Here is a 70,926-nt window from a genome sequence, read left to right as displayed (position 1 = left end):
CTCTTCTCTAGGACTATTCAGTGACATGAAAAAGGAGCAGAAAAGGACACCCTAGCAGCCTTCACAGCCTGGCCGCTGCTCTGTGCTCTACGCTGGGATATGCTTTATACCATGGAGTATAATAAGAAAAAACAGCAAACTGTTTCAATGTCAAAGTAGTAATGGTGATTAAATTATGATTACTTTCAGTATTTTTATTTGATTTCATTTATATATTATTAATATATATGTGCTATTAATATTTTGTTTTATCATAATAAATCAAATTGTAATGCATCCATCCTATGCAATGCAGCAGTTAAAAAGAATGAAGTAAATCACTATGTGCTTTTTGAGAACCTGTATCAGACATATTAATACATGGCTTATTCCAAGAATAAGAGCAGTGTGTATATTATGATCTCATTCATATTTTAATGTGTGAGTGTGCTGATTATATATGTTTGTATGAGTGTGCCTGTTTGTGCATGTGTGCATGTGTGAGTATGTGCAGGTGTGAGTATGTGCAGGTGTGTGTCTTTACGTGTCTGTATACATATGATTGTGTGACTGTGTGTACATATGTGTGTGGTGCATATGAGTCCATTAGTGTGCATTTCTTTGCGCAAGACAGATGGAAAGGAAATGCTGCTTACTGCTAAGAATGGTTCTCTCTGAAGAGTAGGGGAAAGGACTGAAGGAGCAGAAACTTTGACATTGGTTTTCACTTCTTACTTGTGTTTGGATCATATGTAACTTTTACTAACATCTTTGTACTTTTCAGTATTTTTAAGGTTTAGGGTCCAATAAAACAAAACAATCCCCACATCTCTGCAGCACACTGACATGCAAGAAAAGAGTGAAAGTGATGGGGCGTAGCAAAGCTAAAGCCAAGACAGACACACAAAAACCAAGAAGCATATTTTCACTCATAGAGTTTTCAAGGGAGGATGAAGGGGGTCTTGAGAAGGTTGAGCATGTGCAGAGTGGGAGCTGAGCTGGGTCACAGGAGGAGTGTGATCTCAGGCTGGGTTGGCCTCCATCAGGACAGAGGACTTCAGACAGGAACTTATTGTGGGTTTTAGGACAGGGCCAGCAGTGGGGAGAGGACCAAGGGGTGGGTCACCAGGGAAAGATTTTGTGACCATCTACTTTGAAGTGAAGTGAAGAGTAGACACATTGTTCTCTAGGGATCTGTTCATCTCAAAGACTTCAAGTGCAACTGACTAGGAAACAAAAACTGCAACCACCATCTATACCAAGCAAAGCTACCATTAAAATTGGTTTTGTGGTTTCATTGGCCCCACACGGAGCCTCAGAGTTTCCAGTAGAAACACTGTGTCCTGAAGAAGTAAGCTCATTTAGGTGGCAACTCCATTCCCACAGGGCCCTTAACCCTTATTGATTCTTGATTTGCTAAATCTCTAAAATCTTTAGAAACTTTTTTCTATTTATCTGTGAAAATGGATGCACAAGAATAAATTAGAGGCTGAAAACAAGATTTCATGTTTGTAACTTAGGTCTTTTCAAGGCAAGGAGGAAGTGAATGTCCCTGAAATCTGGGAAGCAAATCAACCAGAGGTATGTCACATTCCACTCCCCATTGTCCCTGACCTCTCTTGACTCTGTCCTGGTCATTCCTACCCTGCAACCCGGCCCAGCCCTTTGCTCTCTGCTCTTCTCACTCTATGCCTGACCTGGAACTAATCGTGGAAGATGCAGAAATGAGCAACAAATATTAATTCAACATTTATTTATACTCCTAACAGGTGCCAGCCTCTGTGTGAGAGGCAGAATAAGACCATTCTTGCCATCCTGAAGCTCACAAACTACTGAAGTGGACAGAATAATAAGGAATTACAGAATTTTCTCAGCACAGTAGCACATGCCTATAATCCCAGCAGTTCAGGATGCTGCAGCAAGAGGATCTTGGGTTCAAGGCAAGCCTCAGCAATTTATCAAGGCCCTAAGTAACTTAGCGAGACCCCATCTGAAAATTAAAAGGGCTGGAGATGAAATTCAGTGGTTAAGTACCTCTGGGCTCAAACCCAATACAAAAAAAATTTATAGAACTTGGTGATAAACAACATGATTGGGGAAGCCCAGAGTACTATGGGAACATAGGGAAGGGACCAACCCATCTGTGCAACTGAAGAGGCCAGGGGAGGTGTCTAGAAGGAGGTACCACATAAAACTAAGGCTTCCCTGCAATTGAGGAGCCCAAACAGTGGAAAGGTGGCAGTTACTGCAGGTTATGTGTCCTTCCTTTCTACTGTACTGTTCACAGCCTGTCAGCTGCAGGAATCTTGGGAGTTTGGTAGTGGTAGTAAGGATAATATTACTAATGCACAAAGTCAAAAGTGTGTAAGATGAACTAAACAAACCTTCCTTCCTACAGGAATTTCCTACAGCAATGTCAGTGACCCTGCAGGCCCAGTCTCCATTTCAACCTACTGATTTCATCAACCTTAGCCTCTCACTCCCACCGCACACAATTTTTCAAAATGTAGGACAGTTCAGATAGAAACAGTGTCATTAGGTCTATGAAAAATAACTTCATATTAGAATTCCCTCATCTTGGTTCATCTTTGTAATAACTCAGCAGGTGAACCAAAGTGACCTCATGTCAGTAGTTCTTCATTCTCCATGAAGAGTGGGCAGAATTGGAAAGCTAATAGAATGAAAGCAAAAGCTAAGCCTAAAAACCCTGGTTGCACTCCCATCTGTGGAAAGAGCTCCATAGCATCCCACAGCTTGGAGAATTGCTAGCAAGCTGTCCTTTTCAGCCCAGGAATTCTATAAAGGAGAATATAGGATGGACCCATTGCAGAAAAATCACACCTTAAGCTCTGAGTTTATTATCTTGGGCTTTGGGGACTTGGAAGAACTGAAAATCTTCTTTTTTGTACTCTTTCTAGCCATGCACCTCATCACCCTAGCAGGACACACAACTATTGTGCTCATCACCCTCATTAACACCTGTCTCCAGACCCCCATGTATTTCTTTCTCCGGAATCTGTCCACCATTGAAATTTGCTATATATTAGTCATTGTCCCCAACATGCTTGCCAATTTCCTGTCCAGGAACCAGAGGATTCCCTTTCTGGGCTGTGCCTTGCAAATGCACCTCTTCATTGCCCTGGGTGGAGCTGAGTGTTTCCTGCTGGCTGCTATGGCCTATGACCGCTTTGTGGCCATCTGCAACCCCCTGCGCTACACACTCATCATCACGAGGGCCCTCTGCCTGCAGATGCTGGTTCTTGCATGCATCAGTGGCTTTGCACTCTCACTCACCCTTACCACACTCATATTCCTCCTGCCCTTTTGTCAGTCCCATGAGATTAATCATTTCTTCTGTGACATTCCTGCCGTGCTATTCCTGGCCTGCTCTGACACACGAGCCAATGAGATTGCAGTCTTTCTTGTCTGCATGCTCATCCTACTGATTCCCTTCTTGCTGATCCTGCTCTCCTATGGATTCATTATTGCTGCCATCCTCAGAATCCACTCTGCTGAAGGCAGGAGCAAAGCCTTCTCCACCTGTGCTGGCCACCTGTTGGTGTCTCTTCTACACTATGGTTGTGCAATATTCATTTACATTCGCCCCAAATCCTGCTACACCCCAGAACAAGACAAAATTGTGTCCTTAATCTACACCAATGTAACCCCCATGCTCTACCCTATGATCTATAGTCTGAGGAACAAGGAAGTAAAGGGTGCCCTGAGGAGACTCCTGGAGAGCCCCAACCGATGAAGCAACAGCCCATCAAGTAGAAGGGGATGATGTGGACCACCAGGACTGACCTGACCTCTTTCAAGAATCCAGTCATCTCACTATGCACCTTGTGGACCCATGCCTCCCTATGAGGACTTCTCCATGGTTCTCACTGCCTCCTTTTTGGATGGTCAGAAACATGGAACAGATCCTAAGGTTTTCTGGGACATGGCAGTCCTGCAGTGTTTGTAGACGTTTTTTGCCCCCTCATGGGGGATTCCATTTGTCATCTGGAGCACTGTCAGAAATGTGGATACTGGCAAGCAGAAGGTCACAAAAGGACCCAAACAAAACTTCTTTGGCCACAGAGCCAGGAGGGATAGAAATAGAAGGAGCTCCCAGAACCAAATAAGGTAAAGTAAAGCAGAAACATTACTTGATATACAGCAGTGCAAACTGAAGCAGCGGCACTAGCATTAATAGTAGCCTATGACGTCACTTCTACTTCTTGGCCAACTGATGCCCCTTCGTCCTTCAAATCTCAATCAAAGACTTAGTTGTTCCCCAAAGCCCATGAAACCTGCTCCTTCCTGACCCACCCAGCATACCCAGCTGCCCCTCCCCTGTGACCTCATGTATATCATTTAATGCTGAAATGGTTTTTCTCCTCCCTTACTGTTCCTAGAAGCCCCTTGAAAGTGAGAACTATGATTAATCTGTGTCATCCCAGTGTATGGCACATAATCAATACTCAATAAAGATCATTGAACTTAACTATGCATCCCCATGAGTGATTCAGGGACAAAGGTCAGGTGTACTAATCCCAAGAAAGGGCTTGTTGTCTCCACTCCACCCCACATATTGGACTAGATGCCTTGAATTCCTGTGTTTCCCTCCATTATAGTACTTAGCAGGAAATATTTCTTGAATAAATTAATGAGCACCTTGAGTATACCAGGTACTGGGTTTGATGACGGGTATACAAAGAATTTTAAGACAAGGTCTCTGTTCTCAAGGAGCTCACAAATTAATCTGAGTTACTAGGCACTAAAACAATTCATTTTAATACAATAATTACTTTTTATTTCTTCACGAAAAGGGATGACTCATCTATGCCATCAAATCTAGGAACACCTACATGCTGTTAAAAGGGTCAAGAAACAGGGAGCCTAGGTCCTTCATGGGTCTTTCACTGAGAAAATGAAACACCACCAAGACACCTTCCTCTGGACTCTGTTCAATCAGCAATATATTTCTTTATGGATGGATTGAAAAAGAATTCCCAAATGAGGCATGAAACAAAAATCCTATAAACATCAACTATAACCTCCTACTGTTTCCACCATCATGCCTAGGTGATGACCCTGCCCTCAGGGCCACAGCTCAGGACACAACTGGGCCCTTCCACATTGCCCCTCCTCCTTCAAGCTACACTCTCCCCTTTAGAGCAGGACAATGCTGCAGCTTGGAATGGACAGGGTAGCAAAAGGGGCACTAGCATGAGGTGCCTTCAGAGAAATTTGATGACAATTTCAGGTTGCTCAAAGGAAGTTGAAGTGGTAGCTGAATTAAATCTGTGTGACTTTGGAGAGAGAAAAATAAAATGAGAGCAGAAAAGAAGAAATGTAAGAACAAGATAGAGATGGAAATAGTTACTGTCTGAGCAAGTTTAGGTAGGTGTTCCTCCTTCTCTCACTTCAAGAAACATTAGGTCCCTCTGGTCACATCTGTAAATCCTCCCCTAATTTTAAAATAAACCAGTAAAATTTTGACAACTATTGAAGATTTATGAAGCATATTTTTTTTTTCTCTCGGTGTTGGGGATTTAACCCTGGGGTAGGGGACATTTAACCACTGAACCACATCGCCAGCCCTTTGTTATAGTTTATTTAGAGATAGGGTCTCGTTGAGTAACTTAGAGTCTTGCTAAGTTGCTGGGGCTGGCTTTGAACTCACAATCCTCCTGCATCAGCTCCCAAGCCACTAGGATTACAGGTGTGTGCCACAATATCCACTAAGGGTAGATGTTTTAATATTATTTTCTCTACTTTTTGGGTAGATGTTTAATATTATTTTCTCTACTTTTGTTTAGATATCTGATTTTCATTTTTAAAAAAAGTTTTAAAAGCTAAAGACTATTGACTAGTCACTTTTAAAAATATTTTTTAACTTGTAGATGGACACAATGTTTTGTTTATTTATTTTTATGTGGTGCTGAGGATGAAACCCAGTGCCTCACATGTGCAAGGCAAACCCTCTACCACTGAGCCACAACCCCAGCCCTTGACTAGGGCTTTTGTCTACTTGCATAGAATACCCTTGTCTTCAATCTCTTTCTCTCTCTCTCTCTCTCTCTCTCTCTCTCACACACACACACACACACACACACACACACTCAGATGCACATAGTCTTTTGAAAAGGACAGACTGGTAATTAGGCAGTCTGGCAGCAGTTAGTAGGAAGAGGTCCCCTCCACTCAGAAGCACTGCATAGATTGGGCTCTTGGGTGAAAAGGGAATGAACACCATCAAAAGGGCCATCTCACGCCAGTCAGCATGGCAGTTATCAAGCATACAGACAACAATAAATGTTGGCAAGAATGTGGGGGAGAAAGGCACACTCATACACTGCTAGTGGGACTGCAAATTGGTGCAGCCAATATGGAAAGCAGTATGGAGATTCCCCAGAAAACTGGGAGTGGAACCACCATTTGACCCAGCTATCCCACTCCTCAGTCTATACTCAAAGGACTTAAAAACAGCATACTACAGGGACACAGCCACATCAATGTTTATAGCAGCACAAGTCACAATAGCTAAACTGTGGAACCAACCTACATGTCCTTCAGTAGATGAATGGATAAAGAAACTGTGGTATATATACACAATGGAATATTATTCAGCATTAAAAGAGAATAAAATCATGGCATTTGCAGGTAAATGGATGGAGTTAGAGAATATCATGCTAAGCAAAGTAAGCCAATCCCAAAAAACCAAAGGCCAAATGTTCTCTCTGATAAGTGGATGCTGATCCATAATGGGGGGTCATGGGAAAAATGGAGGAACTTTGATTGGGAAAATGGGAGGGAGGGAAGGGGAGGGGGCATGGGAATAGGAAAGATGGTGGAATGAGATGGATATTGTTACCCTAGGTAAGTGTATGATTGCACATATGGTGCGACACTACATCATGTACAACCAGAGAAATGAAAAGTTGTGCTGCAATTGTGTACAATGAATCAAAATGCATTCTGCTGTCTTATATACCTAATCAGAATAAATAAAAATCTACCAAAAACAGAGCCATCAATGGCAGGTGGCTTGTTAATCTGGATGAAAGTACCTGCAACACCAGCTGAGCTTCTCAAAGCAGAGTACCCCCACCCCTGCTGTTCCCAGATGGTCCTGACCCCTCAGAGTTATCTTTTACTGTCCTCAAATTGTGGGAGGAGAGATCAGAGAAGACCAAGGATGCAAGGCACACAGTAGTGTGGGGGCTTCCTGGGTCCAGCACAAGAGCCCTCAGGGGGCTGGAGGCCTTTAGTGGCCTCCAACAGGAAGGGCAAGGCCAGGCCCACCAGCCCTCACAGGTAGGGTCAGACCCTCCCATAGTCCTCATCATGTGGGCCAATGCCACCCTCTCCCCCTCCCCAGAGGGACAGATCCACTCAGGGATTATTTCTAAGAAAGGGACCCAGGAATAAGGCAAAAGAAGGGAAACAGTCTTCTCAACACACAGGTAAGAAATAGTGCCAACCTGACCTCAGGTGGACTAGGGAGAGCGATTAGATGAAAGTTGAGATAAGAGATGAAGATGCTGTGGAAATGCCTGTCACCAAGACAGAGAAAGAAGGAGAAAGAAACATTTGAAGAGTGGGGTAAACACAGTGAGTTTGGTTAGGGGTTGGTTGGTTTTAAGTTGCCTATGGGGCATCCAAGTTCACATAACATACCGCCAACCCTCTAGGTATGCAGATGCAACGAACCTCAGGTCAAAAGTACTCAAAAAATTATATCTGTACTAAACATGTACAGACTTTTTTATTATTCCTTAAGCAACACAGCCTAAAAACTGTTTCTATAGTATTTTTTTTATTCAAAATCGTAAGTTGGGCTGGGGATATAGCTCAGTTGGTAGAGTACTTGCCTCCCATGCACAAGGGCCTGGATTCAATCCCCAGCACCACCAAAAAAACCATAAATACTCTAGAGATCATTTAAAATATATAGGAGGATATGCACAAAATATGGTCAAATATGATATAATTTTACATGAAGATTTTAGTATCTTGGGGGGGTCCTAGAACCCATCCCCTATAGGAATCAAGGGACGGTTACACTGGTTTGAAGCTCAGAAATTTAAGATCTTGAGGATCTAGCAAAAAGCTATATGTTTAGTGATCATTATCCTTGAATTTATATATCCTGACCCTGCTACCTCTTAGGCTTAATCATTAAAGACTCTGCTTAATGTGTCTTAAAATATACTTATTATGTTCTGAACAAGTCATCTCTAATTTCAAAACACAAAAGATGTGATTGCCAGAGTGTTTGGGCTAGGACTTGTGCTGTGGAGAGGAAGGGCCATCTTTTGCTGAGCATTTCCTGTGTGTCTATGTGTGTTTATTCAAACAAAAGTGTACATGAGTAATTGGAATGGATGGAGAGAAAATATCTCATGTGTAATGTTGATGAAAGCTGATGAAGCAAGCTATCAGTTGCTCTCTAGAGGAAGGACTTTCAAGATACGATGAGAACTATGTGTAGAATTTAGAAAGGGTTTCTTTTAGGAAGCAACTCAAAGCCACAGAGACAGAATTGTGCAGCATTGGCCCCTTGGTGTCTAACCTGGCCCCAAGCTTCAAGTGACTTCAGAGACTTCATCATAGCACAGTATTCCTCATTACATTAAAAAGAGGTGCCAATTAGAAAGACTTTCAGAGTAAAAATTCAGCCCCAAATGAATTGTACAGAATAACTAAAACTTCAGCCAAGTATTTCACTTGGGAACTAATTAGAAGTTTTTCTCACCAATTGAATAACTTTCTGGGTGTGTTTTTTTGTTTGTTTGCTTGCTTGCATGCAAATGTAACACGTTACAATCACTGTTCTGCACACTAAACAGGAATTAGCTTATTTTCCCAGAAATATGCCACCTTTTCATCTTTAATGGTAAGATTGGTTGATATTTATTTTCTTTTCCAAAGTTGCCTATATTTTCTATGATATAATAAAATATATATATTTGAAACCCTATATCTAATAAAAGGCATAGTAGAGATACAATGGAATTCTAAAAAAAAAAAAAAAGAGGTCATGAAATGATGGATAGATGGATGATAAAGAACAAAAGGGGAAAATAGGAAATAATAAGCAGTATAGTAGATTCAAACTTGACAATATTACCAATTGCATGAACAGTAAATTTAAATGTTTTAATTAAAAAGCAAATTGTAGGGCTGAGGTTGTGGCTCAGCTACAGAGTGCTGGGTTCTATCATCAGCACCACATAAAAATAAATAAATAAAATAAAGGTATTATGTCCATCTACAACTAAAAAACAAAATATTTTTTATAAAAAAGCAAATTGTCAGATTGAATGAAAAAGCAAAACAAAACTATGTACTAAGCATCAGAAATTCACTTTAAACGGCTGGGAATATAGTTCAGTGGTAGAGTTCTTGCCTAGCACATACAAGGCCCTGTGTTCCATCCCCAGGACTGCAAACAAAAATAAAAAGGAAGAAAAAAAGAAAAGAAATTCACTCTAAATATGAAGACATAGGTATGGTAAAAGGAAAGAGATGAACTATGCAAACTTTAATCATAAGAAAGCTTGATTGGCCATATTAATAGTCAAAGTACATTTCAGAACAAGAAATATGATAGGATGGAAGACATTTGCTAAAGATAAAGCAGTCAATACATGAAGAAACATAGTAACTTTAAATATGTATGCACTATATATAACAGAGTTTCAAAATACATGGAGTAAAACTCCCAGAAAAGAAAGGAGAAACAGATAAATACACAATCACAGATGAATATTTTAACACTCTTCATTTAGCAACAAAATTGATAGAATAATATTGCAGAAAATCAGAGACAGAACAGCAAATTAAAATTTACATATGTAATAGGAAAGAAGTAATTTGAACTAAATGAATAAAATGTAAAATAGATAAAGAATACAGAAAAAATCCATGAATCTGAAAGCTTTTTAAAATATTTTTTGTAGTTGCAGATGGACAGCATATCTTTATTTTATTTGTTTATTTTTATGTGGTGCTGAGGATTGAGCCCAGTGCCTCACTAGGCAAACACTCTGCCACTGAGCTACAACCCCAGCCCCGAAACCTTTTTGAATGCCAACAAAACCGATATAAAGAATAACCAGTGAATATTAGAAATAATATTTATAAATAAGTTTACCAATTTAAGATGAAATGAACAAATTCCTTGAATGACACAAATGGCTAAAACTGATCTGTGAAGAAGTAAAAAACCTGAGTAGTCCTAAATCTATGAAAGATGTTGAGCATGCTTAGGTCCACATGACTTTGCTGATCAATACTATCTACTATTTAAAGGAGAAATAGTATCAATTGTCAGGAGCTATCCTGGATGCAGACACCTTTAAGTCCTGATGCACCAGGTTTTGACCAATTATTGCCTTCAGTCTGGCACGGCAGTGCCAGGTCACAATAACTTGGGGTTACTCCACTCAGATAATGAGGTGTGGCTCCAGGTGTAGGCATCATCCGCGGGGGGGGGGGGGGGGTTGACATACAGTCACCTGTTCCTTTGTAAACCTGACCCCTTGCCTGATTTGAATGGCTTCTCCCTAATAAAAGGGTTCAGCACGTGCTCCTCTCTCTTTCTTGCCTGCCTTGCCCCCCCTTATGGGAGCTGCAGTCAAGAAGCAGTCACTGAACCCAAAGAAAAGGTAATCTCTGTGTCTGTGTCTTTATTTATTCCCTATAATTCACTTGGAGTAACCCTGATCTGTTTAGTCACGTGACATGACATTCAATCCTATACAGATTCTTTCAGAAAGTACAGGAGGGCAAAGCACTTCCCAAATCATTTTATGAGGCCAGCATTACATAATACAAGAAGACCACAGACCATCTGGGGATGTAGTTCAGTGGGAGAACACTTGTCTAGCATACCCAAAGCAATGGGTTCAATCCCCAGCACCACAAAAAAGGCTACAAACCAAGATCCCTCATGAAATCATAGTGTATGCAAAAAAACTTGATAAATTTAACAACCTGAATCCAGCAATTTATAAATAGGTTGATGTATCAATACCAAGTGTAATTTATCCCAAAAATTAAGGATCAATTTTGTTTTTAAAAAAGCAAGCCAGGCATGGTGGCACACGCTTTAATCCCAGTGGCTTGGAAGGCTTAGTTAGGAAAATCGTGAATTCAAAGCCAGCCTCAGCAACTTACAACTTAGCAAGACCCTGTCTCTAAATAAAATATAAAAAAGGGCTGAGGATGTGAGTCAGGGCTGAGGATGTGGCTCAGTGGGGTTCCTGGGTTCAATCCCAATACCCAAAAAGAAAAAAAATCAATCAATAACATGAACAATAAATAGAGGAAATAGATTTAAAAATACAATCATTTCAATACATGCAGAAAAATCATTTGACAACATTCTATCAATATTCATGATTTTTTAAAAAATTTTTAGAAAACAAGGAATAGGATGGACCTTTATGGACCTAATAAAGGGAATCTGCAAAAATCCCATAATTAACTTCACACCTAATTAAAGGCAGAATTTCCTCCCCAAATTTGGGAACAAAGCCTATATGGTCACTTCCACCCCTTGTATTCAATGTTGTTCTGGGTACCTGTAATGATTAATCTGAATTGTCAACTTGATTGGATTAAGAGATGCCAAGGATTAAGAGGCTTATGGTGTATTGATGAGGGTGTGTCTAGGAATGACTGGCATGTGGGATAGCCAACTGAAATGGAGACTCTCCCTAAGAGTGGGCAGAACCATCCAATAGGATGATGGCTTGGATGGAATAAAGGTTGGAAGAATAAGGAAACAGCAGCAGATGCAAGCTTGGTTGCTGCTGAGATCCTCTGAAGATATCAGACACTCGTTCCTTCACTCTTCCAAAGCAGACTCTGCCAGTGATTCCCCAGAAGCCTTTGTTCTTGGACTAGGATAGCACCATCAATCCCTCTTGTTCTGAGGCTTCAGCCTCTTGGACTGTGCAGCTACTGGTTCCTCCAGCTCTCCAGCCTGCAGATGGCCATGGTGGACTATCCAGCTTCTGGTCACTTGAGCCAACCTAATAAATCCCCTTTTTGTAATTATACTTCCTGCGGATTCTGTTCCTCTAGAGAACCCTGACTAATACAAGATCCTAGATGATAAACTAAGTTAAAAAGGAAAATAAACGTTGTACAGGTTAGAAAAAAGAAATAGAACCATCTTTTTTCTGACATGTTTGCCTATTTAAAATTATTATTAGTAGTAGTAGTAGTAGTAGTAGTAATAGTACTAGTAGTAGTACCAGATATTGAACCCAGGGGCACTTAACCACCGAGCCACATCTCCAGACCTTTTTATTAGTGATAGGGTCTCACTGAGTTGCTTAGAGCCTTGTTAAGTTGCTGAGGCTGAATCCCAAAGAAACAAATGCCGAATGTTTTCTCTGATATAACGGGGGTGATTCATAGTGGGGTAGGGAGGAAGAGCATGGGAGGATTAGATGAATTCTAGATAGGGAAGAGGGGTGAGAGGGAAAGGGAGGGGGCAGGGGATTAGCAAGGATGGTGGAATGTGATGGTCATCATTATACAAAGTACATGTATGAAGACTTGAATTGGTGTCAACATACCTTATATACAAACAGAGATATGAAAAAAAATCATGGTATATATGTGTAGTAAGAATTGTAATGCAAAAAAAAAACCAAAATACATGTATAATGACATAAATTGGCGTGACCATACTTTATATACAGAGATACGAAAAATCGTACTCTATATGTGTAATAAGAATTGTAATGCATTCCACTGTTGTTGTGTATTTAAAAAAATAATAAAATCAATTTTTAAAAAAGTTGCTGAGACTGGCTTTGAACTCATGATCCTCCTGCCTCAGCCTCCCAAACTGCTGGGATTGCAGGCATGTGCCACCATGCCCATACATATGTGAAATTCTTAAGTAATGTGCAAAAGAAGAAAAAAGTGAAATTTTAAAAACCAGTATCACTTACAATAGTATTCCCAAACATGAACCACATAGTGAAGCATTTGATAAAATATGTGCAAACTACAGACTGTTGAAAAGAGAAACTGAAGAACACTTACAGAAATGGAAAAAATATATACTTTGCATAGATTGAAAGACCCAATCTTAAAGTGCTCATACTCACCACATTATCTATAGTGCAATCCCTCAAATCTTAATCATGTAGAAATTAAAACTGATTCCAAAATTGGTATAGAAAGGCAAAGGATCATGGATAGGAAAACCACGCTTGAAAATGAAGAATAAGGGCTGTGGTTGTGGCTCAGAAGTAGAGCGCTTGCCTACCATGCATGAGGCATTGGGTTCAATCCTCAGCACCACATAAAAATAAAAAAAATTAAAAATGAAGTTATTGTGTCCACCTATAACTAAAAAATAAATACTTAAATAAAAAAAGAGAATGAAGAATAAAACTTGCAAAATTGGAAAACTCATACATGACTAGCAGAAATGTAGATTGGTACAAACACTGGAAAACGGTTTGTTGGTTTCTCTTATGAAGTTAAATTTACACTTACCGTATTACCCAGCAATCCCATTTTGTCATTTACTCAAGAGAATTTTAAAAGACCTGTGTATAAAATTCCATATCAGATTTATTGATAAGAACTGCAACTTGGAGACAACCCAAATTTCCATCAACTGGTGAATGATGATGGACATATAAGTACAAATGCAAGTAGCACTGATTCTCCCTCAGGGCCATGTTCTGTCCCTTCTCTCTCTACATCTCAGAGACTCATCTTTCTTATTGTCTGCATGGGGTCCTCATTTGTTGTCCCTCCTCATGACTCTGGTGCCCTGTGAACAGCCCTGTTTTGTGTTAAATGGGAGCACCTTTCAAGAGAAGGCAGGAGAATCTGCATGCTTCCTCCCCCTGACCCCAGGGAGATCTCCTCCCTTTTGCCTTCCTCTAGGATTCTGTGCATGAATTTAGGGAGTAAACAAGCACCACAATGAATAGAAGAAACACCTTTGGGAGGGATGATGCAAGAGATAAGCCAAACAAAGGAGGATATTCTGGAAACCTTGGGGAATGAGGCCTCAGATGAGAGATGAGTACAGTGGGTAGAGTGGGGGTTCAGGTCCCAGGTGATTTAAATATCTCAAACAAATGGTTATTTAGAGGCAGCTCAAGTTAAGAAAGGCTCACCCTCTGGACACAAGCCCTTGAGTCACTCTGAGGGTCCCCATGAAGCACCTATAACATTTCTAGGCAACTGTTGAGCAGATCTACCTGACAGTTGCTGTTTTGGTTCTTGATATTTGCTGCCTGGATTTTATATTTCAGTGCCCATAAATTTGAGTGCACACGTCAGTTGCTCAGACTTTGATTTAAATTGTCTGGATTCAGTTCCAGTTGTAATGCAGCTGGATTTCTGAACCAGCCCAGCAGAGGGTCAGGTCCTGGGGCATGGTGAACACACTGGGTGTTATTTCCTGGGGTGGGAACATGCTGGACTTGTGAACAGTTTTGTCTGAGCCTCCTCATTTTACCATGAGTCCCATTCCTCTAACCCTGTGACAACCACTGTGCAAATTTGGGAGAACAGAAGCAAAGTTGACTCATAAGTACTTAACTTAGAATTATAGAATATGAAAGTTTGAAGGAACCATTAGGAACATTGTGTTAGTCACCTTTTCATTGCTGAAAAAAAAAACCTGAGAAAAACAACTTAGGATGAAAGATTTTTGGATTACATTTTCAGAGATTTCAGTCCATGGTTGGCTGGTTCCAAGACAGAAACATCATGGTTGAAGGATATGGCAGAAGAAAGTTGCTCAGTCCATGGCAGCTATGAAAAAGAGAAAGAGAGGGAAAGAAAGGGGCTGGGGACAAGAAATACCCTTCCAGGGCACCCCCTGCCCCATGACTTAATTTCTCCAACCATGCCCTACTGCATATAGTTTCCACCACTTCCAAGAAGTTCATTAGCTACCAGTATGTTCCAAGGTATGTTGATAGCCACATGGTTCATTATACCAGCTGGGTGAGTGACTTTTCTGTCACTGTGACAAATGCCTAAGAAAAACAACTTAGAGGAGGAAAGATTTATATTGGCTCACAGTTTCAGAGTTTTCAGTCTATAGGCAGCTGACTCCAATGCTGAGGTAAGGTATAGCATCTTGGAGGAAGGACATGATGGAACAAAGCTTCTCAGCTCACAGGAGCCAGGAAGCACAGGGGGCAGGGGGGACAAGATATAACCTTCCAAGGTATGCCACTACTGACCTACTTTCTTCAACTAGGTCCCATCTCCTATAGTTTCCACCAACTTCTGACAATCCATTCAAATTATTAATCCATCAATGGATCAATCTGCTGATGAGGATTAATCATAAGTCCTCATGATCCAGTCACTGCCCAAAAGCCCCACCTCTGAACATTGTTGCACTAGGGACCAAAGCTTCAGAATATTAGCTCTTAAGGGACATTCCAGATCCAAACATTTTTCACCTGAGGCTTGAATTTCTTCTATACCAAAGAATCAAGCTGGCACAACAGAAAGGCCTTGGTGACATTGCTCTTTCTCTTTCAGTGTTCATTTGTACACCTCAGGCTAAAACAGCAAGTCTAATTTCTACCCTTTCTACAACAAGCCCCCACTCCAGCTCAGCACCTTGTCTCAGCTTTCATCTATTTCTGGCCCTGACTGAACCTCAGGTGTCTCCTAGGACACCATTGGTCCACCAGAAAAGGAAGCTGCTCATATCCTTCAGCTTGGGGAAGTTGGGTTGGCACTCCCTCTGCTTCCACTAGGACTTCCAGACCAAGGCCCACTTCTAAGGAGACTCTTTCTCCTCTGAGATAAGACTGACTTCAGCACTGCCTGGTTCTGATACCCTCTCACTCTCTCTTCTCCAAGCTCTTTCACATGAGAACTAGATACCTATAAAAATAGCTCAACTAAAGAGCAAAGAGGAGACAGGCAACCACATAGACATTGATGTCAGACAACTAAGAAGACTATAGAGCTAATACCCTCTTGCCAGCCTTCCCTGCAGCTGGAGGTAACCATGTGACATGGTTCTAGTATGGGTTTTGTTTGTTTTTTGGTACTGGGGATTGAATCCAGAGCTTTATCACTAAGCCACATCCCCACCCTATTTTTATTTTGAATCAAGTTCTTGCTAAGTTGCTTAGAATCTCACTAAGTTGCTGAGGATAGCCTCAAACTTGTGAACCTCCTGCCTCAGCCTCCCAAGGTACTAGGATTACAAGCTTGCACCACCTCCAACACCATTACAGTGGGAATCAAATTTCAACATGAGGATAAGGGAGCCAGATCACATCCAAAACATAGCAGCAACCCAAGCATGCTATAATCACAATGTTGTGATTTTTTTCCTCATTAAAAAAATCTCTATTTTAATTCCATTATGGTCATAGAACATACCATGTATAATTTCAATCCTTTTAAATTAGTTGACACATGTTCTATGGTCCTGAATATATATAGTCCACCATGATGAAGAGTGCATATGCACCTGAAAAGAATGCGTATTGTGTTGCTGTTGTTCTTGTTGCTATTGAGTGGAGTGTTCTACAAAGTGTGAATTGGTCGAGTTGATTGATGGTGCTGGACATGGTGGCATGCAGCTATAATCCCAAAGACTCAGAAGCCTGACGTAGGAGAATCACAAGTTCAAGGCCAGCCTCAGCAACGTAGTGATACCTTTTCTCAAAAAATAAAAATGTATCCCAGTCATATAGCACCCACGGGCTCAATATTCAGTACCAGGAAAAAAAAGTTGATTGATGGTGTTGCTCAAATCATCTGCATCTTTATTTTCTGTCTACTTGTCTCATCAGTTAGAGAAAAGTGTTGACAATTCATTAGGACATTATGAGCAAATGTTTCAGGAAAAATTCAATCCCTCTGGCTACTGTGTGGAGACTGGACTGTGGGGATGAGCAGAAAAGAAGCAGGGTAATCAATGAGGAGCCTGTCATAATAACTTGTGCAAGTATTGATGGTGGCTTGGATCAGACCTGTGGTAGTATTCAGGGCATTATGAACTGGTTGACTATGCATATATTTTGAAGATAGAACAAATAGGATTGAGGAATTGGGAGTTGAGACAATACCAAGGATTTTGGCCTGAGCAACTGGAAGGATGGAGTGATCTCAGATGTGATGGAAAAGATAATAATGTAAAGCATGTTTGGGTAAGTGGAAATAAAAGCAGATCATGTTTTGAGAAATTGCATGAATATTTTATTTATTTATTTATTTATTTAGAGTTGTAGTTAGATACAATACCTTTATTTCACTTATGCATTTTTATGTGGTGCTGAGGATCAAACCCAGGGTCTCACACGTGCAAGGCGAGCACTCTACCGTTGAGCCACAACCCCAGCCCCTGAATGAATATTTTCACTGAAAAAAAATAAGAGAAGACACACAAACAAGTTGCCTAAAAGCATTTTTTTTGGTACTGGGAGTAAATCCAGGAGCACTTAACCACTGAGTGACATCCCAAGCTTGTTTTTGTATTTCATTTAAAGACAGGGTCTCACTGAGTTACGTAGGGCCTCACTAAATTGCTGAGGCTGGCTTTGAACACATGATCCTCCTTGCCTCAGCCTCCTGAGCCACTGGCATTACAGGCATGCACCACCATGCCTGGCTGAACATCCAATGTTGATGGAGATTTCTCTCAATCTCAGGGTCTGCTCTTAGCACAGCAGAGTCCACTAAGGCTACTAGAGTTAAAATGTATCCCCACAACATACAATGTAATGACCTATGGGACATTTTGCATTTTAGAGGGAGTCTCTTGGGCTAATCTCAATTTCATGTTGTCATCAGCTCTTTTTTTACCAGGTTTTTATCTGACAGTGGCAGTATGTTTTCCAAATACTATGTGCCCTGGGTGGTGCAGCTTAGGATAAGTGAGTAGGGAACAAGGACCCTCCAATGATATTCTGCTAACATCACTCCTTACCTTAAACCACTCCTGGCAAGGCTCATGTCTTAGGGATTATATATTTATATGCAACTAAAATACTAAGAAAATATTCCAAAATCTTGACAGTAGTTAAAGCTGAATGATAGGACCTAATTGACTATTTTTCTTCTATTTCCTAAATTGTCTTCAATTACCTTGTACTGCTAGAATAACTGAATCTCAGAACCTCCCTTAAAACCTGAGAACAATGGCAAGAATATTTGGAGGTTCTGGATCTTAAAAGAAACAAAGACACTGAAATAGCATCTCAGATTTATTTTCTGGAGTAACAAACATTTGATTACGAAACAAAACAAATAGATCCTAAAGCCTAGGAGCCAAATTTTAAAAAAAATTAGCCCCCCCACAAAGCAAAGTAGGATATCCTACAGTATTTACTGTAGGAATCATCAGCCAAGGGAAGGATTTACTGCCTAAAATGGCGCTCAAGGTAAAGCTTAGTCCTATTCTCCCTGCTGAGGCTTAGTGAAAATTGGGGGCACGAAGCGCTGCAGGATCCACACCACCAGGGAAAGCCAGTCAAAACAGAAGGAAATGGAAGTTTGGAGTTGGCCAGGATCTTCAGCAGTTAATCATCTAAAAGGGAAAGAGATATCAAGTAAGGGGGAAGGAGGGGCACTTTCCTTGTTTTGCCTCCTCACACAGGTGCAGAGCACCCCCCTTATTCAGACTTCATTATAATGCTCCCTTGGACTAAGACTAGCCCTGGCCACTTGCTGTCATCTTCTACCAAGCCCATTGTATAACTGACACAGCAAAGATGGGGCCATTCACATTGAGCTCCTTCTGAACTGGCCCTCAGAGATCAGCATGTGCGTCCACAGACTATGGGAAAGGCTGGCAGTGTGCAGGTACAGATACTGGTTAAGACATGACCCACACTATTGATTTTACCTGTGCTCAAAGTGTTCTTCTCACTCTGAGGCTTGCCTCTGTTGTCTGCCACCTCCCACCCGATACCCTTAGGCTACCTTGGACAGCATCATCCATTGTCCCCTGACTCCCTTTGGGCTGGTTTTCCCCATCACTTCCCCCATCCTTCTGCCTAGGTCATGCCCTGCCCAAACCCTACAGTTACAGTTCTTTCCTGCTCCTCTCTCAGTCGTCACCTGCCTGAGGAAAACCCCTCCAACCATCCCTGGTCTGTCCCCTAGCTGCCCAGACTACTGGGAGGATCCTGAAATAGGATACAACTGAAACAATCAGTTACCTGGACCTCCAGCGGCTGGCGCAGCATCTCCACCAGGCCCTGGTGCGTGTGGAAGGACACCAACTGCAGCATCTGCCTCTCCTGCGACACCAGGGCCTCCAGGGTCACCTGGGCCACCAGGGTCACCAGGGTCATCAGGATCACCAGGATTCTCGGGACCTCCTGGGCCACCAGGACCTCCTGGGCCACCAGGACCGCCAGGGACACCAGGGACACCAGGACCGGCAGGACCTCCAGGATCTTCAGGACCCTCAGGACCCCCAGGACCGCCAGGGCCAACCGGCCCGACCTGGCCGGCGGCACCACCCGCTGCAACCACTGCAACCACTGCGACACCTGCACCTTCTTCTGCTGCCTGCATGGCTCCTCCTTCATCGGCCTCAGGGAGCCCAAATACTCCCGCCTTTTCCACCGGAAGCTGTGTAACCTACTACTCCCAACACGAAGCTCCGTTTCTTAGTGCAATGTAATGCGGGATATCCAGAGCGCCTGCGCAAACACACCCGCTGGCAAGGTCTCCTGTCCTGTAATTGGTTCGCACCAACATGACCCGGAAGAACCCCTATATTTTCTAACCAATGATCACTCCCTCATAGAGCTCCACCCTCTAGAGTAGGAGGCGGGGCAGACCTAGTGCGACTGCGCAAACAGATCCCCATAGGCTGCTTCTGAAAAGTGGGCACTACCTGGAGTCTCAGACACTAGTAGGCCATATAATGAGTGTATTTCCCAGTGTTGCTACGTACAGCAGCCTAAGTACAGCCAGTTCCTCAGTGCACATGCCCAAACACTAACCCCTGAGACTATTTAGCATATGACTGGTTCCCTTCAATCCCACCCCACCCCAAGCACGCCAGGGAGTCCTAGAAGATGCCTGATGCCCCTGCTGACTGGTCCCATGTCTTTCTGTTATATGAGGGAGGCAGGCTTCTCTGGGCCAAACTGGTCCTGTCTCCCACATGTGGCCCAGTCCTGGGGACACATGGCCAGGGATGCAGAGCAGCCACTCCTGGGTTCTACCTGTCCCCATCCTCAGGGAGCACCTAGGCAAGTTCTTGGAGCTAGGGTGAGCCTTCCTCCTTCAGCTAGACCAGGGGCTGTAGGGAGAAGCTACCACCCCTTGGGCACTGGTCTATTTCTGTGTGTGGAAGTGGGTCAAATCAACAGGAAAGGTACAGTTGGAGGTGGGCAGGGTGGGGCCAGCATTGCCTCTGAGGCATGTCTCTGCAAGGGACACTATTATATTAGAAGGTAACTGGACCAGGACTAGTGTGGGGCAGGAGTAGTTCCTTAAATACAAGGCTGTTGTATATGTCTGCCCTGCCTCCTTGCCTAGATGTTCAATGACCCAAAAAAAAAATTTTAAAAAAAGGTAAAAATGAAAAATCCCCTAAAGTCTTGAAATCTCTGTTCTCTAAAAGTTTTGAGACTGGTAATGGGCAAGATAAATAGCTTAAAGAAAAGACAGCTTTTACCAACAACCTGCCCGACAAAATCCTCATTGTCATCCTTGTCCTCAGACTCATCAGACTCATCATTTCTGCATCTGTATCCTCATCATCTTTTCTTTTCTTGTTTTTTTTCAGCCATAACAGTTCCATTATTTTTACATCACTTTTCTGTTGGCTGCTTATAGGACAACATTGTTCTAGGTTTTTCTCCATCTCTATCTCTCATTGGCTCATTGTTCCCAGTTTCTGTGTAGCATCTCAATGGAGAGGGCAGGATGCTGTCCTGGGCTATAGTGTGGTGCTCAGAACAAAGGAAATGGTCAAGGGCTATTGAAATCAGTGCTATAGTGGGGAATATTCATTGCTGAAGACAAAGATAAAAGGGGCTCCCAATTGCAGAGGATCAAGCATGGATCTTGATTTGTAATTAGCATTCTTCTCTAAAGAAAACACAACTCATTAGACAAATGACCGATTCCAGAGTAAGGCAAAGAAAGTACAAGATGAACTGGAATATCTGTCCCAGAAGAATAAGGAAGTGTTCTACAAACAACAGGGACACATTTAGTAGGACTAAGGGGGAAAAAAAGAGAGAGAACACAAATCAAACAGAGGCATATTACTAATGACCTTATATAAATAGCAAGTATGCATGGAAACCAGGAACCATATATGATTTCCTTTATTTCCCTAACCTTCTGTACTTCTGAGTCAAATCAAGAATTAGGAGCAAGGGCTGGAGTTGTATTGAGAGCCACAGCCGAAGGGGCCCCAGCAAACTTCCAGCTGCCAGCTGATTGGCTCCTCTGCAGTGATGCTCATTGGGCTGTTTCCCCGCCCTTTCAGACCACGGAGCTGCCCACTGGGGGACTCTTTTGGCTGTGGCTCTCAACAGGAAGTTTGCTGGGGCCCCTTGGGCTGTGGCTCTCAACAGGGTTGTGGCTCAGTGGTAGATCACTTGCCTAGCACACTGGGTTCAATCCTTAGCACCACATAAAAATGAAATAAAGATATTTTGTCCACCTACAACTAAAAAATAAATATTAGAAAAAGGAATTAGGAGCAAGCCAGACTTAGTGGCATATGCTAACTCGTGGTGCCTGTGAATGTGAGTTTATTTGGAATTTGGGTTTTTGTAAGCATCATTAGGTTAAGATGAGGTCATACTGAAGTAGGATGGGCCCTAAATGCAAAACAACTGATACCCTTGTTTTTTAAAAGAAAGAAAAAGGCAGAGAGAAGAAGTCCATGTGAAGATGAATGCAAACATGGAGTGATATGTCTATCAGACAAGAATTCCAATGATGGCCAGCAACCACCTGAAACAAGGAGAAAGTCATGCAACAACTTCCCTACAATTTTCAGAGAAAGCATGACATGGTGACACCTTAATATCAGGCTTCTGGCCTGCTGTACTATAAGAGAATAAATTTCTATTCTTTTAAGCCACCCAGTTTGTGACAGTTTGTAGCAACAGCCCTAGAAAACTTATGCATCTTCCAAGTTTCCAGTTTAACACTTCAGCTCCACTTGACACCTAAAGCTCTGATTTCTCAATCCCCTAACAGCCAGCCTCAGCTTCTACCTGCACATATAAGAGAAAATGTATGGGCACTACAGCTGTAACAGGCATAGGGCCACAGGGCTGGTCTTAGGGAGCTTACCTGGAAGTAGAAGAAGGACTATTAAGAAAGGAGAAGGAGATGTGGGGTGGAGGACAAGAGAAGGGAGAAGGGAGTGGGGATCGAGGTGTGATGTGTGCATGTATGGAAAGGGCACAGTAAAATCATTAATTTGTACAATTAGCATGTTGATTACAATAAAACTAAGTATATAAAATACAAAAAAGTATCTTATTGATTGTATTAAAAATAAAACATTTTACCTGGGCATGGTGGTGCACACCTGTAATCCCAGCAACTCAGGAGGCTGAGACAGGAGAATCACAAGTTCAAAGCCAGCCTCAGCAATTTAGCAAGGCCCAAAGCAACCTAACGAGACCCTGTCTCAAAATAAAAAAATGAAAAGGGCTAGGATGGTGCTCAATGGATATGGTAAAGATACTGGGGATGTGGTAAAGTGCTCCTGGGTTCTAATCCCTAGAACCAAAATAAAATATTTTGTTTCATCCATAAAACAGAAAAAGAAGGTATATCTGACATATACAGAAGAACATCAATATTTCTTTATTATAACTGGTTTTATCCCCACATCCTAAAGATAATTTATAACTTTATGTCTACATTAAACTCAGCATGCACAGCTTCACAGGTTGTATGCTAGTCTCAGTACCATTCACTTGCCTTATCTTACCTCATGATCGATCATTGCCACCACATTCAAGAGTATTTCATGCCTCCTAATCTTGCACCAAAGATAGTTTAGTAATAAATTATGTTTAAGTAATACTGGCATAATTTTTTTAAAAATCTTCACATAATGGTTACACTCCACTTTTTTTAAAAAAAAAGGTATAAAAATCTGTGACAATTACACAGTGAGATATGGTAGTTTTCATATTTATGGTAAGTATCAGTAGCTCCCTGTTCATAAATAAGAATAGCTCTCTTGGAATAAAGTAGTATACCTATTAAGTTAATCTATGTACATACAGTTATACTGATTTAGTTTAAATAAGACAAAAAAACAAAAGGAAATAAAACTAAAAACCATGCTGTCTACAAGTGTGATATAGTAATATAGGGATCTTTATCTATTAAAAAAAAATTGATACTGGGAATTTAACCCAGCAGTGCTTAACCACTGAGCCACATCCCCAACTTCTATGTTTTTGTTTTGAGATTGGGTCTTGCTGAGTCCTTGGGGTCCCACTAAGTTGCTGAGGCTGGTCTTGAATTTGCAATCATCCTGAGTTGCTAGGATTACAGGTGTGTACCATCGTGCCTGACTATAAGATATTTTATAAGTATTAAGAACCCTGGCAGGGCTGAGGATGTAGCTCAGTGGTAGAACATTTGCCTAGCATTTGCAAGGCCCTGGGTTCAATCCCCAGCACTGAAAAAAAAACCCTTGGCAGACACAATTCTCAATTATTCTCAATTTTGTCATTCTGTTATCAAACATTTTTAATTTTTTGGTAATAGATGGACACAGTATCTTTATTTTACTTATTTATATGTGGTGCTAAGGATGGAACCCAGTGCCACACACATGCCAGGCAAGTGCTCTACCACTGAGTCACAACCCTAGCCCTGTTATCAAACATATTAATAAAATAAACTCTAAAAAAGCAAATCTTGCCAGGCATGGTGTCACACACTTGTGATCTGAGCAGCTCAAGAAACTGAAGCAGGAAGATCACAAGTTCCAGGCCAGCCTCAGCAACTGATTGAGACCCAGTCTCAAAATAAAAAATAAAAATAAAAAAGGGCTGGGGATGTAGCTCAGTGGTTCAATCCCTGGTACAAAAAAAAAAAAAAAAAAACTTTCTTGCACAGGACACTACCACACTCAATGGAGGATCATTCTCTCACACTGTCCCAAATCCCTCCAGAGTGTAACTGCCCTCACTTGAGGCCCTTGGGCTCAAGGGTGCCCAGGAGCGAAAGATGGAAGCAGAAGGGACAAGTAGGGAAGCTGGCAGGAAGATCCATTATTATTTTTGCTGTTCCCATATGCTTATGCCAGCAGCAACTTTGAGAGCTTGTTTGGAGGTTCTAGCAGGGAAGCACACCTACTTGCATATCCTTGACTAAAGAACAAGGGTGGGCCACCCTCTTTGATCACACAGCTTCAGGAAGGATGCATATAGAGAAGTGGGAAAAAGGACACTCAGCTAGCCAGCTAGATCTGCCAAATCAACCCTGGTGACCATGGGGTGACAGATGTCACAGCCAGATTTCTCTCATGTGTTTAGCTGAGTCCCCCTGAAAAAAACTCAAGGTCTTTGATAGTTTACCTTCCTAAGATGATGTTTCAGGTTTACTGTGAGCACCTCCTGCCTCATACCTGAAATAAGTCATTTGTCCAGAAGAGCCCTGGTTCCCCCTTAGTGGGAACATTTCAAGACCACAGTCTTGATGCCACCTGCTATGGGGTTATCATTGCTTCCAGGCCATTTCAGGAGAAAAATAAAGAAAATCTGTAGTTTTTAGAAAAATAAAAATAAGGGGTTGGAGTAGTAGCTTAGGGGTAGAGCACTTGCCTAGTATGTGTGAGGCACTGGGTTCAATTCTCAGCACCACATATAAATAAATAAAGGTATTATGTCACTCTACAACCAAAAAAATATAGATAGATAGATGATAAATAGATAAAAATGAGTTCATGCTGATAGTTCCAATTCAGATTTAATACCTTGAATTTGTCACTTTCTATAGTTTCCTATTCCCTGTAGCTGTTTCCAAACCTTTTTTTTCCTTTAAACTTTTTAAGTTCAGTTGTTCTGTTATCAATGTCCAATGGCTCCAGTATCTGAAGTTTTTGTCTCATGACACCTTCCTTGCACATAGCACCTTTTCTCATTGTTGTTTTGGTTTTGGTTTTCTGTATACTACTTGTTCTGCAATACTTTTTAGGGTGGACACACAGCCATATGCCCTGTCCATATTGGAAAAACCTTATTTTCCAGGTATGGCAAACATTTGTCCACTGTGGCTCTGCCAGGCTGAGAAATTAAATCTCACTCCACCCCCAGGCCTGGGACATTCAGAACCAATGGAATTCTAGGAAGGCTGCTATCTCCCAATCTCCCTGCTTTCTGACTGACAGTATCTACCACAGTTGCCTGTCCAGTTGCTTCTCTGGGGACCCAGTAGCAGCCATCAATTGCCTGCCCTCTAAAAGCACAGACACTCCCACTTGAGGAGGCTTGCCTCTGCATGAGGCAGAGAAAGTAGCCTTGGCCCAATACTAGAGCAGATGCCAGTCTTCTGGTTGGTACCATTCCTGGCTGTATGGGGAAAGGACAGAGTAGTATCACTCAGTTTCATAAGAGGAAGTCAGACAATCCCCTAATCTCCACCTCCAATTCTTCTGCCCTTCTAGTTAGTGAAATAGAACCAAGAATTCATGAAAAAGTCGCTTGTCAAACAGCTTTAGGAGATGTAAATGTTGGTCTGTATTTCTGGGTCTTTATTTCCATTTTCATAGGTGACTTATATGAAGCTAAACAGTGCTCTTAGATGACTTTTTTTGGTTTGGGTTCTGGGGATTGAACCCAGGGCCTCACACATACTAGACAAATACTCTGAGTTACATCTCCAGCCCTTTTTATTTTTTGAGACAGGGTCTCACTGTGTAGCTGAGGCTGGCCTCCAACTTGCCATCCTCCTGCCTCATTCTCCTGAGTATCGGGGATTACAGATATGTCACCACCAATGCCCAATTGACACTTTTTAATACCAGCTTTATTGAGGTTTAATCCATAGATCATACAATTCACCCATCTGAAGTACACAATTCAATGGTTTTTGGATATTCATAGATAAGTGCCAACTATCACCATAATCAATTTCATAACATGCTCATCACCCCAAAAATAAAGTCTGTATCCATTAGCAGTCACTCCATCTGACCCCAAGTCCTCTAGTGCTAGGCAATCATCAATTTTCCTTAAACAACATCTGAAACCTTTACAGTAATAACAACCTAATGGAAAATTGTTTGGGGAACCACCTAAACTAGAATGGCTTTCACAGTTATCCCGTCTACCTAGGGTCAGGCACTGTCCTAAGTGCATGCCATCACCTCAAGGCTCAGAGAAATTAAGTGAGGGGCAGAGCAGGACGTGTCCATGTGGTCTCAGTCTGTGTTCTTGCCTATTCATGATAAGGCCAACATGATCTAGACATTCAAATTCTGAACAAACTGTTTAAATGTTTATAAGAAGTCCCCCCATAGGTAGTCACCCAATGCCTAAAATAGGTTTTCAGTGCTATAGTTTCTATCATATTAATATAGTAAATTCCAGCAACCACCATTTATAGACAGGTGATGTCCTCAAAAATACTGACAGAGCAATACTGATGACAGTGTGAGACAAGCTCATACCATCAATAAACATGCACTGTCACTTCGTGCTGAGCACTGTTCTAGGGATTTTGCCTGACTAGGACGGATGAGGCTTCTGCTCTCCCTCCACTAGAGGGAGAGCAGAAACAAAGGAGAAAATAGGTCACTTTAACTGTGTAGCCAAGAATTAAAACAAGGCAACGTGATCTAGGATTAAGACTTCAGATGAAGAAGGTGATGTTTACACTCAGAGCTGAATGACACAAAGAAGGCAATTACACAAAGATTACAGGTCAGAGTCTTCCTGGCAGAAGGGACAACAGAGACAAAGGCCTTAAGACACAGAAGTGTTGTATGTTTGAGGAAAGGAGGAAAAAAGAACAGTGTGGTGTGACTGGGCCAGCAGGGAAAGGACATGAAATGAGGTCAAAGTAGCATAAGGCTAAGGATGGAATTTAGGTCTCATGAGTAAGACAAAGCTGGGCGTGGCGGCACATACATGAAGCCCCAGGTACTCAGGAGGCTGAGGCAGGAAGGTGGCAAGTTCAAGGCCAGCCTCACCAACTTAGTAGTGAGACTCAGGCTTTATGATGGCATGCCTTATGAGGGGGCTGTGTCTCACTAAGTTTTATTCTTTCAAAAAGAATAAAAAGAAAAAGGGGCTGTGGATATAGTTCAGTGGCAGGGCACCCCGGGATTCAATCCTCCAGCACCAAAAAGAGGAGTAACAGAAAGTCACTGGATTATTAAGCAAAGTAGAAACACAGATTTACCAGATCACTGTGGTTGCTGTGTAAGGAACAGACTGGAGAGTCTGCAGTCTCAAGTGAAATCAGTGAGGACAACACCATAATAGTCCAGGAAAAACATGGACTGAGGAGGATTTCACACAGAGCCTGGCTGAAGCCAAAGTGGACTTTAAAGCCCTCCCCTAACTTTGACCTTCCCTTTCCCTTGTCCCAATCTTGATAGGTGGCCCAGCATACACAGTTTAAACCAAAAGTCCAGGAGCCACCCTTAATTCCTCTTCCACTGCCCCTCCACAGCCAGGCATCAGTCATCTTGTTGGCTGCAGCTCAATACTCAGGACTCTGATGCTACTCTGGCCCGAGTCTCCCTTCTAACAAAGTCACCTCTGCAGATTGGCTCAGAGCTCAGCTCTTTCCCCTACTGTCACAGTTTTAATGAATGTCTGTCCATCTCTTTGGACACTGGTGTCCCTATAGAGAAGAGACTGACACAAAGGAAAAATATGTGACAACAGGGAATGATGGGGGGGGAACCTTTTTATTACTAGTAATTCCCATACTATATCCATCCAAATGACAGCAGGATGTACACTTGGGAGTTTCTGCTTCATTTCACACATTATATATAACTTCATCCCCTGGCCTTTCCACACCAACATACTAAAGAACACAACCCATATGCAAGATGTTCAAAATGCTGGATGTACCAGCCATTGGTAGCCAGATGATAATGTGCAAGTTGCTGTCTTAGGGTGAAGAAAGCTGAGGATGCTTCTCACATGTTTGCTTCAACTCACCAAACAGCCCCCTCATAAGGCATGCCATCATAAAGCCTATGTCACACCTCTTCAGCAGGGCCCTACACATAGTACTGCATCTGTTTCTAGTTTGACACCATTTTTGCTTATTGTTTGTGTTCGTGTTGTTTTGGTTACTAGTGCATGGGAATACTCTTGTACTCTGCTTATTGGCTGTCTGGATTTTCCTTGGACTTTAGCCAAGAGAGGAGTGGACACATGCCTGAGAAACAAGGTAATGACATGGGTTCTGGGTAGAACATATTTCTAGCTGTATGGATTTATGGGCCTCAACTAATAAGGCAGGCTGGTTCCCTCATGGGAGGAACAATCAGTTGTTCCACAAGCCCAACCTAAGTAAGGCCAGAAAAGAAGAAAGTAGAATGCCCTATGTCTGGGCAAATGGTAGGATTCAAAACCTTTGGTCTAATATGTGGCGAAACCTGCACAGCACTAAGGGGGCACATAACAAGGGCACTCAGCCTCTGGGAAACATATTGAGTCCTAACCAGTCAGGTCTTATCCTGATTCTGACTCAACCAGTCCAAGGGGCCCAGGCCAGAGTGTTTTTCAGGCTTGCAGATAACTCTGCTGTATAATCCACCTGGAAAAGTTCCTCAGTGTCCTTGGGTCTCACCTTCTTTCTATGCCCCTTTCAGAAGAGGGGGCTCATCAGGAAGGAGCTCCTACACGCCTCTGTTCACCCTCCTGAGAAGCATGAAACCTGTCCTTACACAGCTAGTGGCCACTACACAGGGTGCAAAAGGTCCTATTGCAACCTACCTTATCTGCCTCTCCCAGCCATACCTCCTGGCCCTGGCAGTGATGTCCACCTGGAGACAAGATGTCCCCCGAGTTAATCCACACTAAATTCTGCAGCTTGGTGGCTACCACCACCCTGGGGACCAAGTCCTGCTAGCAGATCTGCAGGTCTTAGAGTTACCTGCCTTTGGGTTGCACTTGCCCTGATCTTTAACATCTGAATCAGATAACCTCATACTGGGTTGAATGGTGGCTCCAAAAAGATAAGTGTAAGTCCAAACTCCAATAACTTCTGAATGTGGCCTTTTTTGGGAAAGGGGTCTTTATAGATGTAGTGAAGGTAGGGATATCAAAATGAGGAGATCATACTGAAATACCCCGATAGACCCCACATCCAATATCTGGTATCCTTAAAAGAAACAGAAAACATAGAAGAGGCCATGTGACAAAGAGGCAGAGATAAGAATATGAATGTAAGCCAAGAACTGTCAGCAACCACCAGAAGCTAGGAAACAGGCCCAGAACTTATTCTCAGAGCTCCAAAAAAACAACTTGACTTCAGGTATCTGGCTTCCAAGAAAAATGAAAAAATAAGTTTTGTTATTTAATGGCACCAAGTTTGTGGTGATCTGTTAGAGCAACCACTCCAAAACCACTCCAAAACAAAATAGTGCTCTTACAGAAAAATTACAGGAATAGGATTTAAGTGCAGTACCATGAGCAGAGAACCTGTCTAGGTATTTAACACTTCCCCAAAGTACTGTGTGATAGATATGTGGGCATTAGGAAATAGAAAAGTTTTTCCCCACTTCCTATAGATGCTGAGAAAGCTCCCAGCTGAGGCTTATTTTTAAAAATCCTAATATCCTAATTCTAGTCATTCTTCTCACTATCAAACAGCAGAAAGCCCTATGAAAAAGCCCAGGGATAGATCTACATCTTGTTCCTAACAAGGGAGCTTGGAGGGCTGAGGGAAGGAGGGCCCAGGACTGAGAAGTGAATGATGCATAGATACTGGAGTGTTTCTCAATTTCCAACTTCCTTTCCTTTACTAGAATTGCAAAGTTAGTTCCCATGGCTTCGATATCCTAGGAAATATCCAGAACTTTACAAAACAAGTGAAGAGTCCCCTATTCTTCCTCATCTGCCAATCATTGTCAACTGGCTTCCATCTGTAAAGCCAAGGAATCTGGGGCTGATATAGCATCAGACACTTCTAGAATGTGATGAACCACAACAACCACTCACACTGGGGAATAAGTGCTTGGCAAAGACAAGGGCACACTTTGGTGTTAGAAAAAGTAAAGTATATGTGTGTGAAGCATCCATTAGACCACAAAGTGCTCACAACTCCAAACCCAAAATAATGGAAGGGGGAAAAGGATAATGTGACTATGTAAAATAAAAAACACTCAAGGACAGAACACTACACTGACAAAATCAAAGGGGAAAAGAAACATGCACTTTCTGTTACAGACAAGAGCTAATCTTGCCAATGACAAAAGAGCCCCTAAAAAAATGAGGAACAAAAAGTAACAATCTAATAGGAAAATGGATAAAAGATATGTACAGCCCATTCACAAAAGAATTAAAAAGGGTACATACCCCTTGGAAAATATGCTTAAGCTCACTCTTAGTGAAGAGTGGCATGCCCAGCAGGTGGCAAAAATACAAAGGTCTACCCACCTCTTGCTTAGCAAAGACACACACGATTGGTGCATAAGCATTTTCGTTGCACCATTATTTATGACAGCAAAATGACTACAAACAACCCAAACGCCATCAGCAGCAACTGGTTCAACCAACCCTGGTACAGCTGCAAAGTGGAGTATCACATGGCCCAGGAGGAGAGGCTGAAGCTCAGAGCCAGCAAGTCAGTAGCCAATGGAAGGAAAAGTGGTCCTCCCTGAGAGTCCCTGGCCTAACCTCTCTGCAGGGATGGGAAAGGAAGGATGGATTAGCCACCAGACACAGGCAGTTCAGGCAGATAGGACAGAAGGAAAAGAGCAGAGAATCAGGTCTGACTCAGGCTTCATCTTCCCTCAAAGGGGGGACCTGCAGACCAAGGGACTTAAGCAAGAGCTCTGCAGCAAGTTCCTAGGACGTGCTCATTATCCACCAAACCCTTAATTCTGAATTAGGCAGGTGGGAGAGGAAAGCACAAATTGAATTGTCCTGGGTGTGGCGTCTTCAGGCAGCCTTGCATCTGCTGGCCCTACTCGATGCACTCCATGACATGTATCTGTAGGGTGTCCATATCAGGAGCCTGGTACTGGCACTTAGGACAACAAAAGTCAGGTGGCTCCTCAGGGGGGCTTCTCCTCTGGTTGGGTACGGCCGGGTGAAAGGAGTGGTGAGCTGAGAAAAGAAAAGAGGCACCAGGAAGTGGGTCTTGTGTACAAGCTGGGTACTAATCAGAGGGAAGGGGAGGTTGACAAGGTGCCAAAACTGGATAGGACTGCCATGTTCAACCATTAGGATCAACACCACTGTGTGACCAGGAGCCAGCACTACCACCACATTCTCCCTTTGGCCTCAGGATGGGGCAGGGTGGGGTGAGTGATGGGAGCAGCAGGGATACCCACCTTCAGGGCTGAAATGAGCCGCCTTCTAGAGTGGTACACCGCCCTCCCCACCCACCTCCTGCAGAACAATGCTCACTCACTCACCTGGGGTAGGGGGTAAAGGGGGCTGGGAGGCCTCTACATGCCGCTTCCTCATATCCTCAATCCTTTGAAAACAGAAACCAACCAATCAATGCATGCATTTTTGTGAGGCTCCTACCTGGAGCAGCAGAAAAGGCCATTGGAAGGATAGGGTGGACGAAGAGGAAAGGGAAGTACAGGGAACCTAATCTGAAAGCCAGGAGTCATCAGTCTCCTGCAATTACTACTAGTCACTGCCGAGTGCTATGCCCACTCCTCACATGGCCACTCTTGGAGGCCTACCTGGCTGATTCCTGGCAGCTGGCTTTTAGCTTGCTATACTCCCGCTGCAGCTGCTCCAGCTGCTCCTGCAGATGCTCTTTCTTCTCAGCCAGCTTCTCCCGGGCCTCCCTCTCAGCCTGGAAGTCTGCCTTGTAGATATCCGCCTGGCAAAATTCAAGAAAGGGACATGCCCACCACCCATTGGGCACATCATGATAGGCCTAGGGTAACAAAGTGAAACCTCCTCATGCCCTCTGTGAACCTCTGGCAACACAGAGGGAGCAGATACATCAGCAAGTAACCCCAAGAACACTGGGAGGTCAAGGATTGCAGCAAGGAGGAGAGACCTCACCTGGGCCTTCAGGACTGGTACCGTCTCCATCACAATCTTATGCTGCTCAGCCTCTTCCTTTAGTTTGTCAATCACTTCCTGCTTGGCCACCAGGGCCTCCTCAGCCTGCTGGAGCTGCTGCCTGAGATCCTCCAGCTGCATTCCCTAGAGATTGGCAAAGGGCACTGACAGAGCCTCCCAGAACAGGGCAAGGTGGAGCCATTACCCAGGTAGGCCACTGCTTCGAGTGAGAATTGAGGACAAAAGGGAGCCCTGGCTGGCCAAAGCTGGAACAACACCAGCTCCTTGGACTTCAGGGCCAATCACAAGATCTCAATGTATGCAAGAAAGCTGCATCCTGGTACTTCCCCACAGGGCAAAAGAAATGCTGAGGTTTTTTCTCAAGACATATTAAGGATCTTGGGATTGAGGAGAACTCTGAGGCCATCTGGTTCAGCCTCCCACCAAGGCACTCATTCCCTTCACAGAATCCTTCAACCCTTTAAGGACAAGAGCCACACTCCATCCTGAGGCTGCCCACTCCATATGCTACCAACTACAGACCCACCATCTAAGCCTCAATCCATTAGCCCTTCCACTCAACCATCTGATCTAAGGTCTGCTCATCCCACACAGACACCCCTCCCCATAAACACACATACACACTTCCTCCACTCCCCCGACACCCCGCCTCCCTGCCAGGATTTCGTTCCAGAGATTAAGTGCCATTTTTGTAACTAACTTTTCCTCAGGTGACCTGGTTTCAGGCTTAATCCTCATAAATCTCCGCAGGGTACATCTGTGGTTGACAATATCCTTCTTAAAATGTGATTGCTAAAAGTACACCCAGTTTAGGTCTTGTGAGGACAAACTAGAAAAGAGCTTTCAGCTCTCTTTCCATGCTGGGATACAATCAATACTAGAGCTTTTCCTGGCTCAGGGAAAATTTAGCCAAGAACTACACTGGTGAGGGCTGAATGTGTTCCTAGACCAGCCCACCTTGGGGCCTGGCAATGTGCCCCATATCCCTGTGGCCTTCTCTGAGCTGTCACAGCTGCAGCCTGAGGAAGGTCTAGGGCAAGTCAAGTATCCCCCCCAAAATCTAATTCTTTCAGGTCTCAAGAACTGTGATCTTCTCTGTCTTTGGGGAGACAGGAAGAGGTGAAGTCCTCTCAAGACAGCGCAGGCTGGCCATACTCACTCGCTTGCGCTCGCTGCTCACCATGCTACTCTTGATGTGGTTGTCATAGTCTTGGAAGAGCTGATGATAGGCTACCTGCAATTGGGCCAGCTTCCTCCTACACAAAAAAGGAGCTTTCATTGGAGAAACCACTTTGTCCCAGCCCAGGCATGGCTTCCCTGCCTCCAGCTCTACCCTCTTAATTCTTGTCATATCACAAACCTGGAATGGGGCCTTCCAAGGGTACATCTGGACTCCTAAGGTCATCAACTCTGAGGCAGGCTTTGCTGACAACAAATATTCACTGCAACTGACTCGGTTACTCAATAGTTCCTATCAGTTTCCTTAAAGCGAACAATTTTAAATGTTTATAATAAGGACTAGGGGTATAGCTCAGTGGTAGAATGCTTGCCTAGCATGTTCAAAGCCCTGGGTTCCATCCTCAGTATTGCAAAACAATAAAAAAATTAATAAAATGTTTGTCATAAGGTGGAACTATCCTGTAATCTTCAAAATTGTCAACTTCATGGAAAGCATAGAAAGGCAGGGAGAGTGTTCTAGATTAAAGGACACTGAAAAGGCATGCCAAGGAAAGGAACTTGGGACCCTAGACCAGAAAGCAGTAGAAGGGCTGGCAAGAACATATGGAGAATACAAAGGGAAATATGAATGTGGACTGAACCAAAGATAATATTTTTGTCTTAGCCAGGTGCAGTGGTACATGTCTATAGTCCCAGTGACTCAGGAGGCTGAGGCAGAAGGATGGCAAATTTGAGGCCAGCCTCAGCAACTTAGCAAGACCCTGTCTCAAAAAAATATAAGAAAGGACTGGGGATATAGGGTCAGCCAGTGATATAGCACCCCTGGGTTCAATCTCCATTACCAAAAAAATTTTTTTGTCTAGTCTCAAAGATGAATTATTTGACTATGATAACAATGGACTCTACTATTAGCAAGGCTAAGGGGGAGAGTCAACCCTAATCCACAGCCAGTCCCTACGAGGGCTCCCCAGAAGGCAGGAAAAGCCACAGGCCCATTGGCAACCCCCAGTACCACCCCTCCACACCAACTCACTTCTCCTCTGAGGCAGCCTGACGCTCCATGCGCAGGGCGGCCTCCACACTCTGGCTCTGCATGCGCAGCTGGTCCACCTGTACACTGTGTTGCTGCTGCAGTGCCTCCCGCTCACTCTCCAGCTGCCTGGCCTGCTCACTGGCGGCCCGCACCCTGGCACAGTGAGGAAGAACACATTGAGGGGGCATCAAGAAGGACAGCATGGGCAAGGGGTTAGGTTCTGAACACCCTGTGACTGCAAGCTGACTCTGGGTGGCAGAGTGGAGGCACTGCCACCAAAAACAGGAAAGAAGACTGGGAGCCAGGTGGAGAACAGATAATAAGGAGCTCCACCTGAGATGAATTTACTCCAGTACAGGGGCCCAGGAAACAACCAAGTGCAGATGGCTAGGAGACTAAAAGTCAAGAGAAGGAGGTGAACTAAGAAAAGGATGGGCCACCTGCATCCCAAGCTGCCCACTACAACGTGAGAGGAACCTCCAGGAAGGTGCTGGGGCCTCAACAAGAGCAGTCTCAGGGAAGGGGTGTCAGGACAGACTATTCTAAAAAAATAGGGAGACTGCCCACCTGAGAATGCAAACACTGAGCTCAACAGCAGACCAGAGCTCAGCTCCAGCCCTGTTGCTGCCCACAGCTCAGCTGGAGTCCCAGCTGTTTGCAGGCTCAGTTCCCACACCTGGATCACAGGGAGTTGTAAGACAGGACATGACATCAATGGCCCTGGTAGGGAATTTCTCTCTCCATCTCACTACAACAGCTCAGGCTGTCTCACCTCAATCACCCATGATCCCCAAATCCTCTGATCTGAGCCTCACAGCTTCCTTAATCTCCAATTTCAAAGCTCCAGCCTCATTATCCTGCTGCCCCAGGGCCTTCAATAGCCACTACTCAGGCACAGTGGCATATGCCTATAATCTCAGCAACTTGGGAGGCTGAGGCAAGAGGATCTCAAGTACAGGCCAGGCTCAGTAACTTAGCAAGACCCTGTCTCAAAATAAAAGATAAAAAGGGCTGGGGCTCAAAATCCCAGTATCACATAAAAAACAAACAAACAAAAAAAGCCCCCACTGCAGCAACAATGGTGGATGTTTCCATGTGGCCCTGTGGTAGCCTCCAGCTGAAGGTCACCACAACTCTGACAAGACAGGCCTGAACTATCAGGCCTTCTCCACTTCTGCCTTTGCTCATGCTTCCTCTTCACCTCCACCACCAGCTCTTTCTGAACTGGAGTCTAGTTACCCTCTTCTGCAGAAAGGTTTCCCTGACAACTATCCCATGTGCACAGTGACCACCTTAATACTGCATTAAGAGGGCTGAGGCCACCATGTCAGCTGCATCCAAATGTCTGGAGGGCAGCAGCAGGGCAGTATAAGAACCACAGCACCATCCCTGCACTTTGACCAAATGATCCCACTTAAAATGACCAAACTCACTTTGCAAAAGAATAACAGGCAGGCCTAAGGCAGCTAGCTTTCAAGATTGGCCCTTAGCTGGTGCAAGTTCCCTGCACTGCTCTGATGCTTTCCCTGCTGATAAGGGTGGCTCCTGTGCCCAAACTCTGTATAAACAACATTCACTAAGGTGAACACCCACACATTCTGCCAGGAGTCAGGAATTTTAGTATGTGCCTTGGAGAAGGTGCCAACATGAGTAGCCCCCAGAAGAAACCCAAGGTGCTATCTCCATTAGGCACATGTGGGAAGTGGTTTTCTCTGTATACCTCAAAGGGGTACACAGCGAGCCTGAGGCAGGCTTCTCCAGTCTTCAGCTAGGGATCTTATACTAGAGGATCCCACGGTGCATCCTTCCCCTGTGATAAACCTCAGCCTGGAAGGCAACTATGTGCTGGGTCCTGGGAGTGCTTCCAGAGAATCACCTATCAGAGTGTGGCCTTGGGGGCCCATGAAAAGCCTCCAAAGGAAATAACACAAACTCTAGCAAAGGACTGGAAAGCCTAGAAGTAATAGCTAGGAGCCATGTCCTGGATACCTGGACCAGAACTGTCACAAATCTGCCATAACAGACATCTGCCCTCTCATAGAGGAATCCCCAGAGGCTTCTACACCCTCCTCATTTGAAACCCTGGAAGTGGCCTCCAGGACTGGCTTTCCCTCCCTACTCACCTGCCCTCCAAATCCTGCCGTTCCTTGATGGCAGCCTCTAAGCGACTCTGGCTCTCTTGGAGCTCCCCCAGCAAGGATGTCACCTGGGCTTTCACAGAGGCCTTGTCCTCAGCCATCTGCTATAGGAGAAAAGGTCACCTCCTGTTAGTGCTACTTTCTGCCCAGCTTCCCACTCCTGGCATCCCCAGTCCCTAGGGCAACCTGCAAATGACTGAGGCATGTGTACCCTCAGGGCTTCTCTCCTGCCCTCATCACTTTCCAAACCCAGACACCCCAGAGCCTCATGAGTGTGATGGCAACCTGACCTTCCCCAGTGGTCCACCTTGACCCTTACTGCTGGATGAGATATATTTACCAGTCTCTTCCCATCCCTCCCCAACTCATCTCATGCCTCACCTCCAGCAGCTACCCAACCCTAGCAAGGCAACTGAGGCAATGTGAAGGGATCAAGTCCCAAGAGTCCATGCCTCCTAGTCCTTCCTGCATCCCTGGGGATGGGGAACACGGGACCCCAAAGAGACACAGGAGCATAGAGGTATCTGGAGTCCTGTGTGGGGCTCCTGACAGCTCAGGTACTACCCTGGCCATCAGACCATAAGGGCTGAACCTGGAGGCCATGTGACTATGGCCCCAGCAGGCAAGCTCTCTTATCTTTGAGAGTCAATGCCAAAGGAGGCAAGACTTGAACAGCAACAAAAATACAATCCTAGTCTGTGGCATAGGGCCCTTAGAAGGTGGGAGGTTTCACAAAGCAAGAGTGGATACTGAATCTTTTTAAATACTAATAACAAAAACTCTCTGTGCACAGTGGCACATGCCTGTAATCCCAGTAACTTGGGAGGCTGAGGCAGAAGGAAGGCAAGTCTAAAGCCAGCCTCAGCAACTTAGCAAGACTCAAAATAACAAATGAAAAGGTCTGGGGATGTAGTTCAGTGGTGGTAGGGGTACTTTCTGCAAATACTCCATTCAAACCCTGCATTTAAGAGACTTAATCCAACTAGGAAAGCTGAGGAGGAAGATGGCAAGTTCAAGGCTAGACTGGGCAACTTAGTGAGATCCTGTCTCAAAATAAAATAAAATGGCTAGGAACATAGCTCAGTGGTGCCCTGGATTCAATTCCGAGAGAGAGAGAGAGAGAGAGAGAGAGAGAAAGAGAGACAGACAGACAGACACAGACACACACACACTTAATCAAACTTTAATAGGGCTTTCAACAGCCTAAGGCCATGCTAGTGAGATGCACCAGGCAGCTTCCCAGATGCTGTATGGAAATGCTCACAGCTGTTAAAAGAACTATCTATTCTGGCCAACACCTAACATAGATCACTGACCTTTCTTGGAGCATTTACTACAAGAATTATCAACTATGAGTCCTTCCTCTGTCTCAGATATCTGTGTATCTTCTACAACCTATCAGTGTCTACCTCAAGGACTTAAGAGCTATTCCTTTGAAATGGAATCATCAAAAAAGATGTTTCCACACTCTCCCAGTCTCTTTGGGAGAACATAATCCTAACTTTATTAACTGCCAGCTCAGAGACACACTGGCCTCATCACCTGGATGCTGATACCCTTTGTCATTTTTCACTTGGGCCCTTCCCCCAATCTGACACTCTAATTCATTCATAGTCTGCCCCCTCTCTTTCAATGCTAGGGTTGGAACCTCAGGCCTCATGCATGCTAAGTACACTCTCTACCACTGAGCTACATCCTAGCCACCATTCTCTCTTTAAAATACTGGTCAACTATAGAGCTCAGCTCTTTTCCCTACTGACAACAGTTACTGAACAAAATCTGTTTTCACAGTTACAAGGAATGCCCACCTTTGTTTGACACTGGTGTTCTTATAAAAAGAAATGCACAGAGAGAAGGTCACATGATGACAGAAGCAGACACTGAAGAGATGCAGCTGCCAGCCAAGGAGCACCACAGACTGCCAGGAGCCACAAGACACTGGGAGAGGACCTTAAATGGATTCTCCCTTGCAGTCCTCAGAAGGAATCTACCCTGACCACATCTTGAATTCAGACTCCTGGCCTCCAGAACTGGGGGAAAACAGATCTGTTGTTTAAGCCCCCAGTGTGTGGTACTCTGCTTCCGCAGCCCTAGCAAAATCTTTACACCTCCACAAATGAGAAACAAGCACCTTGAGCCAGAAGTTCCCAGTAGTGAGGCACACAGCATATGCCTTTCCTCCAGGGCTGGCAATCTGCCTGCATCAGGTGCCCCCCACTCCCATGCCCCCACCTTGCCCTTCCGGGACAGCACATATCCTGCTCAACTATTGTCCCGGGATCTTGAAAGCAGCCAAGCCAGAAAGGCCCTGAAACACCCTCCTCAGCCCATAGTAAGCATGCCATCCTTTGGGGACAGTACACTGAAGAGCCAACTCACAGATCCACAAGGTGGCCACAGCCTGAACCTCCCAAAGTTGAGTCTGGGTCCTGCCTGGCTCCTAGAGGATGACCTCTAAGGCCTTTGAACATCCAGCCTGATGAGCATGTCTGGTTCACCTGGGTTTTAGGGCCCAAGCCAGGTAATCTATGCTGATGCCATGATGCGGGTGGGGGCCTTGGGCCACGTGGAACTGGATAAACTTTGGGGTGGCTGATGCCTGAACCACCCAGGTCACCAACTATGGTGCTCAATGCCTACACGATTGACCCCAATAAAACCCCAGACACACTGGCCTCGTCATTTAGACACTGACACTCTGTCATTTTTCACTTGGGCCCTTCCCCCAACCTGACACTTTCATTCATTCATTCTTGGTCCCTAGACACCAGGGACCAAGTGAGCTTCCTGGCTGACTATACTCCATGTACATTGTTCCACATGGCTAATGAGAGAAGCAAGCACTGTCTGCAGTGCTCCCTGGGAGGCCACCTAGAAGCTCACACTGGCCTCTCCTGGTCCTTACTCTATGCACCTTGAACCTCAGCTGACTTTAATCTATATCCTTCCACTGTAATAAGCTGTAGCTGTGAGTACGATGGCTTTTCTCAGGTGAGTCCTGCAAATCAAGCCTGAGGGTGCTCTGGGGGACCCCTGACCAAGGGTTCCTTGTGGGAACACTGGTGTCCCTATGGTTTACAGAACATAGGTGAAAGCCAGGCACAGTGGTCCATACCTGTAATCCCAGCAACTCAGGAGGCTGAGACAAAAGAATTAAAAGTTTGAGGCCAGCCTCATCAACTTAGTGAGACTCTGTCTCAAAATAAAAAAATAAAGAGACAGGGGGATGTGGCTCGGGGGTTAAGTGTCCCTGGGTTCAACTCCTGGTTAAAAAAAAAAAAAAAAAAAAACAGTATGCAGGTGTAACTACAGCCCCAAGCTCCAAGGAAAGAGCCTGCCCTGCCTGCTACCTACCTGCTGACATAACTTCAGGTCCTCCATCTCCTTCAGGGCCTCCTCCCTCTGCCTTCTCAGGTCCAGCTTCTCCAGGCTCAGTCTCTCCACCAACTTCCTAGCCTCCTGAAATTTGCACATGAGGAACTCCTTCTCCTCCCTCTGGCTGACTTGGAAATGTAGCAGCTCCTCACAGCGCTCCCGCAGCATCTGGTTGCTCTGCCGGATGGCATCTGGGGGCACAAGACAGCAAAGGGGAGGTGAGTCCCGAGAGTCAGGCAGGCTGGAGCACCAGCCCCTGCCGGAGCTTACACAGGTATGAGGCCTACAAGGCCCAAGGTCTGAAGCTGGGCTAACCATCACAGCACCCTCCCATAATACTAGGTGACTTCTCCCTAAGATAGATGGCTTCTAAACACTCCCCTTCATTTTTTAAACACTTCCAAAATCAACTACTAATGATATGCCCGTAAGTTTCTGCAATACCACACTAAACATGTGAGCTTCACTTTAAGGAGGATGGCAAGTTCTAGGCCAGCCTGGGCAACTTAGAGAGACTCTGTCTCAAAATAAAAAATAAAAAGGGCTAGGCTTATAGCTCACTGATAAAACACCCCTGGGTTCAATCCCCAAAAAGAGAAAAAAAAATAATACACATTTGGGAATCAGAGTGACAACAAAAAAGTGCTGGGTGCCCCACCACTCCCAGTGCCTCTCCCTCCCCCAGCAACTGTGATCAAGGCCATTTCAAAGTCCCTACAGCAAGTGTCCTAATTAACTAGAGGCCACCTGGGTACTTGGGGCCCACTCAAACCAAAGGACTAGCAGGCCAAAGGAGGAAGACTACCCCTAAAAACCAGGTGGCATGATCATGAGCTGGAAGGAAAAGGATGAGGGGAGGGGAGACAAGGATGTTCCACTTGGTAGAAGGCAGGTGGGAATGTGCATCTGCTCTCTGAAAGCCGGTGAAGCTGAGCAGCACAAAGATGAGGAGAACTGTCATGGAGACGAGGATGCTGACCCAGGAAAACATTGGTGCCCAGACACACTAGAGGACAGAAGGCTTTGTGCTGAGGCCTCCAGAGGACTGCCTCAGTTGCTCCAGAAAGCCACTGTCCCAGCCAAGAGCAAAGCCCCACCCACAGAATCTGGTACTGCCCACTTCCAGGATCAACAATAGTTAATGATTGATCATTGCATGGATACAGAGACCTGGCCAAGTTTGGCTCAACTTAAAAAAGGTCATTCCAGCTCCAGATTTCCCTGTACTCATAGCCCACTTCTCCCTCTGCCCAGCCTTGCTTTTTTCCCTATCCTTCTCATTCCCAATATCAGTCCTAAGAACACTCTAAACACATTTCCTGAGCTAGGCATAGTGGCATGCACCTGTAATCCCAGCAGCTCAGTAGGCTGAGACCGGAAGATAACAAGGTCAAAGCCAGCCTCAGCAACTTAGCAAGGCCCTATCTGTAAATAAAATATAAAAAGTGCTGGGAATGTGGCTCAGTGGTTAAGCACCCCTGGGTTCAATCTCTGCTAACAAAATAAAAAATACACACTAATCCTGCACACTAATTTGCACCTAAATGTACTTCCAGCAAACCCCAACTGAAACCAAGTGAGAGGGTGGCTAAGCTTGAAATGCTAACTAGAGACCACCTGGGTATGCTCTCAGGCACATACCCATCTGCCGCAGTCTGGCTGGGCACAAACCACGAGCCACTGAAGCAAGAACAAACTTTATTTTTGAACTCCACCAAAACACTTCACACAGGCTCCCAGGGAATTCCTCCCGAACACCACGCGGCTCATCCAGGAACCAGCAGCCGGAAATATCCTCTGGAAATCCCTCCTCCTGCACTTCCCCAGCCAATGGGAACTCTCCGGGAATCCCCACGAGAACTCCAAAGTAGCGTGAGAACTGCGAAGTAGTGGCCGAGGCAGATAGTAATGCCTCGCCTGTCAATCAATACTACTGGCAAAATGCCAGGGGCCATTCCAACTCAGCTGTGGCTCTCAGCATCTCCCCCCTTCTGGTTAATTAAACAACAAGCAATGTGGCTTAGGGACCGTGCCTGTTAGGTTGTCCGATACAACATATGGTCCTTACCCGCCATTGGATGAGCTGACCTCTAGGCGTCAGCCTCCTCCTTAGGTTGGTACCACTGCAATTGGATCATACCCGTCACTGACTACCGGTCCAGCATACAGCCAGACTTGTGGATAGGCCTTTGCACCAGTGGGGGGGGGGGGGTGAGGTTCTTTGCCTCACCTCTGTTGGCCCCCAAATTTTAGACCATCACTAGTAGAAGGGAGGAGGATACAGAAATGCCACGACACTAAGCCAATTGACGGCTCCTTTGAAAAATTGTACCACCGGTGACACCATCAGCAAAGATACTCCAGCACTACCACAATTCGCTACACCAACAGACAGTTCACAATGCATACAAGTGATACATAGTCCAGGCAAGTTCTGCAAGCAATTCAAAGCGGAGGAATCTATCAATATGTCCATTTCCTCCCAAAGTAAATCGACTCCTTGATTGAGCATTACATGTTGAGTTCTTATTCATTGATGCATCCGTTTATACAGTTTACTGTGATAGCTACCAAAGAAGCTGTAGTTTGGTTTTCTCCTTGTCTTCACCAGAACTAGGACGAAGATAGGAATTCTGGCAATGATGGCTAAAAAAAAACAATTATGTAACATTCTAACAGGCACTAAGAAAACAATTTTCTGAAAAATTTACATTATCCTGAGCAGAATTATTAAATATAATGAAAAGGAAAGGTGAAAGTAAACAAACAGATCTGTAAACCTCCTTATTTGTTCACATATTAAAACAATCCTCAACAGCTGTTTATCCAATTTAAATTAAACCATTTAAATCACGTGAATAAAAAAAAATTCGGATCCATTTCTTCATGAGCGCTCCTCATATATGAACATATGAACATACGCACATACAGACATACAACACAAAACAGAAATGTGCACACATAATATATACAACACATAACATAATAGTAAAGGCCTTGTAGTTTTTCACAGGTGAAATCTCCATTGCAATGTTTAAAAACTCCACAGTCAAAAAAAAAAAAAAACTGATCAGAAAAACATTAACCTAGATCTGTATGAGCTCAAGAAATAAAATAGAACTTTATGATGTGGGAAAAGGCAACAATAAAATAGATATTGACAAAAGCATCCTGGTTAATCACTGTCGTAGATGTAAGAATAGCCAAGCTGGAGTTCTGGATATCAGCTGTTATGGATTTGAGTCAAATCATCTTCTTTTTGGTCTTTAGAAATTGCTTTGGTTAGTCTCTCTGGAATCCAAATCGGCTGCTGTTCTCCCTGTGGAAACCCACAAACAGAACCCCGACTACAGACAATCACTGGGTCAGGACCTTTCCATTGTCCTGTTAGAATATCCTTCCAAAGCACCTTAGGCTTATGTACATTTTTTGGACACATATGCCTTTCCACAGTACTAAGCCCTGATGAATCCAAATTTAAAAAGTTTAGAGTAAAAAGGGTTATTTTAAGTTTATCTTTGGGGGATATATACCCCTTTCCAATTCCCTCTTTTTGCTTTAATAAGTACATTTTAATAGTTTGATGAGCTCTTCTAACTATGCCTTGTCCCTGTGGATTGTATGGGATTCCTGTTACGTGAGTAATGCCAAAGGATGAGCAAAATTGTTTAAAAGAGGTAGAGGTATAGCCAGGACCATTATCTGTTTTTAACTGTTTTGGAACGCCCACAGTGGCAAAATTTTGTAAGCAATGAGCTATAATATCTTTAGTTTTTTCTCCGGCATGAAGGGAGCCCATCAAAAATCCGGAAGAAGTATCAACTGTAACATGCAAATATTTTAACTTTCCAAATTCTGGCAAGTGTGTGACGTCCATCTGCCAAATATGGTTAGGTATCAGTCCTCTAGGATTGACTCCAAGATTAACTTGTGCTAAAAAGGTCACACAGTTTTGACATTGTTTTATTATTTGTCTAGCTTGTTCCTTAGTTATTTTAAAATGCTTTTGTAAAGTATTTGCATTGACATGGAAGGATTTATGAAAATTTATAGCTTCTTCTAGTGTAGAGAAAATATGTATATGTATGTCATGTGTAGTTTTATCTGCTAAATCATTGCCCAAACTAAGGGCTCCAGGAAATCCTGTTTGTGCTCTGATATGTCCTATAAAGAATGGATCTTTTCTGTCCCAGATAGACTTTGTATAGTGGAAAACAAAGAGAAAACAGTAGAGGAAGGGGAAATCCTACCAGCATCTTCAAGGGATACTATAGCATTAACTACATACTGACTATCAGAAAATAAATTAAATACAGAATCTTTAAACATCACAAAAGCTTATAAAACTGCATTAAGCTCTACCTATTGAGCTGATTGTTTGGGTACTAAAAATGTAAAAGTTTGATCAGGGGTAACTACTGCTGCTGTACCATTATTTGACCCATCAGGGAATATATTTGGAGCATTCATGATAGGGGTTTTTCTTGTCATTTTTGGAAAAACTACAGGATGCGAAGACCAAAAAGACAACAAAGGATTAAATGGTAAGTGATTATCAAATGAAACATTAGATTTACACATGATTATTGCCCAAGTATTTAACTCATTAGCTAACTCATCAATTTGATCCATAGTATATGGAGTAATAATTTTATTGGGAGAAATTCCAAACACTCCCTTTGCTGCTTTTATTCCTTTGAGTATTAATTGTCCTACAGCCTCAGGATACCTAGTAAGAATAGTGTTAGGAGAATAAGATAAATGTATCCACAATAATGGACCTTCATGCCAAAATACTCCTGTAGGAATATTTTTTGTTGGTAGTACAATAAATAATAAAGGCAAACTTATATCAATTCTATCCAAATGCATATTTTCCATATATGTTTCAATGATTTTTAATGTCTTTCTTGCTTCAGGCGTTAACATGCGAGGTGAATTTGGATCTGAGGGACCTTTTAGGATATCAAATAAAGGTCCCAACTCTCCTGTTGGTATGCCTAGATAAGGCCTTATCCAATTTATGTCTCCCAATAACTTTTGAAAGTCGTTAAGTGATTTGAGTTGATCTACTCATATTTGAATTTTTGGTGGATGGACCATGGTCGAGGATAATAGAACTCCTAAATAATTAATTGGAAAATTTAATTGTACTTTATCTATTGCTATCTCTAGATTATAATTTTTTAATAAACTTGTAAGTGTGGAATAACATTCTAGCAATGTGTTTTTAGCTTTGTGTGATAACAATACATCATCCATATAGTGAAATATTTGTAGTTCAGGATTTTGATTTCTAAGTGGCTGGATTGCTTTGTTAACATAAATTTGACATATAGTTGCATTAAGCTCTATTGCAACTAGATGGCTGTTAGCCATCCCTTGAGGGAGTACTTTCCATTCATATCTCTGATCAGGACCTTCATGATTCAGTGCAGGGATAGTAAATGAAAAACGTGGACTATCCTCAGGATGAATTGGAATTGGAAAAAAACCAATCTTTAATATCTATAGCTAAAACATACCAGGTTTTTGGCAAAGCAGACAATTGAGGAATCCCCGATTGAGCAGGTCCCATAATAACCATCTCATTATTAATGGCTCTTAAATCTTGCAATAATCTCCATTTACCAGATTTCTTTTTAATGACAAAAATGGGAGTATTATAGGGAGATACGGAGGGTTGTATATGTCCCTCCACTAATTGTTGTTTGACCAGGTCATGGGCTGCTTGTATCTTTTCTTTAGTCAGGGGCCACTGAGGAACCCATACTGGTCTTTCTGATTTCCAAGTAATTTTTATTACCTCAGTGACCCCTTCTGAAAACCCAATCCATGTCTATTTATTCTTGATCTATTTGAATTGGTGCTGCTATACCTTGTTCTTGTTCTCCTAATCTTTTTCCTTTCCTAAAACCTTGTCTAGCCCTAATAGTGGGCGCATTTGGATTGATGTTATTTGTTAATGTCAAACCTAATTGATCTAGGACATCTCGTCCCCATAAATTTATAGGAAGATGATCCAATACATATGGCTGTATAGTTCTTCACATCCTTCAGGATCCTTCCAATCTAATACCATTGCACTTCTATGGGGATTAGTTGCCACTCCTAGGCCTTGAAGCGTTTGAGTGGCTTGTTGTAATGGCCAATGTTTTGGCCATTCTTGACGAAATATGATGCTAAGGTCTGCACCTGTATCCAGTAGCCCACTAAATTCATGTCCTTGAATATTTAGTTTTCGCATTGGGCGAGAATCTAAATTTAAAGACAGTATAGCCCAATCTACACCTGTGGAGCCTAATCCCCTGGAACCTCTTTCTATAGTACTGCTGGAAAATTTATCATGTAGGCTGGGTATTATTAATAACTGTGCTATTCTATCTCCTGGTAAAATTACTGATATACCCTTTGGAGAACTGGCTATAATTTTTATTTCACCTTCATTATCAGGATCAATTACCCCAGGACTTATCATAAGTCCTTTTAGAGTAGAAGAACTGCGTCCTAACAATAAGCCTACTGTTCCTTGGGGAAGAGGTCCTTTTACTCCGGTGGGAATGATTTGAACTCCCATCTCTGGAGTTAGTACTGCTCTGGCGGAGGCGCAGATGTCCAACCCTGCACTCCCTCTGGTTTGTCTGACGAGAGATCTGATGGATAATGTGTCCTGGGCACTACCCTGATGGTGTTGCTGGGTTCCTCCATGGTGTTTCTGGGTTCTTCCAGTGCCCCGTATATTTGTGGTTGTGGGCCCAGGAGCATTGGGCCCCCCCTGTCCGTTTTTTGGCAATGGAGCCCAATGCCTTTCTCCACGACATCGTGGGTAAACACTTGATCCTTGTTCGTTTTTTGATAATGGAGTACCCTCTATGGTGGTTTGAGAACGGCATTCATTAGCCCAATGTCTCCCTCTATGGCATCGAGGGCAAATACCCAGTATTCTACTCCTTTGATACCTAGCTTTGTTAAACCCTCCTCCTATGGGGCAATTCCTTTTAAAATGTCCTGTTTGTTCACAATTGTAGCATGTTTTGGGCCTGGCATCTAAAGCCTGTTGTACTGCAGCTGCCAAGACTTGCCCTTGTTCATTAATGTCTCTACATAATTTAATATATGTGTTTAAATCTTCATGTTTCCATGGTCTAATGACCTCTCTGCAGCAACAATTTGCTTGGTCATAAGCCAGTTGTTTAATTAATGGCATTGCTTGTTCTGTATCTCCAAAAAATCTGGTAGCTATTTGAATAAGCCTATCTACAAATTCAGCGTAAGGTTCATTAGCTCCCTGTATTACCTTAGATAATTGACCTTGTAAATCTCCATGTCCTTGTAAAGTCTTCCATGCCCTAACTGCATCTGCAGCAATTTGTGCGTATATGCCAGGATCATATTCAATTTGTTGCCATTGACCCTCATAAGGTCCTTTTCCTAACAACATATCTAGATTTCTTTGAGGGTAACCAGCTGCTCCATTTCGCCTAGAAGTCTCCATGCAAAATTCCTGATTGGCAACCTTCCATAACAAATATTGTCCTCCATTTAGCACAGATTTACACATGCTACCCTTCTGCTGGCGTCATGTCCAAGTTGGTAATGGATTCAACCGTGCTTACAGTGAAGGGTGCTTGAGGACCATAGGTTGTTACAGCCTCCTTTAACTGCTTCACTGTTTTGAAACCTAAAGCACGGTGAATTCGCTGCCCTCCTGCCTGCTCAAATACAGGGCATGCTAATCTTTGAGGTCCTGTCTCAGGATCCCATCTATCAACTATGGGGGTTGAGAGCCACTCAGCTATCTCCATAGGTGGAGCTGTTGGTTGAATTACGCCCTCTGGTGATAGAACGGTGTTAGTAGCAGCCTCCTGTTGTAGCTTTTTCCCTAATAGCTGTTTCTCCTCTAAGCTTTCTTCCTTAAATTTTCTTCCTCTGTCTGACTAGCTCGAGAGACCTTCTCTTTTGCTTGATCTAAAATGTCTTTCTCCATGGTCTGAACCTCTAACAATTTACTTAACACTCTTTCAGTTTGTTTTTTATTAATTTCTAATCTACTATAAAGATAATGCAACCCAATAAGATAACACAAAACAAAACCGAAACAGAATGAAACAAAAACGGAACAAAAAATCGTTGTATCAATTTTCCTATTTTCTTGACATGTGCATTTGTGGTCTATTTCTATCTCTTCCTCAGGGGCGAACAACTTCAAACCTTGAGCCAACCATTTTTCCCAGTTTGCCTGAGAAAGTTCTAGGGATAGGCAGCTTGAAACAAAAACAAAACAAATCAAAACAAGAACACATTGTTTTTTGAAATGGTCACCCATTCTCTCGCCTTCCCTTAGGGGCAAGCAATTTCACTTACCCCCAAGCTTCAGGGTTCCCCGCACGGGCTGCCAAATGCTGCAGTCTGGCTAGGCACAAAGCACAAGCCACTGAAGCAGGAACAAACTTTATTTTTGAACTCCACCAAAACACTTCACACAGGCTCCCAGGGAATTCCTCCTGAATGCCATGCAGCTTGTCCAGGAACCAGCAGCCGAAAATATCCTCTGGAAATCCCTCCTCCTGCACTTCCCCAACCAATGGGAACTCTCCGGGAATCCCCGGGAATCCCCACGAGAACTCCAAAGTAGCGTGAGAACTGCAAAGTAGCGGCCAAGGCGGATAGTAATGCCTCGCCTGTCAATCAATACTATTGGCAAAATGCCAGGGGCCATTCCGACTCAGCTGTGGCTCTCAGCACCATCCAGACCTAACAAACATGAAGGTGCAGGTGATAGGAATAAACGTTCCACTCAGCAAAGGCTGGACCTCCTAACTTTTCACTCCACTCCACCCCACCACCCCAACCACTGGACCCACCTCGGAGCTCTTGATTCTCCTCTAGACAGCGCTGGAGGGTCTCAGGGATGCCCTGCTCTGAATGTAGATGTAGCATGGCCGGCTTTCCCAGAGAAGACTCTTCACCCAGCACGTCCTGGTCCCCTGCTGGGCCACCACTGGGCTGCACCATCTCACACAGCTGATTCTTCCAGAGATGCCTGCTCATCCAACAAGTCAGTGTCTGGAAAAGAAAAGCAGGCATCACATGACACCATACAGAATTCTCTTACCCAGCAGGACAAGGTGTTACTCTGTGCAGAAGCTCTGGGCCCATATTTGCAGCAGGATGCCAACCACTTCATCTAGTATAACCAGATGCTGAAATGGAGTTTTGGTCTGAGGTAGCACACATTCCCACTCCAAAGGGAGGGGATTAAGACTGGGGATACAGCTCAATGGTACGGTGCTTACCTAGCATGCACAAGACCCTGGGTTCAATCCCCACTACAGGAAAAAAAAAACACAAAAATCCAAAGGGAGAGGATTATTTATAGATGGCAAATGCCAGTATTCTGGGAATCCTACCCTATCCCTTCCCACACTTCTAAGAAGTGGAGGGTCAAGGCCTCTTACCCTCACCTAGTGTGATAAGTTGAATAATAGCCCCCCAAAAAAGATATGACCATGACCAGGCCCAGTAGAGCATGCCTATAATCCCAGCAGTTTGGAAGGCTGAGGTTAGAGGATGGCATGTTCAAGGACAGCCTCAGCAACTTAGCCAAGACCCTCAGAATCTTAACAAGACCTTGTCTCAGAATAAAAATAAAAGGGCTGGGAATGTGGCTCAGTGATAAAGCATCCCTGGCTTCAACCTTTGGTACAAAGAAAAAAAAAGATATGGCCATGTCCTAACCTTTGAAACCTATAAATATGACTTTATTTGGAAAATAGGTCTTTGCAGATGTAGTTTAATCAAGGATCTCAAGATGATATTATCCTGGGTTATGTGAGTGGGCCCTGATTCCAATAACAAGGATTCCTGTAAGAGAGAGAAGAAAAAGTAGAAAACAAAGAGAAACACACAGGGAGGAAGCCATGTAGAGATGGGAGTGATGTGAGAATAAGCCAAGAACAACTGCACCACCAGCACCTAGAAAACACAAGGGAGGATCTTCTCCTAGAACTTGCAGAGAGAATATGGCCTGTTCACCCTCTGATTTTGAAATTCTAGCCTCCAGAACTGAGAGATTCAATTTCTGTTATTTGAAGCCACCCAGTTTCTTGTCACTTCTATGGCAGTCACAGAAACTCATACACAGAAGAGGGGCTTCAAGAATACCATGCCAGGTCTAAGGAGTGTTCCCTAGAGTTGGGAAGATAAAGGTAAGAAGAGACTTCTAGTGTCTGACATGTACCGAGAAATTTGAAATAGAGAGCAGGACCTGACACAGCAAAGCAGAGTAGGTGAGCTGCTCTTGTTCGCTTGAGTTTAGATATAGACCATGAGGAGCAGTATCAGATCCACCATTTCATATCCACCCAAGAAGACTGATTACCAGGAAGTGGAGGTCAATCCCAATGTAAGTTTCCAGCAGCAGGCCTGATGCTAGGAATGTTGACTTTAACACTGATTAAATCTGGTTGTTTTACTGGGCTAGTGGTGCACACCTGTAATCCCAGTGATTCAGGAGTTGGAACAGGAGGATCCCAAGTTTGAGACCAGCGTCAGCAACTTAGACCATGTCTCAAAAAAATAAAACTAAAAATGACTGGGTCCCAACAGCTGGGGAGGCTGAGACAGGAGGATCACAAGTTCAAAGCCAGCCTCAGCAATGGCGAGGCAATAAGCAACTCAGTGAGACCCTATCTCTAAATAAAATACAAAATAGGGCTGGGGATATGGCTCAGGGGTCGAGTGCTCATGAGTTCAATCCTGGTAAACCCTCCCCCAAAAAAGAGAGATCTGTAGAGGTAGCTCAGTGTCAAAGTACCCGTGGATTCAATCCCTAGTACCAAAAAAATTGACTGTTTTGATTGTTAGCACTTACAACATCTCACTTATACCCCCACTGACCCAAACACAGCAGCTGACCTGACATCTCCATCTTTTTCCACATACTTTCTTCCTTGGCTTCCATTAACAACCCAGTCTCCTGGTGTCCTTCCCACTTCAAAGACTGATCCTGCTCAGGCTCTTTCACTGTTCTCATACCTTCATGTAGGGGTACCCAGAGCTGTCCTAGAACCACTTCTCTTCTCTAACTATACTCAATCCTGTAGTCATTCCAAAATAACACCCAAAAAGAGACCTCTTTTCCAGACTCACATATCAAACTTGATATACCTATTCGAATGTCTAATAGTCCTCTCAAAACTAACTTCTCAGGGCTGAGAATATAGGTCAGTGGTAGAGCACTTGCCTAGCATCCATTAGACCTTGAGTTTGATTCCCAGCACCACAAAAAAAGTGAATAAATAAATAAATAAATATAAATAAAGAGAGAACTGGGCATGGTGGTGCACAGCTGTTATCCAGTGACTTGGGAGGCTGACTTAGAAGGCCAGCCTTGGCAACTCAGAGACCCTGTCTCAAAATAAAAAAAATAAATAAAGCATTAAAAGGTCATAGATGTAGCTCAGTGGTAAAGCACCCCTGGGTTAGATTCCCAGTACCAAATAAATAAATAAATAAATGGGGAACTCCTAAGTATATACCCAAGACAAATGAAAATATATCCACATATGAATGCTCAAAGTGGCATTACTCAAAACAGCAAAAGAATGGAAACAACCCAAATGTCCATCAACTGGTTAATAAACAAAATTTAGTACATCCACATGCTACAAGATAAACAAATCTTCCAAACACTATGGTAAGAGAAAGAAACAAGTCACAAAAGAACACATGTTGTATGATTCCATTTATGAGAAATGTACAAAATGGACAAATCCACAGAGAAAAAAAAAAAAGCAGTTTCCAGGCTACTTAAGGAAATGAGGTGAGTGAGGCCAGAAGGGTGCTTAAAGGGCCCAGGGCTGTTTTTTAGGGTGATGAAAATGTTCTGGAAATAATGGTGATGGCTACACATCAGTAGATATGCTACAAATATTGAACTGTACACTGAATAGGTCAATTGTTTAGCATGCGAATTATTTCTCAAAAAAGCTGTTATGGAAAATAATAATGGAAGAGAATTTTGAGGAGTATAAATTAAACACTTAGTTACTAGTTGATAATTGTAAAATGAGAGATGGATATATGGAATTTATTAATCTTTCCACTTTAATACATTTTTTAAATTTTTTTTAATATTTATTTTTTAGTTTTCGGTGGACACAACATCTTTGTTTGTATGTGGTGCTGAAGATCGAACCCAGGCTGCACGCATGCCAGGCGACGGTGCTACCGCTTGAGCCACATCCCCAGCCCACATTTTTTAAATTTTTAATAATAAAATGTTCACAGCACCATTATCTCTCACACCTGGAATACTGCAATAACTTCTTAACACACCATCCTGGTTCTAGTCTTGCCCCCTACAGTCCATTGTTCTCACAGTGGCTATAAGATCTGCCTAAAAGATAATTCCGGCTGGTGTGGTGGTGCACACCTGTAATCCCAGATACTCTAAAGGTACTCAAAAGGCTGCAACAGGAGAATAGCAAGTTTAAGGCTAGCCTGAGCAAGTTAGCAAGACCCTGTCTCAAAACAAAAAATAAAATGATCTGGGGATGTAGCTCGGTGGTAGAGTACCTCTGGATTCAATTCCCAGTACCAAAAATAGGTAACTCAGATCACATCCCTCCTCTACCATGAACCCTACTTTGGCTCCCCCTTGCTCTCAGTATAAAAGTCAAAGGCCTACAAGACCCTATACCATCTGGTCTCCCCATTCCTCCCTCTCCAACTATGCTGCCCACGTTCCCTGTGCGCTTCCTCCGTGTTTCTAGAATATACCAAGACGATCCTCTAGTTCTCAGGTCACAGAAATGGTATGAGGGCAGGTAGATAGTAATTGTTTTGCGAGTGAGCAAACTGAGGCGAGTGAGGTAAGACGCTAAGCTGTCAAGCTATACTCCAGTCCTTTTTAAAGACTTCAAGTCCACACAAATTTGATGAACAGGAAATGTCTCAGGACTAGAAGAGTTCCCGCACTAGAGACATGGTGAGACAGAGACCGCCGCGGCAAGAGAGGAGCAGAACCAGTCCCACTCGCCGCCCAAATAACCTGGGTCCTGGTGTTCTAGAAGCGCGAAGCCGGAACCGGTAGGGCCCAACAGGAGAAGCCTGGACATCGGAAGACGTTTCAGAGGCTACAGAACGCCCGCCGATGGAACCCTGTCTTGGAAGAAGTTAACCACACCTGTCACCAGTGTAGGTCAGACGTGAGAAAGGCTGGAGCAGCGGGCTGCGAGAGTTTCCTGGGTCCGGACACTCGGAGAAAGTCCCCAGTCCGGAGGCCGCCCTTCCCTTCCCCGCTATGGAAACCCCCGCTTCCGGCTTCCGGCGTCGTTGTCCTGAGATCCGGAAGTAAAATACACAATTCCTGACCCCAGGAGTACAGGAGGATAACAAGAGATGCAAGGCCACTGCAAGGCCGTTTCTTGTTCCTGAGGGAAGCCAGAACCCGCTAGCCTAAACTAGCCAGCAGAACACTCCCCAGGGACAAGCCCCAGGCTTTACTTTTCAGGGCTTTACCATTTACACTACCCCTACTCTGAAGGCAGCGCATCCAGACGCTGGGTGTTCCTCGACGGTCCCACCCCTGACACGGGAGGGGCCAAGATCAAAAGGCAGAAAGCCCCGCCCAGAATTCAGAAGGGTGCATGGAAGGCGTGGCCACGCTACTGGCGGAAGTAGAAAACCAGATCGTAGGGTGAGGCTGATCTGGCAGTAGGGCCGCGGGGAAACTGCCTGGGACTGTCCCGTGCCCGTAAAGCATCCAGATCTTGTGCAGGGAGGACAGCGGGCAGATCAGCCATCAGTGCAGGTGCCCGAGGGGCGGGGCTGTTCGTGCGCGGGGCTGGTCAGGGATGCGCGCGCACTTATCCTCGCCCCTCCTCCCTCCCCCCTCCCCCTCTCCCCCTCTCCCCCCTCCCCCTCTCCCCCCTCCCCCTCTCCCCCTCTCCCCCTCTCTCCCCCTCCCCCTCCCCCCTCCCTCCCTCCCTCTCTCTCTCTATCTCTCTCTCTCTCTCTCTCTCTCTCTATCTCTATCTCTCTCTCTCTCTGGAGAGGGGCCGGCAAGGCCCCGCCCCAGGCGCCTCGCCTGAGGCCGGTCAGCTCAGCCGAGGCGCCCGCCCCCACTGGTTAAATGGGCCGACGGGGCACAATCCCCGGAAACGGCCGTGCATTCCGGGGCTGCGAGTGCGGCGGGCTGCGAGTTCGGCGGGCGACTGCGACGAGGCGCAGGTAACGGGGCGGGCAGGCGCTGCATCGGCAGAGGGGTGTGCTGCCCGCTGCTGCACCACGCGGCCTTTTAATAGGCGCTGTTTTTCTAGGCAGACAGTCTTAACGGATCCCTTTGTACCCGCGGTTCCCCCATTGGGACCTTGAGGGCCAGACCCTGAGAGAGAGGGGGACTTGCTGGAATCGCCCAGCTTGACAGGGGGAGGGCTGGAGCTAAACTCCATCATCTGCACAATCCAGCGTGCTCCAGTTCATTGTGGAGTTTATGGCAAAGTCCACAATGAGATGGTCCAGGACATGTAGTGCGATGCTCTGGCAGGATTTTTATCCACTTGCCCAGAATTGATGCTGCAGCTAAAATCCATTCATGCTTTGAGTAATTTTGTAATGTACACCCTGAAAAAAGGCAGCCTGGGAGAGTAAGGCTGGAACCCAGAGGCAGCAGTTTCTAACCCACCAACCCCACTGCCTCACCCCACCGTGACCATTCCCAGAGAATGGTTTCAGTAATCCGTCATGACTCAAGAAGGAGACCGACTTGTCAAGGAGCCTTTCTTTCACCAGAGAGCACCATGGCAGAGCAGGTAGCCCTGAGTCGGACCCAGGTGTGCGGGATCCTGCGGGAAGAGCTGTACCAGGGTGATGCCTTCCACCAGGCTGATACACATATATTCATCATCATGGGTGCATCGGTGAGTCTCCCCCAGGCCCCAGTCTGAAAAGTCAGACTTTGAATGTGACATTGTTCAAAACACATCTTACTCTGTGCCTCAGCTTTCCTGATTGAGTTTTGTGGGGCTGCATGGGCTCTGATAAATTGAGCTCTACCTGTTGCCCCTGCCTGTGTGCCACTAACCTCCCTACACTACCTTGTATACACATACTTGTGAGATGTTTCTAAAGTCTGGTCACCCATTCAGTATAGCCAGGAGTCCTAGAGCTGCCAGATCCTAAAGGACCATGACTTCTTCCTTCTCAGTGAGGAAAACAGATGCAAACAGGGAATGCTATTCATTCTGAATTCTTTTTAAACCAGTTTGTGACTTGACAAATGTCACATGGTCAGTTCTAGAAGAAAGATCTGGAGCCCTGTCTCTGCCTCTTCTCTCTGTACCAATGAAGTTCCCTGATCATAAATACTGGGTCTTTCTTTGAACACTTCCTCTTTGCCACAACTTCCAAACCCTCCTGAGAAGCTCTGCCCACCCCACCTGGCCTCAGTTGTCTAGCTGACACAACTGAATTTTGCTCTGATTGGAAAGGCCAAAGAGTAGAAGCAAAGCAGAGGAATTGCATATTGACAGTACATGGTTGGACAGGAAAAGGAGTGTGGCCTTATTGGATCTGTGGTCCCTGATGAGAGCATCCTCCCTTGTGTGCTGTGTGGCAGCAAGACAAGTACAGTGACTGATTGGACCAAGGTTTAATGGCAAAAGTGGTTTCAATTGTTTACTTTTAGCCCTGGATATGTCCCGAAGTCTGCTCAATGTTGTGTGATCATCTTCACCCTGAACTTATTGTGTAATCTTGAATAAGAGTTCCATGAAAACTAGTTAGCTCTTGACAAGGTAGGTGCAACACGGTGCATGTTGTGAGCCCCTCCGTGCTGGTGGAAATCTGTGGTTCTTTGTTCATACAGAACATGCCACCCCCTTTTCAAACCTGCTCCCTGCTGCCACTATTATATTTCTTTCTTCCCCCGTAGTAGTGGGGATTGAACTAAAGAGTACTCTACTTCTGAGCTACACCCCAGACCTTTTTGTTTTGAGATAGGATCTTGCTAAGTTGCTGAGACTGACTTGTGATCCTCCAGCCTCAGCCTTGCCAGTACCTGGGATTACAGGTCACCACCATGTCCAGCCCACCATTGTATTTCTGATCAGAACTTAAAAATAATGAGGAGGAGAGCAAGGGAGAAGGACTCTGCCACTAGAAAAGCAAGTGCAAGCCACCCCAAGCACTGTCCTCTGACACCTAGGAACCCTAAAGTCCCCTGGAGGTACCCAATTGGGGCACACAGTGGGACAGGCTTGGCCTCAGACATAGTCCCATTTGAGGAGCCATACTTGTGACAGCCACAAACCTTAACACCTCAGAATCTGACCATTAGGACTTCATTCCAAGGATCAGACTGGAGCAGCAAGTAAATAAGGATGATTTCCCTTCCCCATCCCTACCCCATGTTCTCACAATCACAGGCCAACAGTGACCTAGACCATAATGATGGATCATAACCCCAGACTCTCAACTCTTGGATACCTCACTGAGAGAATCTAAGCTTGTTGACTAGAGCAAGTGTGTGTGTGTGTGTGTGTGTGTGTGTGTATCTCAAAACCTCAGTGTTTCCTCCTAGCAAACAAGTCTTGGCCTTCTTAGGCTGATGTGTACGTTCCTGCTGGCCTTGGGTTAGGCAACTGTGTCTAATTGCAATCAGTAGGGTTCCCCTTTGCTCTCCTCTGCTTTGGGAGTGAGAACTAGAGGCTTCTAGAACCAAAATGGGAAGTGCTGGCTCCAGCAGAGGGGAGTGGAGAAGACAAGGGATGTTCTAAAGAGCCCCCATTGTTTCTCCTCCCCACCCCCCGCAGGGAGGGCCTGGAGTCCATGCAGGGGCATTTATGCCCAGACAGCACTCAGAGTAGCTCCCTTTCTTAAACCTCCTTCCATACCTGACAGCTCACTTGCTGCGGGAGATAAGCAGGGTACCAGCTGTTCTGAGAAACCAGCAAGTTCTCCATTCATTCATTCAACATGTAGCAAGTACCTCTTCCAAACCACAACAGCCACAGCCCCTTCCTCATAGAGCCAATAGACTGTGGGAAGCCAGAGCCCCAAAGGGAATAAGCAGACCAAGAGGGTCTCACAAGAAAGAAGCCACCAATGTGCTCCTGTGTCCCCTGCCCCCTTCAGCACACAGGTCCCATGAAGAAGGCCTGGAGAGTAAGGCCTTCAGGTGAGGGCTGGGGGTGCATCCCATATGAAAGGAAGAGGAAGTACCCACAGCCCTAAATCAAGAATAAGCTCAGTATGACCTAGAAACCAAAAGGAGGCCAGCAGCTGGGCCCAAGCGGCCATCCTCTGCCACTTCCTCCCTTGCAGGTTTACCCAACCCTCACGTACATGCCCAGCTTCCTTCCTGAAAGCGTCCTGATGCTGTTACCAAATGGGCTTTGAGCCACTCAAGGTTATCCTATTTCTCAAGACTCCAACCCACTTCAGGAAGAGAGTGGAGGTACTTGCTATCCAGAAAGCACTAGCGTGCAGGAAGAAACCTTGGGCATTAAAGGATATCCTCCCCTGCCTGGGGACCTTGGTGAAGCTGGAGAGTGACACTTCCATAGGAACAAGAGAAGGAGAATCCCACTGGGAGTCCATGTGGGCAGAGCATCTCACTGCAGGACCCTCTCCTCCCTGGGTCTCATTTTCCCCACCTGGACCATGATGGCCATGGCATGATGGGTGCTTATGATTTATCCAAATGACCTGGCTGCTCCAGCCCCTCCCTCTTCTTAGGATAAACACTTCAAGGCTGACTTCCCCCTTGGGCCTATAAGATTCTTGCTGTATCATGATGACGTTGGCATTCCCCCAAAGGCCTGGTGACTCAAGAGCACTGCAGTGTAGGAGGGAGGCCCTTTTGTTAGTTTTTCCTGCCTGAACCTACCTCAGCAGAGCCAGGTTCTCTCACCCCAGTGGCCAGGAGCCAGCTGGGCCTCCACCAAAGCTTAGGTCTCCACCTTGGTGAATCCTTAATGCCAACAACTCTTGGGGACAAGATGGCTCATTCCTTCTACTGGGCCTCCACCCTAAAACCCTCACACCAGAACAAAGGGTTGCAGTGATTTGGGTTTATAAAACAGGAGGCCGAGGCCAAACCTCAGGTGACCACAGGCAAGTGGTAGCCCAAGTCTCTTTTGCCCTACCTCTTCCTAGTAAGGTGAAATTTGTCCTTGAGTAGACCCTTTCCCCACCATGATTCTTGGGCAAAGCAAACAGGGTAGCAAACCTGAGAGGCTTCTACCTGCTGTAATTGTGCCCACCCCCACATGTTTAGATTTTAGGACTCCCTGTATTGCTTGCTCCAGATTCTGGTGAGAGCCTTGCAGAAGAACAGGGAGGGCAGGGCCAACCCAGCCCTGAAGAGAGCGGCTGCCCCCCCCCTGCACCCCCACTGTTCTTGGTCTACCTCACCTCTCCTTTGGGTAACTTGGAGCTCAGCAGATTGTCGGTTGCGGGGACTGAGCTGAAACAAGGCGAGCAGGTTCTATCTCTAGTTAATCCCAAAGGGAACACAAAAACAAATAGCTCCAGGGTGTGGGGCAACTGTGACTCAGCAAACCAATCCCCTGCCACCAATCCATTGCCTGGAGTCTGTCCTGATTCCTCCCAATCCATTGGAATTTTATCATAAGCAAACATTGCCTTTTAGAGGGTTTTGCAGGCCAGGATTCTTACTGTTTCTTTCAGGGTCAGTTCCCAGCAAGCTGGCCCTTTCTGGAACATGTGGAGTCAACATTGAACCATCCAGACATGAGCAGTGTCCTTACCAGCCCCGCTGAGGGAGAAAGCCAGAGGCAGGCATTGACAGTGCACTGAGAAACTGAGGGCCATGTTGGGGGAGCCCCTGGCCCAGGGTTGGGGGTCATCTGAGATAGACCTTGAGGGACCAGCAAGGGCAACCATATGATATGGTAGGTTAGAAGCTTCACTCAGCAGAGATCTGAATGGCCTTTGAGAACTCTGAGTAGACTTTTGAGTGGCCAAACTGGGCATCAGACAGGGGATTGATGCAGATGCATGAGGAGGTCTGACAGGCAAGCAGAGACTGGCTGGCAGCAATTCTGGGATATTTTCCTGAACACAGTCACCATAGCATGGGAGGCCAGTTAGCCCAGGCTCCCAGAGGTTCACATGAGTTTGTTTTGTTGTTGTATGATTTTAGTTTTGTTATTGTTGTTATGTGTTTTGGTTTTGGTTTGGTTTTAGGACCAGGGATTGAACTCAGCACTACTTTTCCACTGACCTACATAACCATTCATTTCTGTTTTGAGACAGAGTCTCACTAAGTTGCTGAAGCTGTCCTCAAACTTGTAATCCTCTGCCTCAGCCTCCCAAGTAGCTTGGATTATAGGCATGCACTACTATGCTCAGCAGTATTTTGATTTTTTTTAGATCAAGATACATCTGCAGGGGCTGAAGTTATGGCTCCGTGCTAGAGCACTTGCCTCACATGTGTGGGGCACTGAGTTTATTCCTCAGCACCACATAAATAAATAAAATAAAATAAAAGTATTATGCCCATCTACAATAAAAAATTAAAACAATTTAAATTTTTTTTTTACAAAAAGATCTGCAGGGAAGGTTTCTACAACTTAATTTTGCATGAATATTCAAGTCTTTTATCTTATCCCTGGGGATGGATTTCCTGTCTGGATTGAGTTGAGATCTTGGTTGGGACAGTGCTTTATGCCTGTGCCACCCACTCACCTCTCCCCACAGAGTGGCAGGGCCCCATAAAGTGTGGGTTCACAGACCAGACCTTCCCACAGTCTTGATTATAGGGTCTGAAATGAAAGGGCCTTGCTCCATTATTGTTCAAGAGCCCGCTGGTCATTCTACCCCTTCCTCTTCCATCTAGTTTGTCAGGTTACAAAATTAAAGCTTGTTAGGCTATTGATAGTAACTGGGTGACTGAACTGGATGAGCAGATTGGCTTGGAGAGGAGGGATGTTGTTATTCTTCCTGGAGCTTCTGCTGCCCAAGAGAATGAGGTGTATGCATAGGCCATTTTAATGGAATTGTATCATTGTCTCAGTAGTAGGCCTGAACGTTTATTTCTAGTTCTTTTCTTTTTCTGGTAGCACTGAAGATTGAACACAGTGGTGATCTACCACTGAGCTACATCTCCAGCTTTTTATTTTTTATTGTGAGACAGGGTCACACTGAGTTGCTCAGGCTGGCCTCCAACTTGCAATCCTCCTGCCTCAGCCTCCTGAGCAGCTGGGATTACAGGCATATGCTGGCTCCATTTCTAGGTTCTTTATAGCACTTACTTTTGTAGTCTGGTGTGGTGGCTTGCACCAGGGATTTAGAAGGCTGAGGCAGGCAGATGGAAAGTTCCAGGCCATCCTGGGCAACTTAGGGAGACCCTGTCCCAAAATTAAAAGGGCTGGAGAGCTGGGGCTATAGCTCAGTGGCAGAGTGTTTGTCTAGCACGTGTGGGGCACTGGGTTCAATCGTTAGCACCATATAAAAATAAACACATTCTGTCCATCTACAACTACAAAAAAAAAACTTTAACAAAAGGGCTGGGGATGCAGCTCAGTGATACAGCATTCCTGGGTCAATCCCCTATACCAAATAACATTCACTTTTGTTAGTGGAATTGTTTTTAAATTGTTTTTTCCTCCAACTTCTTGTTGCTAGTAAGTATAAGGCAGGTGGTATGTGCCTATTAATTTTTTATAATTTTTATTGGAATATATGTTGAAAAGAATACAAACTATAAGGGGACAGCCTGATGACTTTACAAACTTGAGACACCTATTTACCTTCTACCACATCAAGAAATAGAACATTATCTGCACTCTAGAAGCGCTGCCTTATGATCACTGCTACCTTAGGGGAATTTCTAAACCACTCCCCACCCTCTGATCAGTTATTATTTTTGTCACTTTTTTTGGTACACATGACAATACACAGATACAGAACATTTTCATCTTCCCTGAAAGTTCTTGGGTGCCCCTTCCCATCCCACCCCCTATTCCAGGCAACTACTGATTTAATTCCTGTACTAATAAGCTAATGTTGCCCATTCTAGGACTTTATTTAAGTGAACTCAAAGGTTTAATCTTTTGTGTCTGAGTTCTTTGACTCAGCATAATATTTTTTATGACTGGTCAGTGTTTCACAGATCTGTAACATGTTCCTCCTCTGTTGCTGAGTAATATGTCTTTGTTTCTTCACCTGCTGATTCATTTGGGGTATTTTCAGTTTGGGTCTGTTTTCAATTAGATTGCTGTGAACATTCATGCACAGATTTTTGTGTGGCCTCCTGCTTTCATTCCTCTAGGAGTAGAATAGCTTTCTTTAATGAGAAGCTGCCAAGCTACGTTAGAGAGTGCCTGACCATCTCATTTCTCCCACCCACATACGTGAGTTCACACCAACACTAGGTGTTCTCAGTCTTCTAGATTATGATCATTCTCGTGAGTGTGAAATGCTGTGTGGTTTGCATTTTTTCTGACAACTAACAATCTTGAATACTTTTAATGTTTTTAGTAGCCATTCATTTCTCTTCCTTATGAAGCATCTGGCCAAGACACTTACCCATTTTTAATTGGGTTGTTTTCTTATTGTATTGTAGGAGCTGCTTGTATATTCTGGATGCAGATAAGTTGAGTGAATACTGTCTCTCAGTCTGTGGCTTGTGTTTGTTTGTTTTGTTTTGGTGCTAGGTATCCAACCCTGGGCCTTCTGCATGCAACGCATGCATTCTGCCACTGAGTCACCCCTAGCACCTCCATGTTCTCAATAGCATTTTTTGATGAGACAGTTTTTAATTTCAGTCAAGTCTTAATTTTTCAGTTTTTATGGTATTGCTTTCTGTGTCCTAAGAAATTTTTTCCGGCTCCTATCTAATGATTTTTAAACCTAGAAACCTTGCTAAACTCTTATTAACTCTAATTATTTATCTGCAGATCGATTTCAGGTGGGTTTTTAATAGACAAACCATCATCTACAAATAATGACAGTTTTACTTCCTCCTTTCCAAACCTAAATCCATTTTCATTTCCTTCCTTGTTGGACTGGCTAGTTCAACATCTACTAAAGAGCCAGTAGCAGGTATTTTTTTCTTGTTCCTGGTTGTTTACAGGGAGTTATTTCAACGTTTCCCATTCTGTATGGTGTCTGTAGGGTGTTCCATAGATGCCCTTTATCAAGTTAAGGGATTCCCCATTTGTCTACTTTGCTAAAAATTTTCATCATGAATAGATAATACTCTGAAACCCTTTAAATACATTTCTTGAGTTTAGCAAGGTTGCTAGATTTTAAAAAATCAATATGTAGGAGTAGGCAAAGATTTCTCAGTTTTTCCTTTACTCTCTTCTCAGTGACTGATTTTTGTTTTTTATATCACACCAATCTTTTGTTTCCCAGATAAATCCACCTTTGTTATGATGTGTTACATATTTTAACATGGCAGGATTCAGTTTGCTGACGTTTTCTATAGGATTCTTGTATCTGCATGGGTATATGTGAAGGGTTTTCCCATGTGCCTTTCTCATCAAATCTCACGGCCAAGGTTCTGCGAGAACTAGAAAGTGGCTTCAGGAAAGTTTCCCTTCTTCTGTCTAAAGGAGGAGTTTGCTTCAGAATGAAATTCTCTCCTCCCTGATTTTGGTAGAACCCACTGGCAGTGGGAAGGTTTGTTATCACTGCCCCACTCAGGTCCCTTGCTCCATATTATAGGTTGAACTTTTGTAGAAATGTGTCCATCTCATCTAAGTCGTTAACTGATAAAGTTGTTTATAAAACTCTCTTCTGTGCTTCCCATCTGTAGTTCTGTTCCATTGTACCCCCAATTATTTGTGCCTGTTGAAAAAGCCATGTTGCAAAGGGTTTTCTGGCTGTTATTAGTCTTTTTCAAACACCAAATTCTAACTTTGTTGATCTTTTGCTTTTATTAGTTTTCCATTTTATTAACTTTTCATTTTTTTTAATTTTTTAAGTTGTAGATGGACACAATACCTTTATTTTATTTGTTTATTTTTATGTGGTGCTGAGGATTGAACCCAGTGCCTTAGACATACCAGGCAAGTACTCTACCACTGAGGCACAACCCCAGCCCGACTTTTCTTTTTCATGATTTCTTTCCTTATAATTTTTTTTTGTTTTGAAAGTCTGCTATCCTTTTCCTAACTTCATAATTCGAATAGGTAGCTCATTGTTTCTGAGTTACTCTTTTTTGCTGATACAAAGTTTAAGGCCACATCTTACTAGTTTTGCTACTTTGCACCTTAGTCATCTTTCAGTTCTAATGAACTGAATGTCCGGGTTTCTTCTGGAATGCAGGAAACACTTACATCTTCCAGATGAAGGGTCCAGGCCCACAGCAGGCTCAAATCTCAGGGCTTCTCTGGCAGTGTATGGGGACAAGATAGATAAGCTTGTGGCTGAGTGATAACCTGAGTGCGTGCTCACATCACTAGGAGGGGTGATGATCTAGGTCATGTTCATAGCTTCCCCTTACCACGCCTATTCTCTTTGTCACAGGGCGACCTTGCCAAGAAGAAGATCTACCCCACCATCTGGTAAGTGCATTCCCCTGGGCCTCCCCACCAGGGAAAGGCCTGGCCCTGCACTCCCTGGCCTGGCCTGGCCTGGCTGGGCACAGCTGTGCTCTGCACTCAGGTGGCTGTTCCGTGATGGCCTTCTACCCGAAGACACCTTCATCGTGGGCTATGCTCGCTCCCGACTCACAGTGGATGACATCCGTAAGCAGACTGAGCCCTTCTTCAGAGTGAGTGGCTTCAGGGTCCCCCCAACCTTGTTCTGTCCTCTTCCTTAGCCCCAGCAGTGTCGGGCCCAGGTGGCCCAGTGGGAGATGCCCCTGTCCCATCTTAGGATGCATTTCCTTTCCCCCTTCCTCACTTGACTGGCAGAAAGATAGGATGCCTTAGGACAGATGCCTAGCACTCAAGCCTTAGCACCTCACATCCTTGAGGGCCCCAAAACCACCCACTCGACAGGCACCCAAAAGTTCTGCATGCCTACTCTTGCTGCTTCCTCCGTTATAGGAAGAACTCTAGGCATAAAGAGGGAAAGGGGTCCCTCTAGCATGATAACCCATTTCCCAGCCCCTCTCTGACCTAGATTTACTCAGTCCACCCTGATGTGCTCTGGGGCCACATTGGGATATACCATGAACTAGAAAAAGGATTCCCTCCCTCACAGGTACCTCTTCCCTACAGGAAATCCTACTGCACATGAGCATTTTTCTTAGCAAATTGTAGTTTGGTGTGCTAATTTTGGTAAAAGATCTTTCTCCACTGTATTTCTCCAGGTCAGATTTTTCCTGAAATACAACTTCTGTCTTAGGGAAAAAGGTCCTAGGGTTGTACGGGGGTGATTATATAGGTTTCAAGCCCTGCATGGGGCTGCTGTGCCCCATCTCTGCACAGTAGTCCTGCCTGCCTCAGCCTCCCTCCCCATGAATGCATGAATCTGCCAGGGTGGGGTAAACAGTATGAAGGGCCAGGACAGTTGACTTCTAAGAGAACCCTCCCAAATCTCCAGGGAAGCCCATCATGGCTGTGGGATAAAAGAGACAAATGCATATAAACAAGACCCTTCACTTTCCTGGGGCAGAGCAGACATGGAGTCTCAAGAAGGTAGAAAAGTGGGGCTGACATTGTGTCTATCTGTCCTTCCATCTCTCCCAGGCCACCCCAGAGGAGAGGCCCAAGCTGGAGGAGTTCTTCACCCGCAATTCCTATGTGGCTGGCCAGTATGACGACCCAGCCTCCTTCAAGCGCCTCAACAGCCATATGAACGCCCTTCACCAGGGGCCACAGGCCAACCGGCTCTTCTACCTGGCCTTGCCTCCCACAGTTTATGAGGCTGTCACCAAGAACATCCATGAGACCTGCATGAGCCAGACGTAAGGCCTGTCCTTTGCCCTCTCTCCCTGCCCCTTTTGTTTGACCTGCCTTGATGTGGTCTGCCCTAGCCACAGATCCAGCACTGGCCTGAGAAGCCAGGGTGAGGAAGGGGGATGCCCCGTTTGTTCTACATATGAATTAGCTCTCCAAATAAAGGGAAAGGCTATAAATACACTATTAAAACCTCTGCCACGTTTGTGTACAGCATGAAAAGTTCCTCATTACAGATGAAATCGTCCCTAGCAGCAGTTCCCTGAAAAACCACAAGATGGCAGTGTTGCTCCATGAAATGCACCCTTCCACTTGCTGATGCTCTTGCATTTCACGTTTTCCCACAGTCCCTACCATGAGCACCAGGTGGCAGTGTTGCTCCACAAGAAACTACTTCCAATCCACCAGAGTCTCTTTCCTGGTTTTCAATAAGGAAAACAATGTTTCTTTCTTTTTTTTTTTTAATTTTTAATATTTATTTTTCAGCGGACACAACATCTTTGTTTGTATGTGGTGCTGAGGATCAAACCTGGGCCGCACGCATGCCAGGCAAGCGTGCTACCCTTGAGCCACATCCCCAGCCCAGGAAAACCATGTTAACAATTGCAGGGATAGAAAAGGACGTTTTCTTTTTTTTTTTTTTTAATGTTTTCTAATTGTAGATGGAAACAATACGTTTGTTTTATTTATTTATTTATATGTGGTGCTGAGAATTGAACCCAGTGCCTCACACATGCTAGGCAAGTGCTCTACCACTGAGCCCAACTTCAGCCCCAGGACCTTTTCTCTTTTTCAAACAAATGGCTTTATGCACAACCAGAGACATGAAAAATTGTGCTCTATTTGTGTAATATACATTGGATTGCATTCTGTTGACACATATAACAAATTAGAATAAATAAAATTTTTTTTAATAAAAATAAATTTTAAAATGGGCACATGCTTGTAATCCCAGTGACCTAGGAGGTTGAGACAAGAAGATTGCAAGTTCAGTGTCAGCCTCAGCAACTTAGCTTATAAGTTTGAGAGCAGCCTGGGCATTTAGCAAGACCTTGTCTCAAAAAAAAAATGGAGAACCTCTGACCTTGATGCCCCTTCCTCTTGCTCCCCAACTAGCCACTGGGCCACTCCTGACCCACCAAAGACCCATTGTGGGGCCAGAGAGGAATAGGGCCACCTAGGAATATGCCAGCAGTGCCACCCCAGCACCCACAGTGGTTAAGCTGAAAGCTGTTCAGTCACCAACAGGGTAGTGGGAAGGTTTCTGTGGTGTTGAGCCTGGCGTTGAGTACTGGGGAAACAGAGGTATTGTTAGGTATGACAGGTCTCTGTGCTTTGAAAAGGGGGCAAGGGCCAGCAAAACTTAGGAATGCAGAGGATAGAGGATCTGCTCCCTGGACACAGTGTCAGAGTGACATGGCTTTGGGCTCCTGGCAGAGGCTGGAATCGCATTATTGTGGAGAAGCCCTTCGGGAGAGATCTACAGAGTTCTGACCAGCTGTCCAACCACATCTCTTCCCTGTTCCGTGAGGACCAGATCTATCGCATTGACCACTACCTGGGCAAGGAGATGGTTCAGAACCTCATGGTGCTGAGGTGGGGGCTAAGTCCTGGCCTATGCCTATACATGGGACAGGGTGAAACAGTACAAGGCCAGGGGTGGGTACTTGGGGAGCCCCACAGATGATGCTGCCCCAAGGACAAATTCCTCAAGAATGTAAGCAAGGGTGGTGGGCTCCAGGTCTGGGTATAGTTCTGCTGACTGCTCAGATTTGGCTGCTGTGCTGCAGAAACTAAAGGACAGTTCCACCTGGGGACTCTTCCACCTCCCCACAGATTTGCCAACAGGATCTTTGGCCCCATCTGGAACCGGGACAACATTGCCTGTGTGATCCTCACCTTCAAAGAGCCCTTTGGCACTGAGGGCCGTGGGGGCTACTTTGATGAATTTGGGATTATCCGGTAAGAGCCTGTCTCGTGCTCCCAGGAAGCCAGCATAGGGCATGGAACACAAATCTAGTCATCCTACAGGGCCACTCCTCCCTGTTCTGGTGATTCCTCCTCACAATCTGAAATCAAAAATCTGAGTGAGTTGTCACATATGGCTAGAGGGGTAGGACTCCTATCCAGCTGAACATCCCAGGGGTTTCCTGGGTCAGTGACAGGGTCAACTGTCTACTTTTTTACTTTGAAGGGACCTGGAAGACTTTGGGGAGCAGGAAGCAAGTCTCACAGCCTGTCACTGGGAAGCCTTGTTTGAGGACCCTGGGCTCCATGGAACCTGGGCAACAGGGAGAGGGAATGAAGCAAGCCCATTCCTTATGTTTTCCACCCATCCTGAAAGTAGTGCTTGACCAGAGCTTTGGTCTCTTCTGTCTCCAGGGATGTGATGCAGAACCACCTTCTGCAGATGCTGTGTCTGGTGGCCATGGAGAAGCCTGCCTCCACTGACTCAGATGATGTCCGTGATGAGAAGGTAGGTGAAGGTACAAGATGCACCTGCCAAGTCCCCAGTGGCCATTTCACACCTGCTGCCCTGTATCCCATCTTGTTATCCAAAGGGTCCACTCTCCCTGCCTTTCTCCCAGGTCAAGGTATTGAAATGTATCTCAGAGGTGCAGGCTGACAACGTGGTCCTGGGCCAGTACGTGGGGAACCCCAGTGGAGAGGGTGAGGCCACCAAAGGGTACCTGGATGACCCCACAGTGCCCCATGGGTCCACCACTGCTACCTTTGCAGCTGTTGTCCTCTATGTGGAGAATGAGCGGTGGGATGGTAGGTAACACTTCTGGGGCCTGGTGAGGCAGGGCTGGGCCTTCCCTTGTGGAGACCTTCTCAGTGGGGTCAGACACACTGACTGCTCAATGGCAGGGGACTCTGGAGGGGGAAGCCTGGTGGGTGTGGGACATGGTACCCTGGCCATACACCACATATACATTTGCACACACATACTTAGACTGAAGTTCTCACTCATTCTCACTCCCCACACTACTGGGAGAGCCAGTCCTGAGATCAGCCCTGCCCCCACCCAGGGGTGCCCTTCATCCTGCGCTGTGGCAAAGCCCTGAATGAGCGCAAGGCCGAGGTGAGGCTGCAGTTCCGCGATGTGGCCGGTGACATCTTCCACCAGCAGTGTAAGCGCAATGAGCTGGTGATCCGAGTGCAGCCAAATGAAGCCGTGTACACCAAGATGATGACCAAGAAGCCTGGCATGTTCTTCAACCCTGAGGAGTCAGAGCTGGACCTGACTTATGGCAACAGATACAAGGTGCCCACAGGGAAAGCTGGTCAGGAAAGGCCTCCAAGGGATGGCCTAGGTGGCCACACACCAGGGTATCAATAAGACCCCCTCTCCCACAGAACGTGAAGCTTCCTGATGCCTATGAGCGCCTCATCCTGGACGTCTTCTGTGGAAGCCAGATGCACTTTGTGCGCAGGTGAGGGTCCCCAGAAGCCCAGTTCCAGCTGTCTCGTGGAAGAGAGGATACCAGGCAGTGGGGTGGCCTTCTCCCTCCCTCCCCATATGCCCCACTCCCCGCCAAAGCCACATTTTATCCCCTTAGCGATGAGCTCCGGGAGGCCTGGCGGATCTTCACACCACTGCTGCACAGGATTGAGCGAGAGAAGCCCCAACCCATCCCTTACACATATGGCAGGTGAGGGAAGGATGGGGGACTAGGGGAGCAAAGACAGCTGGGAACATCTCTGCCCTGCTCTCACATCTTGCCCTGTACCTGTTCTGTTTCTAGCCGAGGCCCTGTGGAGGCAGATGAGCTGATGAAGAGAGTGGGCTTCCAGTATGAGGGCACCTACAAGTGGGTGAACCCCCACAAGCTCTGAGACCCAGGCACCCACTCCCACCTACCCCATCTGCCCCCTGTGTTTGTCCTTCCCACACCCGACCTCACCTCAGGAGAACCCCATGATGGGAAGACTTCGGGACCATAGGCCTAACATTCCTCAGCCCCAGGCTTGGGCCACCACCATCTTTCCCTTGCTGCTGATGCTATTGCTGTTGCTACCATTGTGGCCGCCGCCGCTGCTAACATCAGTACCCCTCCCTGGGCCCAGCTACATTCTTCAACCATTAAGCACCGATGACACGCATCATGACTGTCCTGAGCCAGTGCTGGCCCTGTCTGAGCCACCAATCTCTCCATGGAACCTGAGTCATTTCCTCCCTTCACTCCAACCTCCAGAGAAGAAGAGTGGCCCATCAGTCTGTCCCAGGACTCCTCAGGACAAAATGTTAGGGACAATGGAGAGGAGCCATGGGCCATAGTGGGGCAGTGGCCAAATCACACTTCCCAGTGACTATGAGCAAGCTCCTCTGAACTTGAGGAAGTGACCAAGTGCATCCATGTGAGATCCCATGGGCACACTAACCTCAATGCCAGTTGACATTCCTGGTCACCAGGTAGAAGGGACTTCACGCTGCCCAGCAGTGTCTTGTTCTCCCAGATGTCCCTTCTTAAAAATTCTGCACTCCGTGGAAAGGCAGAAGCAGCAGCTAAGAGTCCCCTCAACCCCTGCCATTAAATCCTCAAACAGCCCCACCTGTCCCCTTGTCATTTCCTCTCTGCCACCTGGAGTCATACAAGAGACCTGTCACTTACCCATTCCCTGTGTCACCCACTATGCCTCCTCTAGCACCAGCTCCATACCTTCTTTCTGGGGATCCTTGCCTCAGGCATCTCCCATGGCAGTGTAGCCAGGAACCTGGGCCTGAACGCCTCCCACTCTCCCTACATCTATTACCATCAGTCTGCTCCACTTCATGGGTGTTTGTCATAGAAACCAGCTTGAGGTACAAGGACAAGTCACAAAGTGGATGCTTACAACAACAGAAATGCATTCTCTCACCATTCTGGAGATCGGAAGTCTTAAGGTCAAAGCATGGACTTTTGGTATGTGCTGGAGGCTACCTCTTCAATTGCAGGGGCTCCTGGTATTCCTTGGCTTGTGGCAGCCTCCATGGTCACAAGGCCTTCCCCTGTATGTCTGCCTCCCTCTTAAAGGAAGTCGCATATTGGAACAGGGGCCACCTTACTGCAGTATGATATCTTCCTACCTCAACTAAGTACACCTGCAAACATCATATTTCCAAATAAGGTCATATCCTTAGGCTCCAAGTGAACATGCACTTGGTTGAAACCAGTACTCTGCCCCCAATAAGAACAGCATCCCCTTAGCACAGCAGCTGTCCTGCCCTTTCACCTCTGGGCTGAACACTGGGTAGATAGATGGACAGGAAGTGGCACCTTGGGCCCTGCGCTGGTGACCTGGGTTCTGGTAGAAGAGGCTGAAGGTACAATGATCAGAGGGCAGGATGTTTTGTGGAGTGGGCAAAGCAACAGCCCAGAGAATGACCCAGTGAGGAATAGTGTACTCTAAGCAGAAGTGAGGACATGTATACCTGGGCCATATTCCCATGGAGGGGAGACTGGATGAGGACTGTGACATCAGGGCAAATTCTTCAGGCTGTCAGCAGGAGGCTGACTGGAGTGAAGCCAGCTTAGACTCAGCACTTCTGTCCCCACCAACCCCACTTGGGAAGATGGGAATTCAATATGTTGCCAGGCTGATCGTGAACACCTATGTTCCAGCCATCCTCCTGCTTCAGACTTCCAAGACACTTCTTAGACTGTCACTGAGAACCAGCTGCCCTCACACATTCCCTGAGCTGGGGTGGTAACGGGCTGGTTAGGGTAAGCATAGCAGGAAGGCTCCTGCCTGAGACTTGTAGAAGAAATATAAAAAGCAGAATGTCAACTGTAACATGGGCTCACTCCTGTCCACAAGCTGGACACTGTAATTTCCATCCTGTAAATGAGAGGTGATGCCTCTGGATTGTGTAAGGAGGGAAATTACCAACTTCACCTGGAACCTGACTTGGGAACAAGGGATCTTGATGGGAAACGGGCATGTCACTGGGCTCTTAAGGGTCCTTTCTAGCACAGGTCCTTACAGAACAGCCAACAGAACTGTGTGGCCAGCGTTACAGTCCAGGCTTTGGTTACAGTGGCAGGCCTTGATCCTCTGTCCTCCTGGTCTCTGGTCTACTGGAGAAGGAACCTCAGGGGACCACAGCAAAGGCTGAAACCCAGGAGTGATTTGGGACT

General features: G+C 45.0%; 3 protein-coding genes across 10 annotated transcripts; 2 read left to right on the top strand and 1 right to left on the bottom strand.

Moving 5' to 3' along the window:
• The first annotated feature begins 2,794 nt into the window (after positions 1–2,794).
• Positions 2,795–3,733, top strand: LOC143638842 (olfactory receptor 10V1-like). The gene has a single exon (XM_077106774.1). The coding sequence runs from the start codon at positions 2,795–2,797 to the stop codon at positions 3,731–3,733; it is 939 nt and encodes a 312-aa protein (XP_076962889.1).
• Positions 3,734–25,961: 22,228 nt separating this feature from the next.
• Positions 25,962–53,235, bottom strand: Ikbkg (inhibitor of nuclear factor kappa B kinase regulatory subunit gamma). Of its 5 annotated transcripts, none has more exons than XM_077106565.1 (10): positions 52,975–53,235; positions 48,785–48,986; positions 39,900–40,111; positions 36,531–36,649; positions 34,408–34,560; positions 33,355–33,451; positions 32,175–32,318; positions 31,844–31,986; positions 31,565–31,626; positions 25,962–31,253 (listed from the first exon to the last, which is right to left on the bottom strand). In XM_077106565.1, the coding sequence occupies exons 2-10, from the start codon at positions 48,969–48,971 to the stop codon at positions 31,111–31,113; spliced, it is 1,260 nt and encodes a 419-aa protein (XP_076962680.1). In that variant the 5' UTR covers positions 48,972–48,986; positions 52,975–53,235; the 3' UTR covers positions 25,962–31,110. The 5 variants fall into 5 exon arrangements, with proteins under 5 accessions (XP_076962680.1, XP_076962679.1, XP_076962682.1 ...); XM_077106564.1 differs by having other exon boundaries at positions 53,110–53,235; XM_077106567.1 differs by having other exon boundaries at positions 33,376–33,451; positions 53,110–53,235.
• Positions 53,236–53,607: 372 nt separating this feature from the next.
• G6pd (glucose-6-phosphate dehydrogenase) lies at positions 53,608–69,357 on the top strand. Of its 4 annotated transcripts, none has more exons than XM_077106410.1 (13): positions 53,608–53,736; positions 54,717–54,844; positions 63,426–63,463; positions 63,564–63,672; positions 64,595–64,812; positions 66,242–66,400; positions 66,641–66,766; positions 67,187–67,280; positions 67,393–67,579; positions 67,837–68,072; positions 68,165–68,241; positions 68,368–68,460; positions 68,554–69,357. In XM_077106410.1, exons 2-13 carry the CDS (start codon positions 54,725–54,727, stop codon positions 68,642–68,644), a joined length of 1,548 nt encoding a protein of 515 aa, XP_076962525.1. In that variant the 5' UTR covers positions 53,608–53,736; positions 54,717–54,724; the 3' UTR covers positions 68,645–69,357. The 4 variants fall into 4 exon arrangements, with proteins under 4 accessions (XP_076962525.1, XP_076962528.1, XP_076962526.1 ...); XM_077106413.1 differs by lacking the exon at positions 53,608–53,736 and adding an exon at positions 54,028–54,141 and having other exon boundaries at positions 54,719–54,844; XM_077106411.1 differs by lacking the exon at positions 53,608–53,736 and adding an exon at positions 54,086–54,155.
• The last annotated feature ends 1,569 nt before the right edge of the window (positions 69,358–70,926 follow it).

This window comes from Callospermophilus lateralis, chromosome X, assembly GCF_048772815.1.
Source record: "Callospermophilus lateralis isolate mCalLat2 chromosome X, mCalLat2.hap1, whole genome shotgun sequence".
NCBI classification, from domain to species: domain Eukaryota; kingdom Metazoa; phylum Chordata; class Mammalia; order Rodentia; family Sciuridae; genus Callospermophilus; species Callospermophilus lateralis.
The sequence above is the reverse complement of the archived record's forward strand: the minus strand, read 5'-3'. Positions and strand labels throughout refer to the sequence as shown.

Excerpts from the sequence above, each read along its gene's own strand:
- Ikbkg (XM_077106565.1), bottom strand. The coding sequence starts at position 48,971 with ATGAGCAGGCATCTCTGGAAGAATCAGCTGTGTGAGATGGTGCAGCCC. Across the intron at positions 40,112-48,784 it reads GGAGAATCAAGAGCTCCGAG|ATGCCATCCGGCAGAGCAAC; the intron begins GTGGGTCCAGTG and ends TTGTGCCCCCAG. Across the intron at positions 31,627-31,843 it reads AGCTGCCAGGAATCAGCCAG|GATTGAGGATATGAGGAAGC; the intron begins GTAGGCCTCCAA and ends CTGTTTTCAAAG.
- G6pd (XM_077106413.1), top strand. The coding sequence starts at position 54,058 with ATGGGCCGACGGGGCACAATCCCCGGAAACGGCCGTGCATTCCGGGGC. Across the intron at positions 63,464-63,563 it reads AAGATCTACCCCACCATCTG|GTGGCTGTTCCGTGATGGCC; the intron begins GTAAGTGCATTC and ends CTCTGCACTCAG. Across the intron at positions 67,281-67,392 it reads ATGATGTCCGTGATGAGAAG|GTCAAGGTATTGAAATGTAT; the intron begins GTAGGTGAAGGT and ends CCTTTCTCCCAG.
- LOC143638842 (XM_077106774.1), top strand. The coding sequence starts at position 2,795 with ATGGACCCATTGCAGAAAAATCACACCTTAAGCTCTGAGTTTATTATC.